Source organism: Symsagittifera roscoffensis, chromosome 5 (genome assembly GCF_963678635.1).
Source record: "Symsagittifera roscoffensis chromosome 5, txSymRosc1.1, whole genome shotgun sequence".
NCBI classification, from domain to species: Eukaryota; Metazoa; Xenacoelomorpha; order Acoela; family Convolutidae; genus Symsagittifera; species Symsagittifera roscoffensis.
In genome coordinates, this window is record NC_087066.1 from 59,968,286 (window position 1) to 60,040,374 (window position 72,089).

The window sequence follows — 72,089 nt, forward strand, 5'->3', positions numbered from 1 at the left end:
TTGCGCTATGGACGCAATGTTTGACTGAACGCAGTGTTTTAATGTTGTCGAGCGGATACCTTAAGGAAATTCAATGGGGCTCAGCGTTTAAGAGTATGCCAAGAATATTCCAGATTTTGAAGTGTCGTCGTTTAATAGCTCTATTGAACAACTCGAACTTTTTGCGAAGCAGTTCTAGCTTTAAAAAGAACTTGAAATATCTCAAAGTTTCATCACTTCAATGCCTTGCTTATGTAGTTTTATCATTTTTGCAAGGCAATCCAAGTTATCAGCGAAAATTCAAACTATTTTGAATTTTGATAGCTTCAATGAGCCGATTCAACAAACTACTTTCTTGCAAAGCAATCACCTTTAGGAAAAGAACTTGAGTAGTTTTATCATTTTTGCAAAGCAATCCATGTTTTCAGAGAAAATTCAAATTATTTTGAATTTTGATAGCTTCAATGAGCCGCTTCAGCAAACTACTTTCTTGCAAAGCAATCACCTTTAGGAAATAGTTTGAAGTGTCATCGCTTCACTTGATCGCTGGAAATTTTTTTTCATTTTTTGCGAAGAATTATAGCTATGAAAATCACTTTGAAATTTTTCGTTGCTTCAATAGCGTGCTTACAAAAGTTTAAAAAAGCCGTTTCGCTCTAAGAAGTCGCTCAATGATTCAAAACTTTATGGCTTCTGAGAAAAAGTTTTCGCGATCCAATTAAATTGGTTTCCGAATCGGTCTATAAAATAACTTGAGTTAATTCCAAAGTTTCACAGCTTAAAAAGCTGGCTGAGGAAAAGTTTTTAGAGAAACCGTGTTGGTCCAAGAATTAACTTGAAAAAGTGTACAGTTTCGACGCTTGAAAGGTTTCATTAGAAAAACTTAAGCTTTTCGCCATCCAATTTGCTTTGTTTGAAACTTGCATGGCTTGAATAGCTTGTATTTTGCGGACTGATTCGCTCTATAAAATAACTTGAAATGTTTCTAAGTTTTTTGCTCAGTTTTTTTCATAGAAAAACGATTCGCTCTTTGAAACAAACTTAAAACTTCCAAATTTTCCTTGCTCGATTAGCTTGGTCTAAAAATAACCTTGAAATGTTTCGTCGCTTGAATGGTTTCTATAAAAAAAAATTAATTTTTTTTGCCATCAAATTTGCTTCCTTTAATAATTTCTTGCATAGAAAATTTATTTTTTTTGTGGACTGATTCGCTCTCTGAAATAAGTCAAATGTTTCGAAGATTTTCCCTCAATAGCTTGCAAAGAAAAATTGAAACTTTTGTGAGCCAGTTCGCTCTATGAATAAAATTTATTTAATTCAGAATTTCTTCACATGAGTAGCTTACAAAAAGCGTTTCGTCAACTGATTGGCTCAATGAAACAAAGTTTTCTTGCTTGAGTAGCTTGCTCAAAAACACTTATACTTTTCTCAAAACTATTTGATCTAAAAAACTAACATAAAAAATTCAGCGTTTCATTGCTTAATTGTTTGAAAAAAAAATTTAAAATTTTCAAATCCGATTCGTTTTACGGAATAACTTGATTTTTATCAAGTAATGATATTTTGATTAGCTTGCTATTTTGAAATTTTGTGAGCCGATTTAATTAAAAATAACTTTAATTTTAAAAATTTCAGAGTCCCCGTAAGATCCATCGCAAACCAGAATGGTACCTTCATCGCCATAAACAATTTTTGCTAGCTTTGCTAAGTAAATCAATAACATCGTTTGAAAGTACTTTAATTTAAAAAATTTCATCTTTCAAATGACTTCATTATAGAAACTTAACTTTTTCACTGTACGAATCGCTTAATGAAATGATTTTGAATTAATCATTTCGAAGTTTCACTCTTTGGATAACTTGCTTAGAAGTATTTCAGATTGGTTGTATAAAAGTAAAAGTTTTAATTAATCATTTCGAAGTTTCACTCTTTGGATAACTTGCTTAGAAGTATTTCAGATTGGTTGTATAAAAGTAAAAGTTTTGCTTGAGTAGCTTGATCAGAAGAACAACTATTTTTTTACTATTGAATACTGGAGATAGGCTTGCTAGTAATCGCATTAAATCAAGTTTTGCGTCAAGGAGCTTTAAAATAATTTCTGAAGGTTGATTACGATTCAAAATATGATAATCATTGAGAAATTTTTGTACACACACAGCACGCCTCTTCGTGTTTTTTTTTTCGCTTTACTCAAAAAAATGACACAAGTTTCAGTGACATAAACAGTCTTCTATCTGTTAACTGACTATGTAAGGAAATTGGTTATTTTTCCTTTAGTTTGAAATGGAGGAACGTGCCAAATTGAAAAGAGAGTTTCACGAAGAGCTGGACACACTGAAAATTCGATGGCCAGGTGGCGATGAAATTTCTTTCGGAGACAACCAGAACCTGCGAGAAATGTTGAGGTGCCAATACCCTGATTGGAAAACGAAAGGCAAAATTACTTCAGTCCCAACAGCAAGGGTTCCTGCAATGTTTTTGAGCCCGGAAATGATGAGTGAAAAGCTGAAAAAACATTATAAGCGAATACAGAAAGGAGATGAAGGCGAGTTGAAAGTTTACAGGAAGTTTCTTGATGGGTTCGGATCAGGTCATGATGGCATATTAATTCTTCCAAATATAGACAATAACGGGTTCTTCAAATCGAAACTTGGTTGTGTAGAAATTGACATGATAGTTCTACACCCTACTAAAGGCGTTTTTGTTGTCAGTGTGAAAAACAAAGATTTGGGTGAGCAGGACGAAATAAAAGAAAAATTGAAACTGCAGGCAGATATGATCAAACACACTAATTTTGTTTTGCATCTTTCAAACTACAAGGAAATTGATCAGGCTTGGAGTTCAAGTAGTGCAGCGCCTTTAATCCCAATCCATGTTGTAATCTTCCATCTTCGCTCAGATTCCGTGATTATGCAGGACCTTGAAACAAACAAAGAATGGTACTCATCCAATAATTTTGAGTATGTTATCATTTTTCAGCAGCAACAGTTCGAAGCTTTTCGGGAAGAATGGTGTCAACAGTTGTCAAAAATTTCAGACTTTGAGCTAGGAGAAACCTTTGAAATTCTTGTTTCGCGGTTAGTGGCACTTAGTTCAATGGAAGGTGCCATTGCTCTGATACATAACAAAATAGTTTCCAGCGATTTACAGTCGATCCAAATCAAAAAGAAAGATGCGGATGAGTGGCATCAGAAGCAGCTGGATGACATCAGAAGTAACTTATCCGATACTACAAAGGATCATCTGAAAAAGTGTATGCAATCCAGCAACGTTCCCACGAAAAGAGGAAAAACAAAAGTTATTCTATGGACCAAAGAACAGTTGGAAGTTATATCAGTGGTTTTTGATGCTCTTACCAAAAACAAAACAAATAAGCCCTTGCGCTTGCTAGTACAAGGTCCTAAAGGTTCAGGAAAAACGATGTTATTGATTTACTTAGCAAAGCTAGCAAAAATTGTTTATGGCGATGAAGGTACCATTCTGGTTTGCGATGGATCTTACGGGGCCTCTGAAATATTGTTCTCGCAAATTAAACACAAGCTGGAACCTTTAAACATCGAAGTTGTTGTGGGAGAATATTATGAAAAAATCAGCGAAGTTAAAAAAGGGCTGGTTCTTCTCGACGAAGAGCTGATGAAAACCCACAGATTTTTTGAAGCTTGGATGAGAAATTTGAGAGATGACGTCTTCGTATGCAGCTTCACGTCCTTTGTGCCTTTACTTAACTCTAGTTATTTTTATAGCGACTACCGAAGCTTAACTCAAATTCTTCGATCGACAACAAAACTGTCTCAATTTAGCAAAAATTTTATCTCTGCTTTCGCGCAACTACAAGATGTGAAAGGCGATATTGGACACAATCTTGCAGGGGAAGGACCAGATATTGTGACAGTGCCTGCAGGTCAAATGCATGCTGTATGTGTAGAGACCGTTGCCAAGTATTTAGCTCTATCCAATAATTTGGATTCAATCCTTGTAGTGACATCTTTTCTGACTCTGACTTCTGAAATAGCCTTTGTCGAAGGGTTGGCAAAAAAAGGTATAAATTTTAACAAAGAGACTGAAACCAATCAACTAAATTCATCAGGCGAAGCAACTCAAGTTTGGCTTCTTGGAGATTCTTTCACTGGTTTGGAGTTTGGCACAGTGATTGTACCCTTTGAAGAAAACAGCCGATTTCCATTAACAAACCAATTCCTCATATCGGCCATCACTCGGGCTACAACAAGATTAGTTATAATTTTTGACACGCCGTCAGACTTTCGTTCACTGAAATTACCGACCGTAAAACAGATCAGCCATCATATAAGAAATAGGTGAGCTTACTTTTGAAAAAAATAATCACAAAATTTATAAGCAAAATCCTTTTTAGTTAGAATTTAGCCAATTGTGGCTATTGTTTTTTTTTTTGCAATCAATTATTTTTGTATCAAATTTTAGCTGTTACTGGCGTGACATGGCAATTGTTGCATTTGTCCAATGATTTATAAATTATTCTTATTATATAGCTATTGCAAATCAGTGGGAGCAAAGGGGGTTGAGCGCGCGAAGAGAGGGGAAAGGGCGCTGGGCGCTGGGTTCTGGGCGCTGGTCGGTATCAAATTTACGTCTTTTTCAGCCTTGTAGCATTTGATGATCAAACTTTTCCCCTACCAACCAGCGCCCAACTTAATTTCTGTTTCACATTTAACCCCGCCACTGCATCACCTTAAAGTTTGAACCACATTTAACATTAACCCCTAACCCTTGTCATACCGTTGTGTATGAGTAATTCTGGAGTCCGAACGGGTTGGTAAACTAACCTAATTTAATCTCGATGAGAATGAAAAGACAACTGAACTCCGTGAGGATTTTTTGTCAGTGCTTTTGAATTTCGGCGACGTCGGACGCGAGCCTAAATGGATTTTTGTTTGAATCAATTCGCATTACTCCTAGCCTTTGTTTTAATGCTTGCTTCATGCAGTCGACTACTCCTATGGCTCTGTGCTGAGTTTTTTTCGAAAAGTTTGAGCTTGATCGCATCCTAATTAAGGTACCCAATTGTTTGATATATATTTGCATAGTGCATTGGCTCGTCATTGTAGTTTGGGATCAACTCCTCTGAGTATTGTTGTGTAGGGTCAACTCTACTTACACATTCTTCGTACTGCTCGTTAACCGCATATGTAAGCTCAGTTTGTGACTGCCCATCGTGTTGGTTCTTCTTGTTTTCGATTGTTTGTGTTTGTGATTCTGCAAGCGAAGGACCAGATATTGTGTCAGTACCTGCAAGTCAAACGCATGATGTATGTGCAGAGACTGTTACCAAGTATTTAGCTCTATCCAATCATTTGGATTCAATCCTTGTAATGACATCTTTTTTTGACTCTGACTTCTGAAATAGCTTTTTTCGAAGGGTTGGCAAAAAAAGTATAAATTTTAACGGAGAGAATGAAACCTATGGCTCTGTAGTGTGTTTTTTTTCACAAAGTTTGATCTTAATCGCATCCTAATTTGTAAGTTACCCCATTGTTTGATATTTATTTGCTTAGTGCATCGGCTCGTCATTGTAGTTTGGGGTCAACTCCTCTGCGTATTGTTATGAAAAAACCAAAACAATAAACATTCAATTCTGAAACATATGTTTTGAGATGATTTTTACTGCTCAACCTTTTTATACTTCGGCTTTAACTTGTTTTGGCCTTCACCAATTTACCACTAATAAAACATTTTCAGTCAAAAAATCTAGTTGACGCAAACCAAGAGTTAGTTCAAACAAATGCGTGAAATCTTTTGGTTTAACTTTATTAACAAACTATTATTAGCAAGAAAAATTTTCGACGAAAAAAAGAAAGTCGGGAAACGATATCCACATGAAACTAGGACAAAAAAGAAAAGTTCTAGAATGAGGTCCATTAACTTCAATTAACGCGGGGAAAGGGATCGCTTTAAAAGGAGTTATTGTATCAGGTCCCGGTTGTTAAGCTCAGCTTAAGAACAACAAGATAATAAGAACAAGATCCTCAACAAGATCATCAACAAGATCCTAAGAAGGAGGTCTTCTACTTTAGGAGTGGGAACTTACGTTTGTTAACAAAATCCTATGGTAGGGATCCTCCAAAAATTTAAGTAAAGCTTTTCTTGAATTTTGCTTTATGTGAGGAAACACCCCCCCCCCCCCCCCTTACAAAGGACCCCCCTTAGGAACCGGGACACGTTACAATACTAGTTAGGTGGAAGGAAAAACACCATACTTTCTCAAGGAAAAAATGGAAAAATGGGATATGAGAAAAGGTCAGAAAATCAGAACTATAACATCAGAATCTCATAAGTATAACTTGAAACACACTTTGCAAAATTACCATCAGCAAAAGACTGCAGATCAAAAAAAATTTATACCAGATCGAGCTACGAAATTTATTATCAAATTTGGTTTGATTTGACGATAAGCTAAATTTCTTAGCCGCTGGGACCCTGTCGATTTTTTTTAGTGTTTTTTGTATAGTTTCAAAGATTTGTTTGTAGTTTTAGAGCGCAGAATACCTAGTGTACTTTACTTGATGTAGTCAAGTCTAATTCTATCCCATATCAGATGGGGTTGGAAGAATCGTACCAAAAAAGTGAAGAATATTGCCACACTTGGACATTTTTAAGGATAGCATTGAATTCCTATCAGCCCGTGAAACTTGGAACTTTAACAAAAGATCCATAAAATAAGGATACCTTTTCGGGGAAATGAAACAAAGATCAAACACTGCCTCTAAACAGGGAATAATTTAAAGTTTTTTTATCTTCTCACCTTTAGGGCTGTTGAACGTTTTGAAGGCCTGTTTTTGATAAATTGTCTCTTCAGTTTTGCTATTTTTGCGAATACGTTGCAAGTAGATTGAAATTGTTTTCCGTCTCATATATAGGTCAAGTTCTTCCAATCTTAAGAAAAGCTTTGGACTTTGAAATTTGCTTCATAATTGCTAAACGATTTGAAAAATTCTTAACCAGGATGCGTGTCCTTGCAATTTTATGTTCTTATAAATACAATGCTAATTTTGTATGTAGGTAGCAAGTTGATTGATTTTTTCCGTCTGAAAAATTTGTCGAATTCTTCAACCTCAGGAAAAATTTTTGGATTACTTTGAAACTTGCTTCTTAGTTGTTTAACGGCTTTAAAAAAGTTAACCAGGATGCGTGTCACTACAGTTCTACTTATTTTATGTTTCTCATTTCGAGAAAATTGCATTTTGTTAAGCCAAGAAATTTATTTTGAATTTTTAAAAAAGAACTATTTAAAAATTAATTTTAAAAAACTAGGTAGAAAAACAAGGCAAAATATTATCAAATTAATCACATCAGCCGCATGATAATTGTGAAAAGTCTCCTTTCTTGCCATGAACCTAATAAAACTTCCATAAATTACAGATTAATTCTCAACATATTTTTTAATTGTAGACGTATGATATTTGTTTTTCAAGAAACACTGTTCGGATGACTCTGAGAGACCTTCGTTGTTAAATTTGTAAAATGATCCAACATAAGGCGAACTGATTGTGAGAAATAGTGCACGGCTAGCATGTTCCATTATAATCCCTGAAGAAGAAACAATTTACCGCAACCTGTCAACTTTAACACGGGAGAGTTGCTCATAGATATATCTCTCTCTTTGCTCGAATTTAAATCAAAATCAGGACGGGCACTTGCAAATAAGTTACTAAATCAGTTCCATTAGGAATAACTCAAAACAATAAGCAGCATTCAAGCTACGGCGGCACCTTCGTCGAAAAATTTGTTACGCATCTAGCTGCCGCATTTTTTTTTGCTTGACGCCATCATAATTCCGATGAGTTTTTACTTGAAAAAATCAATTTTTTAAAAGTTCTAACAAATCAAATTTCCTAATGTTTTTATTTTTTGAGCAAAATCTTTGGTAATTTTTTTTTGATATAGTAAAACAACAAGCATAACAATTCGAGCAGCTCAGAGATCAAGCAGAATTTTGAATCAATTTGGTATCACGCAAGCAAGGCTGTTGCGGGTGAATCACAATTTTTAAAATGCAAAACACAAATGTCTGCTTTTTTTAATCCAAAAATAACCCATTTACGTGCTCAACCCCTCTAATAAACAACGCTTACCCATTTCTATTTTTTTATCCTGGAACTATACTGAAAAAAATTATCAGTAGTTTTACTCTGCAGCAATTTCAGTTAAAAAATCCAGCCGCCGAGAAATAACAGCAACAACGTTAAATGAACACTTAATCTTTTCAAAGCGGCCGCTATGCAAACAATTTGAGCGATTGATTTTAAAACTTCAAATATTTCAGCTGAAACCTATTTTAAGTTGCTAAGTTGTTAAGTTGTAAATTGTTAAGTTTCAATTTTTTTCTATTTTTTCCATTTCTGTTCAAACAACACAAAACAAGTTGATTAAGTCCATAAAACAAAATTTGAATTAGTTTCACCCACAAGTAAAGCTTAAGAGGAGGATAAATAAATCTCAAGAGAAACCAATAACAAGATACCATACATGAGGAGAGCAAACATTACGTTATGGCTGGTAACTTCATAAATCACAGAAATAAATCAAAACCGAATAGATATATTTGAGTTGTTTAGTTCCCGATACGAATGTACGTCAATTACAGATTGCCCAGTTATCATCAACTCTATGATCATAGAGAAATCGAGTCTATTCAGAGCAGTTGACGCAGTTTGCGGTTTGTTTTTCGTGGAGGGGAATGTCTACTGGATGTACTTGATGTTATTTCTCACAATTGATACAGCTGGAACCAGTTTAAAACTAGTTTTTATTCCCAATAATTTTATTGATAAAACCATCTCATGAAATTAGTTCTAACTAACCAATCAAGATCCATAACTAACATATACTATAAATTGTATAGCTGAAACTATTCAAAGTTCAAGCAACAGAACAGAATAAACATAAAGTAGCAAACAATCGCTCTTCTCCACAACAATTCCTGTTATCTTATCTCGCTAATAACAGTATAAACTAGATCTATTGAGACTAGGAGGGATATTAAGAGTGAGATTAAGATCGCTATTAGACTAAAAAATTGCACCAATCTACCCGGCCGAAAAGAAGATAACGTGACGAACAGGCGGTGTACCTTATCTGAAATCACTCTATGAAGGAGACACCCCGGACTGAAACTCATCTGGTGCGATCAAGAGTCTCGGACAAAGGCCTCAATCAGTTTAGAATTAGCAAATTCAATATAGACAAAATATCTAGAATCCAAAAACATAACAAAAAAATGATAAGTAGTTTTCAAAACTTACCTTCACGTCTCAATAAGTCTTATCAATACCAACGACTATTCAAGCTTACACCTAGTCAAAACCCAAATAACGGACCGAATCTCTACATTGTGAAACGAAAAAGCAGACTGCAATGACTACTTCTCTACATGGTTATCAATGCAGTACATTTTCATTCACCAACATGAAATAGTTTCCTAGGAGCAGTAAGATTCATTTTCAAGCCATATAACTCTCAATGATCTATAACCATATTATTTAGCATAATAACGACTGATAAAAAGATCTGCAGTAATTTTAAAACTTTTGTAAATTCAAAAATTAATTGAGTAAAAAATACAAAAATTAGTGAGTAAATCAATTTAAAGTTAGGTTTTTTTGATATTTATAAAAAGTTCTTTGCTTCCAAAGGACTCTTAACCTCATCCTTTCACTGATCAAACTTCCTTGTTTCTTCATCTAAAACATAGCCATAGTCACACTAAAGTTAGTATCATTTCAATTTATAACTTTAAAACCAATCCTTTTTTAAATTTATAACGTTTACCTAATCTTAAACTTTAACTTTAACCTTGAACCTTGTCAAGAAATATCCTTGTTTCGTACCAACCTAAATTTTCTGAAAAAAATTCCAGATCATCGAGGTTACTCTTGGATCTTTAAAATTTTAACCTAATTTTAATCTTAATTTGTTTCAAATTATTTGATCAACAAGGCTTTCCTTCGATCAATAAGAACAAGTTTCTTCTGCCCAGTTTTAAATAAAAACTGTCTAACGACCTCAATTGTCAATTTACTCTTGGACCCTTATCAACGACCTACGACCAATTAAGTAAGATAAGTAAGTTTTCTTATAATATAACTCAATCATCGAGAAAGTATAGTATCATTCTAGCAAATTGATATACTCGCTCTCCAACCCGTGTACACTTTACATCAGATCGAATAAACAAACAGAAAAAAGGCAATAATCACACAAGAAAAAAAAATAATTATTGATCAAAACTTTTCAGAACACAAAACGCAGTTTCGGAATCTGACTCGACTACAATACACAAACATCAAAATCTTCGAGATTTATTCGACAATAAAAAAAGCCAATTTACGACCAAAAACATTTTTCGGAATCAGAATCCACAACAGCATCATCTATAAAAGATGAACGCAGAAAAAAAATCATATCTTTGCAAACCAGTAAGTTTCAATAATTAGAATCAGCAAATAAAGCAATTTGAAAGTTAAACATGAACCGTAATTCCGCACAAAAAATGATTCAAAACAATGAAAGTTTTGACGATGATTCTTCTCTTTGTGATGCACCCACAAACCAATACCGCTAGAGGACAAGAACAACTTTGCCATAATCTAATTTCAATTTTGTCCGAAAAAGAAAATAGCCCATGTCAACAAAAATTTTCTGAAAAAAAATCAAAAAGCAAGTACTTGATTATTTTTTAACATGCATCAGTAATATCACTTCGAATTACAGTAACTATCGAAATTCTACCACCACAATCATAAAAATCAACCACCACACCGAATACAAACATATGATATGAAGTTAGACTTCTCATTGATTTTCACAGAATATATCAAAAACAGACATAATCAAATTTCACAAAGCAATTCAGTTTTCAGAAACGATGATTTTTCCATAATTTTAGCTATGTTTCTAAATACGAATAAAATCAATTTTTTTATGTATCTCTACCACAAAATTCTCTACACGCAATAGTGACACGAGAAATATATTTTTATTCACGATTTCTAGATTCAATTCGTTAAACACTCACTGAAAAATAAATTTCACAGTTAATAAAAATTGATCTAAAAAGAATGCGAGCATAGTTCAATATAGATTATTTTTAACTTAGTTTACACTTAATCTCACAAGCAAGCAAAATTTTCGGCCACATAATTCGGACGATGAAACAATATTAGCAGATGAAACATATTATGTATTGGACCCTGAATGGTGTCATATAATTTTTTTCAACATCCCAAACGATATTTCAAGCCCAGCAAATGCCACTCTTTCTGTATCTAGAGACTATTTAATAGTAACTTCACTCACAACTGACACCACACTTTTAAATTATGAAACACTTTTAATAATAAAACAAGCAACAATAGCTAAATTCAACATATACAGATACACAAGAAGCATTTTACGGATCTAAAAACTTAACGTGACAAGATATCCAATCTTGATCACACTTTGTAATTGAAAAATTAGTTGAAACAATACCTACAACAACGCAACAAATTATTTCCCCTATTCACCCTACACTTACAACACTACATAACAAAATGAATACTCTTTTCCCACAAAAACATTTGATTCATCTGTTATCCACAAATATTCGCATATGGATTACCAAACACATAGACCAATAGTTAAAAAACTACAATCAAATAAACAAAAACACGCAAATGCCAATAACTTTGCTAATCAGTTGTATAGTGTTTTCACAGATAACAATAATGAAAATCCTATAGCAAAACCATTTTCCCAATCACAAAATCAACCTCAGAAACGAATTTATAATCAACAAAAACCAAAACCAATATCTCAATCAATAAATCTTATTGATGAAAGAAAAACCCCGACTTACCGCACTGATAATTATCCAATTTTTCAACAAAATAAAAACCCAACTAACAGGCAGGTCACAAGAGATCAACCATGCTATTCTGAAGATGAAGATTAGTTCAATCAAAACCAACAACAAATCATAATAATCAACGAAACAACAACTGGAATAATAAAGATCAACCAGATGATGTATTCCAGCCAGTTATTTTGGAATCTTATATGGATCCTTAAAAACCACGCCAACCATATCAACAATTTTCCCAAAGACAAAATCCCAAGGCCTAGCCTTATTTATAATATACAAGCACAAAACCATACAAATACTCAAGGTTACCAGCCCGAATTAATCAGTAACGAACCATTACCTTACTTCTTACGACAACACGAAATGGAAACAAATCAACATACAAAAATTACACGCGGTGAAATCAATCGCGGTGAAAGTGGGTAAAAAAGTATTTCCTAGCAAAAGTTTTCAATATAAGTGGCAGCTGATTGGATATTTTTGTCAAGAACCAAAAATAACTAGGTAGAAATTGTTAGGATATCATCAAAGACATTTTCGAACCAGTATCGACACTCAGTAATTCCAGCAAAAACAATTTAGGCTGGACCAGTTAGCTAACACATGGTGAAGCGCAAAAAACCTTATGCTTCTTCCGAAACGACCCCCAATTAGGTCCCTAAGTGAATAAAATTTAAACCAAAATCATTTAATTCGAATAAAATTTTTTAGCAAAAAAACTGTAAACTGTAAGACAAGACATTAAAACTGCGTATTGAAAAATCACTCTTACGATGTGGGAATTATGCCGTAAAAGATAAGCGGACAAACAATTGGCCGATAGTTTTGGAAAGATATGTTTCCACTTTGAAAAAAAAGTTTTGATTTTTTAATCAGTTTCAAATCCACAAACTTTCCCGTCCCATGCGTATTTTTTACTTCCAGGCTTAGTGCTGGAGACGCCTGAAAAATTGATTTCCTTTTGAAGCAAGAAACAAGTGATTCAAATGATTCTGTTAAAAAAATAGTTACACCAAAAAAAATGTTCCGATTTGATAACCGCGCATGCTTAATGGAAGCGTAAAAGTGTGTTTGGTTGTTTGAGAAAAGGTTTCACCCTAAGAAACGATATTTCACCCTCATTTTCAGCCCTGCAGCAGAATATCACGTCTCAGAGCATGAACTAGCAGCTATATTTGATGCCGTGTTTGAATCTCTACTACAAACGAGCTCGTTTCTTTGTGTTGTCGGCGAAGCTCACAATGTACCCAATTCACGTTTGACTTCATTATTTCAAATCCAATCTCACGCCAATTACAAAACGTATAAACACAAAAGTAGTCAGATAGTGTTTGTGTTTCCAAATCTGATATGTTTTATGTATCAAGCGTTAATTGATCCCACATTTGAGCTGCAAGACGTTTTAATAGTTGATACAACAATGGCTGGGTGCGTTTTTAAAGAATTTTATGGCGGACTGAAGCGTGTTGGATTCCGTTTCCATTTAGTGTGCATTCCTCCTAATGACGAGAAACGACAACAACTTTTCGAGTTCTTTCGATATCAAAAAGCTACTAATTTTGAGCCATCAGAGGAAATTTTTTACTCAAAAAATGAAGGTATTGAAAAAAGATTGGCTCTCATGAAAGATGACAATATTTCAGGCAAAGTCTTAAAGGATTTAGCTTCTCTATATTTTAAGTATGAGAGAAATGTCTCCTTAGGCTGTTTAGTTTTTTACAAGATGAGCGAACAAAAATTCACCAAACAATACTACCAGTTTGATGAGTCCCTAGATCAATTAAAAACGTTTCGATTAGAACTGTCTAAACTGTGCACTAATCAATCACTGTGCCATGAAACGAGACAAAAAGATTTGAAAGAAGTAGGATTGGGATTACAACTATTGTATTTGCTTCAAAGTATTACTTATGCAGTAAAATCCTTCATTTGGAATCCGAAATGGGCGAAAAGCTATAAGTGGATAGAAAAAACTTGCAAGGCAGTTTGCAATATCATAGAACCATATTGTGTTGACGGATCAAATGCAGGTATGATATTGGCAGATTTAATTGAAATTGAGAGGAACAGTTTCGTCGCGTATCGCAATGATCAACTTCTCACGTTTTTCGACGATGTTTTTCTTCACGATCAGTCTGACCAAATGAAACAATTGTTAAAAAACAGCATTCAAAAATACAAGCAATTTGTAGTCAGCGGAGCTGTTGAACAGCGAAATGTTTTCAAGGAGGAGTTTTTCAGAAAAAGATTAGAAGCCGCGAAAAACAGCGACGCAATCAGCAGCTGTTTCCGTGAGGCTAGGTTGTCTCTTTACGTGATAATGAAACTTCCCATCACCAACAACGATTGCTATAAACATGTTATTGCGACGTTCAACGAAATCATCAAACAGGCGAATGAACGAAAGCAAGTTTTCAAGAGCTTCACCGAAGATAAAGTACTGTCTGATCTCGTTTTATATAACATCGGATTCCAATTATGGAGTTTCGTGTATGCAGTGCTCATTGATGAACACCGGAGAGCCCAGAGAGCAATTCAACCATAATACTCTGCACGTAAACGCTTCACCATGGTACACTGACAGAAATTTCAGTGCGAGCGCCATTCAAAATGAACGTTTTTCAAACTCATCGTTCCCTTCGATAAAATTATTGCATCTATCTCAATAGTGTCTTAACGTGCATCAGTTTCTCATTCTTTTGATGAAGTTTTTCTCAATGTACTGCTAAAAACATTTTAATTTGTTTCGCTCATGACGTAAATACATACAGTTTTATACACCCAACTATTTCAAGATTCTGTTTATCAAATTTATCAAGAATTCTGTTTTCAAGATTCTGTTTATCAAGAATTAATTGAGAATTACTCAACTTCACTAACTTATTGCTACAATCACTAAAACCTTATCCCAAAACCCTCTTTGCTTAAAATTAATTTGGCTTCGTTAAAATAAAATTTGAAAAGTATCAAGTTTTGTGCAGCCTGAAACATACAGAACAACAAAAAAAATTAGAAAAAACTGGATCGGGGTTGATAAGTTTTAGGACGGAGATTCATATAAATTTTTGATACAAAGGGTGGGTCACAGAATGTATATTCTCTCTAAAGGTGAATTCAAGTAACGAAACTTATCGAAAAAATTATTAGAAAAGGGAAATTTCATCCAGAACAAGTTTTTGATTGAAAATCACTGTTACGAACGTTAATTGACTAAAATGGTCTTGTTCCATCGTTACTTAAAGATACAAATACCAATCAATAATGATAATTGACAGGTTTTTCTTCCATAACTTGGTTTACAAATGGCTCTGATTGATATAAGATGAGAAAAAAGCCCAAAAAGCTGAGCCCTATTTTGAGTTTTTGAGAACTTTATCCAGAACTTTAAATGAGTAAGACTCATTCGAGGCAGACAAAAATTTTTTGAATTTGATTTATTTTAAATCATTCACAAAAATCATTTAAATTACTCAGAAAAATCTTCACTGTTTAACACTCATTTAAATTTGAAACAATTTTAAACTTTTTGATGTCGCTGGATGAGAAGAGTACATGACGATGAAAATCAAAGCCCAATTAGAACCCAAGAAAAAGTTTTAGAATGTGGAGCAGTTTCTCATTGAGTCAGCCTAAAGAGGCTTAACTGTATATTTTTCAAACTGTAAGCCGTGTCCGAAACAAAAGCTGGATAATTTTGACTCTGATCTCGCAACAAAAATTTTGATCTTTGAGCTTACTGCTCTTGTGGAGTCCAGGTACAAATGGCTAAAAAACAGTGCAGCTCAACTGATAAACACCTTCCTTTGACTTTTTTGCTCCTTTCTTTGTCTTTTTTGCTCAATCCGTATTCCGCGACAAAAAATAAGCCAAAAACTTTACGTCACATTTATTTAATTTGGTATTCAGAAAACATTTGGTAAGGGAATTCCGTTAAAATTATATTACATCATGTTTTAAGGCCAGTCTCAGGGTTCAATGTTTGTCGCCGGAGACAGGTAATTAAAATCGGTGTTCCTCTTGAGATTGCAGTTTGCATAGTTTTTTTTGTATTTGACAGAACTGTTTTGAATGACAGAATATAATTTCCATCATTGCCCTACGGCTATGAATTTTCAGGATGTGATCAATACTGCGACAAAAAAAACTTTACTTGGACATTCGTAATTTTTAAACTCAGTTTGCCACTACTACCTTTTAAAAACTTCCACACAGAAACAAAGTGCATCTAATAAAAATCTTTTAAAACAAAATCCATTAAATAAATGTTTGAAGGTTGCCGGATCAAAAAAATACGTGAAGATAACAGTGAGTCTCAAACAGAATCCGAGAAAAAGTGAAAATGTGGAGTAAATTCTCATTGAGTCCACCCCTGAGGCTAAACTGTTGTCTCCAAAATGGAAACCGTGTCGTAGACAAAAGCTGGATAATTTTGACTCAGAACTCGCAAAAAACAGTTGATCTTTGCTACTATTGTTTTTTTTGGAATCCAGGGACTAATAGCTAAAAAACAGTGCAGCTCAACTGATAAGCTCTTTTTTTGACATTTTTCCTCGTTTCTTTGTTCTTTTTAATCGTTGCGTATTTGCGACAAAAATGTGCCGAAAAGTTTATGTCACATTTAATTGATTTTGTATTCAGCGATTATTTGGTGACGGAATTCCACTTACAACAGTTTATATTATGTTTAAAAGCCCTCTCATGGTTCAATATTTGTCCCAGAGACAGGTATTTAACAATCGGTGTTCCTCTTGAGAACAAAGTTTTCACAGTTGTTTTTGTACTTGACAAAGCTGTTTTCATTGACAGAATATAAGCTCCATCCTGGCCCTAGGGCTATAATTTTCCAAGATGTACTCGATAATGCAAAAAAAAACATAAAATGAGCTTTCGTAATTTTTAAACTCAGTTTGCCTTTAGTTCTTTTTGAAAATTTCCACAAAGTTTCGCAGACACAAGAACGCCTGGTACATAGTAAACACAAGTAAAACTTGTTCATAGTAAACTTTGTACATGAGAAGTTCTGTCACAATTTTTTTTATTTCAGTTTTCTTTTCTGAGAAAAGCCGAGTAGTGCACAAAGCTGTTCCAATTACATCATTCAAATTAAAAACCAAAATTGCAAAATCTGCAATTTTTGTACTAAACGTGCATTTTTTGAAGAGCTTTTGATTGTTGTGATTTATTTACTGGTTTTTTAGATTTGATGAACGTTTTGAAAACTCTTATAAAGGTATTGATACTTCTCTTTTTTTCACTTTTTTTGGCGAACTCCACAATCAAACAGCAAAAGTGATAGGTTTCAAAAATAGTTTTCATTTGGAGATTTCCCAGCGGACCAAAAAATGTATCTATTAAGAATCTTTTAAATTAAAAGACATTAATTAAATGTTTCGAGGTCGCCGGATCAAAAGAGTACGTGACAATCAAAGTGAATCAAAATCAGAACCCGGGAAAAAATGAAAATGTGGAGTAATTTCTCATTGAGTCAACCCCTGAGGCTAAACTGTTGTCTCCAAAATGGAAACCGTGTCGTAAACAAAAGCTGGATAATTTTGACTCAGAACTCGCATAAAAACAGTTGATCTTTACTACTATTGTTTTTTTGGAATCCAGGGACTAATAGCTAAAAAACAGTGCAGCTCAACTGATAAGCTCTTTTTTTGACATTTTTCCTCGTTTCTTTGTTCTTTTCACTCGTTGCGTATTTGCGACAAAAATGTGCCAAAAAGTTTATGTCACATTTAATTGATTTTGTATTCAGCGATTATTTGGTGACGGAATTCCACTTACAACAGTTTATATTATGTTTAAAAGCTCTCATGGTTCAATATTTGTCCCGGAGACAGGTATTTAACAATCGGTGTTCCTCTTGAGAACAAAGTTTGCACAGTTGTTTTTGTACTTGACAAAGCTGTTTTCATTGACAGAATATAAGTTCCATCCTGACCCTAGGGCTATAATTTTCCAAGATGTAATCGATAATGCAAAAAAAACATAAATTGAGCTTTCGTAATTTTTAAACTCAGTTTGCCTTTAGTTCCTTTTGAAAATTTCCACAAAGTTTCGCAGACACAAGAACGCCTGGTACATAGTAAACACAAGTAAAACTTGTTCATAGTAAACTTTGTACATGAGAAGTTCTGTCACGATTTTTTTTATTTCAGTTTTCTTTTCTGAGAAAAGCCGAGTAGTGTACAAAGCTGTTTCAATTACATCATTCAAATTAAAAACCAAAATTGCAAAATCTGCAATTTTTGTAGTAATCGTGCATTTTTTGAAGAGCTTTTGATTGTTGTGATTTATTTACTGGTCTTTTAGATGTGATGAACGTTTTGAAAACTCATATAAAGGTCTTGATACTTCTCTTTTTTTTCACTTTTTTTGGCGAACTCCACAATCAAACAGCAAAAGTGATAGGTTTCGAAAATAAGTTTCATTTGGAGATTTCCCAGCGGACCAAAAAATGTATCTATTAAGAATCTTTTAAATTAAAAGACATTAATTAAATGTTTTGAGGTCGCCGGATCAAAAGAGTACAAGACAATCAAAGTGAATCAAAATCAGAACCCGGGAAAAATGAAAATGTGGAGTAATTTCTCATTGAGTCAACCCCGAAGGCTAAACTGATGTCTCCAAATTAGAAGCCGTGACGTTATAAAAAGCTGGATAATTTTGACTCGGAACTTGCAACAAAACTGTTGATCTTTGATCTTACTGCTCATGTGGAATCCAGAGACAAATGGCTAAATACAGTGCTGCTCAACTGATAAAGTCCTTCTTTTGACTTTTTTGCTCGTTTCTTTGTTCTTTTCGCTCGTTGGTTATTTGCGACAAAAATATGCCAAAAATTTACGTCACAATTAATTGATTTGGTTTTAGTGAACAATTGGTAAGGGAGTTCCACTTAAAAAAGTTTATCTCATGTTTTATCTCTGTCTCAGGGTTCAATCTTTGTCCCCGGAGACATGTATTTACCAATCGGTGTTCCTCTTGAGTACGAAGTTTGTACTGTTTTTTTGTACTTGACAGATCTGTTTTCATTGACAGAATGTACTTTCCATCCCTGACCCAGGGCTATAAGTTATCAAGATGCGATCGATGAAGCGACAAAAAAACATAGTTTGTGAATTTGTTTTATTAAAACTCAGTTTGCTTTTATTACCTTTCAAAGTCTTCCATTTAGAAACAAAGTTTTGCAAACACAAGTAAGCATGGAACATAGTAAACACAGGTATTTTCTTGTTCATAGTAAACCTTGTACATGAGAAGTTCCAACACGAAATCTTTTTCGGTTTCAGTTTTCTTTTCTGAGAAAAGTCGAGTAGTTTAAAAACCTGTTTCAATTACATCATTCAATTTAAAAACCAAAATTGCAAAATCTGCAAACTTTGTACTAATCATGCATTTTTGAAAAGCTTTTGAATTGATGAGATCAAATTACTAGATTTTTAGATTCGGTCAACATTTTGAAAATTCTTATGTAGGTTGTGATACTTCTCTCTTTTTTCGTTTTTTTGATAAACTCCACAATCAAACAGCAAAAGTGTTAGTTTCGAAAAAAGAGTTTTCAGTTACAGATTTCCCAGCGAACCAAAAATGCATCTAATAAAAATCTTTTAAATTAAAAGCCCTTAATAAACGTTTTGAGGTCACCGGATAAAAAAGTACGTGACGATAAAAAGCAAAGCACATATGGAACCCGAGAAAAATTAAAATTGTGGAGCAATTTATCATTGAGTCAACCCCTGAGGTTATAATGTGTGTGTCCAAAATGGAAGCCGAGTCGTAAAAACAAAAGCTGAAAATATTTGACTCGGAATTCGCAACAAAACTGTTGATGTTTGATCTAACTGCACTTGCGAAACCCAGGGACAAATGCCTAAAACACAGGGCAGCTCAACTGCTATGCTCCTTCTTTTGATTTTTTTGATCGTTACGTTTTTTTGCTCGTTGCGTATTCCGCGACAAAATATGCCAACAAATTCACGTCACATTTTTTTGATTTGTTATTAGCGAACATTTGGTAAGGGAGTTCCATTTACATTATTTTATATTATGTTTTAAGGCTGTCTCAGGGCTTAATCATTGTCGTCGGACACAGGTATTCATTAATCGGTGTTCCTCTTGAGAATGCAGTTTGCACAGTTTGTTTTTTTATTAGTAGACAGAAATGTTTTCATTGACAGAATATTATATCCATCCTTGCCAACGATTATAAATTTTCATTATGTGATCAATAATGCGATAAAAAAAAATACATAACTTGAGCATTCGTAATTTTTAAACTGAGTTTGTTTACTACCTTCAAAAATTTCCACACAGAAACAAAATTTTGCAAACACAAGTAAACCTGGTACATAGTAAACAAAAGAAAATTTTCTATCAAGAAAACAATTTTTTCCGTTTCAATTTGTTTCTGAGAAAAACCGAGTGGTGCACAAACTTGTTTCGATTACAGCAAATGCATCAGTTTGAAGAGCTTTTAAATTGATGACATTAAGTTCATAGCTATTCAGATTGGATGAACGGTTCGGAAACTCTTATGTAGTTCCGTTACTTCTATCTTTATTTTTTCGTTTTTTTAGGCAAAATCCACTACCGAACAGCAAAAAAATTTCAGTTTCATAAGTCGTTTTTCAATTACAGATTTCCCAGCGGACTATAAAATTCATCTTTTGGCCCAGTTTTTCAAGGTAGCAGTGTGTAAATTGGTTGAGAGAATGACCACTTTCAACCCCCCTGCTGTTCGGATGCCGTTGCAATGACCACTCTTTAATGTCTCAGTTTTTCGGGCACTCATACTTCATGAGGGGTTAAAATTGTTCATATTTCGTGCACTCTTCGAAAAAATTGTTGGAATTAAGTTTTGATTGCCTTATGTTTTCCCTTCTGAAGTTTGGGGGTTTTGGCGTTTTACATTAAATGAAGTTTAACAGATATTATATGCAAACAATTGAACCTAATGATGTTAAACAATTGTCAGGTGTTAATTAATTGTCTGGTGTTGTTATATTTAATGTCATGGGTATAATTGTGGTTGTATGTCAGTGGGAATTAATGTAATACAAAGTGTCCTATCAAAATTTCATGGTAGTTTTACGATCTACAACAGGATGACGCATACACTCAAAGATCCGCCGTTGTGGAATGAAGAGAAGACTTTTCAACAATGGAGCAACGAAATCAACGTCGAAAAAGAAAATGGGGCCGGCTCTTACTTTGACGATACAAGGTCCCAAGCGTAATGTTGCCATGGAGATTCCACTACATGAACTCAAGGCATCGGATGGTAAGGCGAAGCTCCCCTAAAAGCTGAAAAAAAGTTTGAAGTGAACTCCATTGTAAAAGTCTTTGGCGCCTATGTGTCGTTTGAAGCATTCAAACGCAATTTTTTGCAGCAAAGTGTGGAAAACTACATACTGAGCTATGAACGTCTGTTTTCAATAGTGAACCGCTATAAAATGGTGTTGCCCGATCCAGTTTTGGCATGTAATTTGTTACACTACGCCTCGTTGGACAAGAAATAACGGCAGAAGATTTTGTTGGCTACGCCAGATCTGAAGTGTGCTACTATGTGCAGCACTTTGAGACCTGTTTTTGGCAAAAGTCAGGTCAAGTTAGGCGATTCGGGATCTTCCCTTGTAAAAGAAGAGTCCACTTCTACGGTGTCCGAATAAATAGAAGAAGAAATTGCGATCTGCACAAAAAGAGGCAGAGGTTATACACGTGGTAATCGAGAGAGAAGGTCTGGATCACATTGGCCTTATTCCGTGTCACAAGGGAGAAAATCGCAACAAAGCTGAAACCCATTGGAATCGAATGGCAAAATTTCAACCTGTTCAATCTCTGATTCTCGCAACCACTCTGTCAGGAATTGTCCAGACAGACAAGATTTTGGAGATGCAAGAAAAGCTCTAATCTAAGTAACTTGACTGATGAAGAAGGCGTTATTCGCAACTATATTGGAAACGCTACTTTCTGACTGTTTTGGCAAAGTAAATCTTGATACAGCTTGTACCTCTTCAGTGGACAGACTCATTTGGTTAGAACAGTATGTTGCCAATCTGACAAGGTTTGATCAAGCACTTGTAGAATACCAAGTTTCCAACTGTCGATTAGTGTTTGGAAAAGTAACTGCAGTATCATTGCTAAAAACTGCCACAATTCCGCTAGAATTTGGTGATTACAAGTGTTTTTACCCGCTGAAGCGATCTCAGGATTTCTACCTTTATTGTTGAGTACCAAATATTTGAAAGCTGTAGATATTTCATTGCAATTAAAAGACGGATTTCTGAAACTTGGAGATGATCTCAGTGGTATCCGCTTTGAAACTGTTTCTTCAGGCCATTTTGTTATCGATGTTGTACCTAAAACATTTGGACGTCACACAGCAACCTGTGGAGGTGATTTTTTCAAATTAGCAGTGTCCTTCACTATACTGTCCCAAACGGCTATTCTTTAAAGTCTACCTATCAGAAAGAATGTTTTTATCAAATTGCCAAGAGAATACAAAGACACCCAGAATCTTTAGAAACTCGAAAAATGTGTGTACGGTCTCCGTGATGCTTCCAGGTTGTCGAGTTAATTGCGTGAGTCGGATGGCGTCCAATCAGCGTATGATTCCGGAACTTTTATCTTGTCAGACAAACAGGGCATGATCTGAATACACGTAGTTGATTTATGGGTACCTGGAAAAACGAAGTTCCAGAAACCTGTAGTAGTACAGTTGCAAAGCATTTTTATGGTTGTAACTGCTGCTAATCCCCCACATACTTATTCAGAAGTTTTCGTTGACAAGGATGAGAGAGGGTGCTTTATCGATCAAACCATCGAACCAAAAAATATTCTCAAAATAGTGTTGGAAAACTCCAAAAACGTCGATAAATTGTCAGAAACAAGCAAATCTGAGAAATCCGCACTTCATTCTATTACCGGGAAGCTGTTATGGCCCGCTGTCATCTAGACCGGTTCAATAAGCAACGCAATAAGCAATGCATTTAGCTCCATCAGGAGCAGCACAGTAGAAGACATCCTTCGCGTCAATAAAACTGTTAGACGTCTTAAATAGTCGGCTGCTCAAAAGTTATTTTATCCGTCAATTGGTAATGAGGGCGATTTGTTTTTGGCATGTTTCGCTGATGCTTCTCTATGTAACAACTCGTACGGGTCAACGCAGGGCGGATAATTAGTCTTTTTGACTAAAAAACGCAGGTAGGATTGCTCGCATAATGCTTGGAAATCGTGTAAGCTCAAGCGTTTGGCCAGAAGCACGATTTCCGCAGAAACACTGGCGTGTAAAGAGTCTTGAGGCTGATCATTGGTAAAAACAATTTGAAGCTGGATGCTGCGGTTCTAGCGTACTGCGATAATCTCTCTCTTGTAGATTCAGTGTACTCCACATCGGATATAGGTCTGAAAACTGATTTTGCCTCTATTAGAGAAATGATTACCAGCAGAATTTCTGGCCTAACAATTTGGATTCTAACGCAGAATCAACTTGCCAATTGCTTGAAAAGCCCCGTATTCTAGCGTCAGATCGGTTGGATCAGTTGCTCAGAACAAGCAATTTATCGCCACTTGGTTTTACGCGAGAAAACATCCCGCTGTAGCATTTCGCAAACTTATAATAGACTCATTTGGTAGTTGATTCTACAGAGTTAGCGATACTCAATTATGCGCGGACCAGCATAATGTTTCATTCTGTTGAATTCAATATAGCCGATTGCTACCGCAGTGAAGATTCGTGCGACTTCCTTGATCACACCTGCAACTGATCAAACTGCTGAACCAATCATTTTAGATCCTGCGAGGCTGTAGTCATATACATGTTTCCAACATTTTCTGGTTTAGTAGCAGTGTTAAACATTTTTCATGTGTTAATCAATTGTCTTGTGTTGTTCTATATATTATCATGTGTATATTCGTGGTTGTTTTAAGATACCAAGCTTCAGATGGTAAATTTTTTCGGCGCCGAATTTCCTATGTTTTAAGATAGTGTATAGATTCCCCTGTGTAATAGAATTAGTAATACAAATTAAATGAGTTAGAATGGGGAATAGTTTTTACAAGGAATGAAATTCATAGGTTCAGAGGTTTCAAATGGTAAGATGGTAATTTTTGAAAATAAAAATTGGCGCAAAATTTTACCAAAACAGTAATGTTGAAAAATCTAAAAGTTTTCCATATCAAAAACAATAAAGTTTGGTATCCAAACGCAGCGTTCAAAAACAATTTTTGAAAAAAAAACTTAATTACAGAGAAAAAGTAATTATTTTTTCAGCATCGTACAAAAAAATACTATTTAACCTAATACAAATTTTGTGGTTTTTTTATGTATTCCGTCACATTCATTTTCAACTTTAGGATAAAATAGCTCAGTTTTCTTATAAGTTTCTTCATAGGTTACAACTCCATGATTAACCGTTTAAAATCCTCTATCAGGTGAGACAAGTTCGCTGCTTAATCTAGTACTTGTCGATACTTTGCCATCGGTCCATCTCCTCTAACTCTCTTGCAATGACGTTTTATCAGTCCTTTACTGCAAAATTTATACTTTTTTTAAATTATCTTAACAGCAAAAAATTTTTCCACAAACGCACAACATTTCTGTGCATCTGAACTCCTTCCTGAATAATAATGGTTCTCTCTTTTCAAACTTTCGATGTTTACATCAGCAAGTACTGGGAGAAAAAATTGTTTTTCACGTCTGCTCTGAAGTTGTCCCGGCAGTTCTTGCTTCATTTTCAGTCCATTCTGCTGGCTTGCTGGGAAGAATACATACCTTTATAAACTTTTTCTGCTAAAACCAAATAGAGGAAACCGTTAATCGTTTCCGGAAAAATTAAAACACAGCTCCACTATTCTCAACTTGCCATTATTCTCAATCTTCTGCTACGATGTTGAGTCTCTTGAAGAACTGTTACTGATAGTTTAATGTGTCTTTTCATCCCGAACATAATTTGTCATTGCATGATTTGATCTGTCCATTTTTTGATAACCACAGGAACTGTTTCCTAACAATTTCCTTGTTTTGGTTACCACACCAGATGATGGATTTTCATCACCGGCTCCTAGAATCAAGAACAAACTGATGGAAAATGTTGAATAAATTACGCAGTGTGTTTTGTACAAATCGAAAAGTAGTCTACACAGTAGTACAAGATCCAGGTAAAAGTTGATAAGTGGTGTTATAAGTGTACCGCTGATTAGCTTGTTATCAACATTCGTTGTGAGTGTTTTAGCAAAGGTTTTCTTCCGCATATATCTTCATATACTCCCCATAATCGTTTCTGGTAACTTGGTGCTTTAACCAGAAGGTTACGACTAAATCTCAGGCGATGTTTGTGATGAACAAAAATATTCCTGTTCGAGAGTCTTTGTCGAGCGTTCTCTGAAAATGTGAAGAAAAGGCGTTAAATCAAAGTGAAAAAAAAACAAGTTTTAGTTGAACAAGTTTTTGGCTCCTTCACCCCCTACGTCGCGCCAGCAGCAACTTTACAAGGTTAAGCAATAAAAACTGATTATGATCCTTATTAGTTCGCATTTCAGCCAAAACATTCAGATAAGTTGAAAATAATTGAGTACTTAGAAAAGCACAGGTAGGGAGAAATAAAGAGAGTCTCTTTTCAAAATTCTCGTAAGACCTAGTAGCCATCTCAAAGAATAATGGCATAAGTTAGCCTCCCCATGTGGGGTTTAGTTTGTTTATGCTCCAGCTGGAAAGATCTAAAATATAAACTTCCGGTAAAGCATCGGAAAAAAAAAATATTTAAATTACACAACAAAACATATGTTTTATGTTTTTTTTGGAGAATATAAGCACTTATTTAATTGCAATGGATTTATGGACGTTTTCTGAACAGAATTTTATGGATTGCAAAAATTGTTTTTGACGATGTCAGTGGTGGCAGTTTTTGGATTAGTTCAGTGCTTCCCATGGCGATGTGGGGGAGGGCGTAAAACCAAAGTGAAAAAAATTTGACTTTTAACTGTTAACTATTGATTTTTCATATGATTAAAATGAACATTAAGATTGCTCAACATTCAAAATTTTATTCACAAATTTGCTTTTTGCATTTGTAAAATGACTCAAAAAATGACTCAGATGTCGTCATTTGCTATCTCATTGTTGCGACTTTTTATTTAGCTATTTTTGACAGAATTTTTTATATCTTTCAAAAAGTATTGTTGTCCTGAGCCTAATTTCGAACAGATATTCAACCTGTGATCAATTTTTGTGAAGATATGGAGGTTAAAAGATTGCCGTTTTGGCCAATTTTAGACAATTAACGCGCGAAATATTTCGCGCCATTATAGCGTAAGCGGAGATTTAATCCATCATAAAAGACGTTCCAAATTGGTCAAAGGAAGCTTGTTTATCAAATTGATTTGTTAATGGGAGCAAAATTGACCACTTTGTACTTAATTGATTCCTACAGATTCCAGAAAGTCAGAAAAAATTAACAATATATTGGTATCAGGGCGAGGCCCCGAATATTCCGACTGTCTTTTAAGTTGCAAAAATAGCATAAAAAATAACTTTCAGAATTTTGCAAAAATCATCCTCCACACGCCATATTAAGTACAAAGTGATAGATTTAACTCCTTCAAACAAATCAATTATAGCAAGTAAGCTCCCTCCAACCAATTTGGAAAAATTTCTGAGACTAATTAAATCTGCGCTTACGCGTTAATAGCGCAAATTATATCGCGCGTTCATAGCGCGAAATATATCGCGCGTTAATTGTCTCAATTGGGTGAAATGGCAACATTTAAACCCCCATAATTTTACAAAAAAAGATCACAGGTAAAAAACAAATTCTAATTCAAACTCAGGACAACAATACTTTTTGAATGGTGTAAAGAAAATCCCGCAAAAATGGCTAGTTAAAAGTCGAAATTTGTCTGAAGAAAAAAAAACCCACCCCGAGCACAATTATTTATTACTTTCATTAGGAAATTCGGATCAATAAGACTGCTCGTATCAGAGCGAAGCCTTTTAAGGAATGCTTTTTAAGGTCTATGGAGCAGTAATAACATAAATCAGGTAACTGTAATAAAATAAAATAACTTCTTTATATAAATTTGGTTTTTTTTCGTTAAAATCATCACCTCACCCGCCATATAAAGTACAAAGCGATAGATGTCGCACCTACTAACAAATAATCCAAATAATCCAAATAATCCAAATAATCCAATTGATCCAAATAAACAAATATTCTAAGCTTCTTGAAACCGATTTGGAACGATTTTTAAGACAGATTATATCTCCGCTTACGAGTTAATAGCGCGAAATATATCGTGCGCTAATTTCACAAATTAGCCAAGATGGCAATATTTAAACCCCCATTACTTCAATAATCACAGGCGAAATATGTTTTCAAATTTAAGCTCAAGACACAATACCTTTTGATTTATTAAAAAAAAGCGTAAAAAAGGCTATTGAAAAGGTCAAACAAACCCACCCCGAGCACAAATATTCCGTTACTTTCGTTGCAAAGTCGGAACAGAAAAGAAGTTGCACAGCGTTTTAATCTTTGAACCATGTGCAAACAAAAAAGCAATGATTTAAAATTTGAGGAGACAAGCTGTGCATACAGCATTAATATTCTGTCGAATCATGTAATGACATTTTGATCCTCGAAAGTCGGAATGAATACATGCTTTAAAAGTTAGAAATTTGTGTTTCTTTTAATTTCTCAATTATTTTCAAGTACTTAGATGCTCAAAGTGCCTTTTATTACTATTATAAGTTCAAACGCAATTACTAATCGCATGACACGATCTTTTTCTTGATTTTTATTGAAATATTATATTTGAATGGAGGCAAGTGAAGTTAGTTTAACTGATCTAACATAACCCGAGGATAAGAATTAAATCTTAATGATGAATTGTTTTGTTTGCCTTCGCCTTTGACCTATCAAAATAATTTCAAAACAAAAATATAGTAATCAACTACTGAAATAATCTTCCATCCAAGTATCACAGCGTTTGTCGTTGCAGAAATAGCAAGATAAAACATCTAGTTTTCAGAAAGAAATGTACATAAAACTTAACGAGGTGAGTGGAGAATTAGAAACAATATCCACGAAATCGTCCAAATTAAAGTATATGGCGTCCAATTTTGTTCTCGCATAAACTTGAATTGACTTTAGCTTTTAAAATTTGAACTGTAACTTAGATTTTTACGGTTTTCATTTGTTTAAATCTTTTATTTTCACGCGGAACTCACAACCTGTCATAATTGTTGCAAGGAGCTCAACGCAGACGAATGACTCCAAGTTTTTCATGAAAAACCTACTATCAAACTTTCAAAAAAAAAAACAGTTCCCAGTAATCAATTAGAATTTCAAGATATAAAAGAACGAGCGCTAACACTGTTAACTTGTTACGATTAGAAAAACAATATTTGACGATGAACGCTTTGAGCACGTATACTATTAAGTTTTAGTTTTCAAGCTATGTTGTCCTTATGCAAATTTATTAAACAGATGACTGCTTTTTTAAATCTTGTTTTTCAAAAAAAAAATCTAAATAAAGAAGCATTGTTGAAATCAAACTTAGAAATTTGACAATCCGAGTCGAAAAAGGAATCGATACGTTGATGATCCAGTGCTTAAAAACGTATTCTTGTTTTCAATTCAACCAAATTATTACTCCCAATGATACTACAGTTTTTAAAGAATCGTCAAAATTTTTTCTATTTATTGTAACATTCGCCCAGAAAATACAAAGGGATGGACGATAGTAAAAGTCCCTATTGGGGACTGTTGATGTCAGTTACCTTAATTTTATGCTGTTTTCTCCGTCTCGACCTAGCCAATTGATTTTTGGTCTATTTAAGGGCTACCCATCGTGTTACTGTTTGTGGGCAGTCATCCAAACGAATTTCATTGTGAAATGAACCAAATAGATGGGTCAAGAATCCCTGGACAACATGATTATACTAAAAACAGGGCTAAGAACAAAAACTATTAAATACTTTAGTGACCATTCTACATTGGTCCATTAGAAATGGATTTGCTCCTTCCTAGCCCTCAACTACGTATGCATTGAAATATTGTAACATAGATGAGTTATTTTAAATACATTCAGGGAAATACAGCAGCTAAAAAGTAGTAACTGTTGAAAATATAATCCTTTGGCGCCGCGCCTCCAATTCCGATCTCACTGAGAGATACTGGCGTTATCTCCTAATTCTCGATGTTCATGGGGGCTCGAATCTGTCCCCAATATTCCACCTAACCTTCCGGCTCCACCCCATCTTGCGATTAAACTGCTTATCGCGTCCACGTGTTGTGTCCAAAAACTTCATTGTATTTCTCGTTACAGATATATCAATGTCTTCTTTTTCTCGTCATTTGCCCCACGATCGTTTATTTGTTTGTTTTTCGGTTGTTGCGTGTATGACACGTTGTTGCAATCAAAATGATTGTTTTTCATATTTCTCACATATTTTACCTCCAATCCAAAATTTAAAAATTTAGCTCGCAGAAAAATCTGAGCCTCTTTTTCGCTTCGAGTTTGTAAATAAGGCGCAAAATGACAAATGTCATTACGATTAGAAACACAATCTTTGACGATGAACGCTTTGAGCGCGTATACTTTTAATTTTTAGTTTTCAACCTAAGTTCAACCTTATTGCTAATTTATTAAACACATGACTGTTTTTTTAAATCTTGTTTTTCAAATAAATTCTAAATAAAGAAGCATTGCTGAAATCAAACTTAAATATTTGACAATCCGAGTCAAAAAAGGAATCGAAATGTTGATGATCCAGTCCTTAAAAACATACTTTTGTTTTCAATTCAACCATATTATTACTCCCAATGATACTACAGTTTATAAATAATCGTCACATTTTTTTCTAATTTTTGTAACATTCGCCCAGAAATTACACAAGGATGGACAATAGTAAAAGTCCCTATTGGCGACTGATGATGTCAGTTACCTTAATTCTTTGCTGTTTTCACCGTCTCGACCTAGCCAATTCATTTTTGGTCTATTTAAGGGCTACCCATCGTGTTACTGTTTGTAGGCCATCAGCCAAACGATTTTCAATGTAAAATGAACCAAATAGATGGTTCAAGAAATCCCAGACAACATGATTACACTAAAAACAGGGCTAAGAACAAAATTTATTAAGTACTTTAGTGACCATTCTACATTGGTCCATTGGAATTGGATTGGCTCCTTTCTAGTCCTCAACTACGCGTGCACTGAAATATTATAACAAAGATGAGTTTTGTTAAATCCATTCAGGAAATTACAGCAGCTAAAAAGTAGTAGCTGTTTATAAAATAATCCTTTGGCGCCGCGCCTCCAATTCCGATCTCACTGAGAGATACTGGCGTTTTTTCCTAATTCTCGATGTTCATGGGGGCTCGAACCTGTCCCCAATATTCCACCTAACTTACCGGCTCCACCCCATCTTGCGATTAAACTGCTTATCGCGTCCGCGTGTTATGTCCGAAAAACTCATTTTATTTCTCGTTACAGATATATCAGTGTCTTCTTTTTCTCGTCATTTGCCCCACGACCGTTTATTTGTTTGTTTTTCGATTGTTGCGTGTATGACACGTTGTGCAATCAAAATGATTGTTTTTCATATTTCTCACATATATTTTACCTCCAATCCAAAAATAAAAAAGTTTAGCTCGCAGAAAAATCTGAGCCTCTTTTTCGTTTCGAGTTTGTAAAGAAGGCGCAAAATGACAAATGTCATTACGATTAGAAATACAATCTTTAACGATGAACGCTTTGAGCACGTATACTTTTAATTTTTAGTTTTGAACCTAAGTTCAACCTTATTGCTAATTTATTAAACACATGACTTTTTTTTAAATCTTGTTTTTCTAATAAATTCTAAATAAAGAAGCATTGCTGAAATCAAACTTAAATATTTATCAATCCGAGTCAAAAAAGGAATCGAAATGTTGATGATCCAGTCCTTAAAAACATACTTTTTTTTTCAATTCAACCATATTATTACTTCCAATGATATTACAGTTTCTAAATAATCGTCACATTTTTTTCTAACATTTGTAACATTCGCCCAGAAATTACACAAGGATGGACAATAGTAAAAGTCCCTATTGGCGACTGATGATGTCAGTTACCTTAATTCTTTGCTGTTTTCACCGTCTCGACCTAGCCAATTCATTTTTGGTCTATTTAAGGGCTACCCATCGTGTTACTGTTTGTAGGCCATCAGCCAAACGATTTTCAATGTAAAATGAACCAAATAGATGGGTCAAGAAATCCCAGAAAACATGATTACACTAAAAACAGGGCTAAGAACAAAAACTATTGAGTACTTTAATGACCATTCTACATTGGTCCATTGGAATTGGATTGGCTTCTTCCTAGTCCTCAACTACGCGTGCACTGAAATATTATAACAAAGATGAGTTTTGTTAAATCCATTCAGGAAATTACAGCAGCTAAAAAGTAGTAGCTGTTTATAAAATAATCCTTTGGCGCCGCGCCTCCAATTCCGATCTCACTGAGAGATTCTGGCGTTTTTTCCTAATTCTCGATGTTCATGGGGGCTCGAACGTGTCTCCAATGTTCCACCTAACCTACAGGCTCCAACCCATCTTGCGATTAAACTGCTTATCGCGTCCGCGTGTTATGTCCGAAAAATTCCTTTTATTTCTCGTTACAGATATATCAGTGTCTTCTTTTTCTCGTCATTTTCCCCACGACCCTTTATTTGTTTGTTTTTCGGTTGTTGTGTGTATGACACGTTGTTGCAATCAAAATTGTTGTTTTTCATATTTCTCACATATGGTTTTTAAAGAAATTAGCTCGCAGAAAAATCTAAACCTCTTTTTCGCGTCGAAATTGCAAAGAAGGCGCAAAATGACAAATTCTTGATGATTATTTCACTAACAGAAGGTTAGTGCAACGAACGGTCTAATCATTGTTCGAATTGAACGCATAACTCCAAAATATCAACAAGTGGTGATACAGCATTGTGTAAAAAACTTACTATTTTTATCAGAAACTAAAATTTATTCACGTCACCTCATTTCACTGCGTGTTATAAATGGTATCGTTTTTTCTTCAATGCTTTTCCAAATTTTTCAAAATATGCACAATGAGGAGTATCACAGAAAAAAAACTTCTGACTACTCACGACTTTTGAAATTTTTTTTTCGCTCTTGTTTTAAAAACATTTGGGACGTGGCTTGTTCAAGCATCAATTATGATTTACATAGGGTCACTGAACATGTAAAATTATTCAACGAAACAGTTGCCCTAAACATTAAAACTTGTGGCTAGAGATTTTGTGGCTGAAAAGTTATCGACCGTATCCAAACCCCACCAGATAGCCGCAAAGTTAAGAATTGTTTTAAAAAGACTAACAACTTTCAGACAGGTTTGAAGAATTTTATATTGTATAGAGTTTTTATTGTATAATTTAATAAGCTTTCATCTAAAATAAAAAACTAAAACAAACTGAAATTTTCATTGTAACTTCGACAGTATCGATAACAATAACAACAAAAACATCTGGCCTGACCAGATTTTAATAAAAACCAAATGTTAAAGTTCCATTGTCTAAGCTTAGTTAGCTCGGTTAACATTTAACGCACAAAGACAATTCATAATTTTCACTCTCCTTCTTAGTTTTATTCTTCATGCCATCTCTTCGCCAGTTTTCACTGTTGCTCCGAGGCTTCGTCTTCCTGCACATCGTCCTTTCTTAAACCTCGCTGTCTTCAAGCCCTTTTTCTATATCATGTCGACAGAGATGAGGACCATACCCCAATTTTTTTGTTCCGACAACCTCTGCTTGCAACATGGTAGGAGATATATGTTCCTTTTTGCTCCCGGTTCCGGCAGAAACTATAGCGTAAGCACAATCTTACGCTTTGCTCCAGGTCAGCTCTTAAGACCTCAATTTTCACGTTTTCTGTCGTACACAACATTTCAACTTTACGCTTTACAGCCGTGGTGGCAGCATTCGCGTGAGTTTAGTAGACTTCCCTATAGGCACACTTTCCTATATCTAGCTGGAAAGGTTGGTGGTATTCCGCATTTCTGGATGTGTGACGCTTCACGCGCTCATATATCCATGTCTTCATAACGGCACGGCACCACGGCTTCAATATATGAGAGGCCTTTACTCTCTCAACCGCCTTCGGTAGCTTTCTCGCAGGTGGTCCTGAAAGAAACCATGTTTTTGCTGCAATCAACTTTGCTCAACTGGTGTTCGATAGTCGGTATCGCCATCGCTTCTGTTCATTCGTTCTCGCATTGGCTTCCAGTCATCTCTCCGCTATCATAGCGCTGACTACCAGTAATGACACCGGCTGAGCTTGGTCGGTTAACCTCGCGGACAAAAATTCTTCCGAGTCCTTCATTTACATTAAATTCGTTCGCTTGGTGTACCAGAACGTCAGCACCAGTCAGTGACAAAATTTTCTCCATGTCCAGTATCCTGAGGTATCTAGCAACGGTTCAACTCCCGTCATCACTGGATGTGTCTCACCCTTTTCGTCTATTGTGACAAAGTCAATAGCCAGAACTCCACTAGCTTTCTTCTTCTGGAAGTCAATCACGCTTCCCTCATTCAGCTCATGATTTTTTTCTCCAATTATGTCTTGCAATCCACCTTTAAACTTCTCCGAGATCACCAAAGAATCTTCGTAAGCAACTCATGTGAGTTTTCGGACATGTTGGACACTTTCGGACAGTCGCACACTTTTATACACTGAGAAAACTTGATCGATCAACAAACTTTTGTTTCCAGTTCTCGCGTCCACTTGCTGTTACAGTATGGTTCAGAACTGGATCCCACCGTATCTTTTGAGCCAGTGAACTTATGATATTCTTCTTTATGTTTCGAGCTTATGCCGTTTTCGAGATTTTCCCGCCAACCTCGGATCTTCTATTCTGCTCCAGCGAAAACTTCCACGCTCAAGGATGTCACTAGCTCGTGCGCTCTAACCATTCAATCGAGCTAACCATGCTGTAAAATCCTAAAATAGCAATCAAATTCAATTCAATTGTTCTGTGGCAACCTGCAAGCAGTTTCATTTCGCTCTTCTCGGACATGCTCAATCTCGCATACAATTTCGCTAGTTGGCAAGGATGTCTACCTAAAGTTTTGAAACAAAGGTCCGTCACACACTCATGCCTTTCAAGTCCACAACTGGCAGTCAGACAAGTGCTTTCTTTCATCCAATCGCTCGGGGAACTGCCTTCAGACGTGTTCACTCTGTTTTGCTTTTTTTCAAGGCTAACATGTGATGAATCACGGCCAAACAGTGTAAATTTCATCATTATCGTGTTCCAGTTCGGTATTTTTATCCGAATTTGGGCAACCTTAAGTCTTCATGAGTTGCCAAATAGTTTTCAAGCTGGTTTTCAGCGGACCGTCCCACAAGCCACACTCGAAACTCACCTCTCCTTCAATTTTCGAACCGAGCGTTTGACCACTCGTTCCTCCAAGATCACACCTAATCGCAATTGTTCTGAGGTTATCAGTCCCATTTCTCGCACTCGATCAAACCGCAATTAAAATTTATCGCCTCTTTAAAGTCAAAGTATGCGACCCTATGATCGCTATGGTTGATCAATTGGTATGATTGACCAATGGGTTATAAGCTACTCCAGAGACGCCTGATACATACTGAAATTAATTCTTGTCACCAAAATAACTTATTCGTTCGGACTTCGGATCTACTGTAGAAGCTTTCGGTTCACTCTAAGCTCTTCGTTGGAGTTTCTTCTTTTATCCTCTTACTTCCGGTAACTGTCAAAATTGTTCAGTTTTTTAGTGAGCATTTTAAGCGGCAGAGTTCCAGTATGGCTCTCGACAAGATTTCCTTGCGTCTTTTCCTCCTTGCCTGATAGCCTTCACGCACTTTTCCTTTACGGGACTGGGGATACAAGCACCACAAATCTCAGGAAACAAGGAGCGTCCTTTTGCTTTTCCCAGGTTTTTGCAGAGTCGTTTCTGGCAACCAACATTTTAAGGGCTCCCTTTTGCTTCAGCTGCTTCTTTTGATTATCAGTGGCCTAGTATTCTGACTTATTTTTCCCACTAAGCACCACATCAACTTCACTTGCAAGTCCTTCCTCCTACGTGGATTAGCCTGATATGCCTTCAATGTCGATGGCGTGTTCAAGATTTCATCAAAGTAATTCTAGAGGGCGGTCCTCTAGGAAAAATTATGGATTGCTCTAAACCTTTTTTATTCGCTTCAGATGAAATCATGACTCCATTTTCTTTTCTGAACCCACCAATAACTCTTTTAGATGAACCCGCCATTAACTCTTTTAGTTTTCCCTGCACGACTGGCTTGTCGTGCCCTCTCGCTGAGTTCCTTGCTTTCAGCTTCTACAAATAGCCTCTCCAAATGTGGACCGAATTTTGCACTGTGATCCGACTATAGTCGACCGCTTCGAGTCAGCCCTCTAGTTCTAGTTAATTTCATGCTATAATGGTTCTTGATAGATTATAGTCATCCAACCCACCAGATCCGCTCTGAATGATTACTTCCAATTCGAATCTTATGCCGGGCAGGGATCTTTCATTTTTTCTTGAAATCAGAGATGTTGATTTTAGTGCCGCCAACCCCATCGGTGGTACCTGATTCATCTTTTCTCCTCAATTACGCACTGCAAAACCTCCTTGTCCGTTTTTGATAAAAGGGGCGTCTTTGTCAATGATGTTACCACGGCAGCCGCCCTTGACTGTATCACATTGGAATTCGTCCCCTTGTTGTTGACTTTGCTTTTAAGTTTTCGCAGCATCAATTTGTATTTCCACAGCCCTTTCTTAGCTATTTTCATGGGTTGGTTCTTCGTTATCGGACTATCTTCGGCGCTTTCTTCCGTGACTGACTCGGTCAGACCGTCAGACTCAATGAGTTCCATCATTTTCTCCGAAACTTCGAGGGTGATGGTTTGATTAGGCCCCATCTTCATCACGGACTGAGTGCCATACCTTAGAACTATGCCCATGTCTTTTTCATGCATGCCATTCAAGTACACATGGCTCCAGATTTCTCCCTGATATCGTTGACGTTCTTCTTCAGGCAACGTACTCAGGAATGAGGCTTTACTAGCTTCGTCGATTCTACTCTTTCGAGGTGACTCATAGAGCATCCTCTGTGCACTTCTCTTTTGGTCTTCTTGCACCAGGAAAACCAGTCTCACTGGAAACAAGCTAGCTGGGGTCTCCATAGCTGAGACATGGGTGATGATAGTGTCGTCAGCAATAGGGTTTCACGAAGTCTTGGTTGGTCTCGCTAGGGACATTTTCCAGGAGATTTTTTACTAGGGCTCTTAGATCAACCTCATTTACCCTCCAGTCCCCCTTACAACCCATGGGATAACCTTTTCCTTGAATTTCTTTATCTTTCTTGGTATCACCTGGCTTCTGTTCACAACCAGAGTGGACCTGGTGCATGTCAGAACCTGTGTCCGGCTGATTCGGTTCGGTCATGTCACACGAGTGGTAGAATACTTCATCATTCACGAAGAACTTTACTGAATCCTCGCCATGCAGTGCCACTTGCTCTATTGTCACATAGATGCCTCTTCCCAGCTCCTTACTCAGCTCTCACGTCAGCACCGTTTCGTGCCTTGGCCATTTTAGTCTCAAATGGTCAACGACTCGTGAGTATACATCATTCCAATGGCTTGCAGATACCTCGCATTTTTATGATGGTGTGGTCTTGATTTTTTTTCGACTACATACGTCAGGAAAACCACTCTCGAAAACTTGAAGGGCGGCTACATTCTATAGGATGAACCGTGATTCCATTTCCTAACATGATTTCTGAACTCTTTCCTCTACTTCATCGGCTGCTCCGATCCGAGGGGCGATGGCAGGGCAGGTTCTTCCCGGCGAAAAACTTCGAATCAATGAGTACTGCGGTTATCTCTCCGGTAATGTTCTTGAGCCAGCCAACCATGCTTCCTAATTTTCTTTCATGTGAATATATGTCTCAGTACAAGCCGAGATCTTTGTCTTGTCTTTCGGGCCTTTGATTACTGGGCGCAACTTCCAGAGCTTGGGGTTGAGTTAGACATTGGTCAACTCCTCTCCGCCCAATCGACAATTGAAATGGTTGTTGAAGTCGAATAGCATCCAACGAGGCTCAGTTATTCTCCCGAAATAATTCAATCACTGAGCACTCCAAAAAAGATACCAAACTCACATGCAGCACTTCGGTACCTTTCTGTACGTCTTCATTTGCCCATCTGAGCACGTGTGCCACTATCGGTCATTACACGACTGTTACAAACTCTCTTAAACTGAAAATTAGATCAAACGGATCGATCTGCATCATCAGGGCTAAGTCTGTTTTTAGAGGCATGCCTCCGCATATCGTTTGCTCTTTTCTATTGGAGACGGGATTCGATTCTGCTGCAGTATGTTTTGTATGAAGCGGTCTAGTGAAAGCTATCTGTTGAAAGCGGTCTCCAACTGCGCAGCGAGCTGCTTTTTTGATCCCTGCAATTTTTCTGGGTACCTTAGCAGCACAAAAAATTCACCCAGTTTCCCATATGTCATCGCAATCAGCGAGAGAAGAACGTCCGATCTCAGGTCAGTGAATTCCAGAGGCAAGGGGAACTTGGGTGTTTTCGCGAAGTTTTCGTGTCCGAGTGTCATTTTTTTGCGCCATCACTAGGCCGATTGACGAAATTAGTTATCTAGTGTATCGAGTCTTTATGGTAGCAGATGTTGAGATACGCGGTCGTCCATCCCACTCGCGTTGCGGCGAGTACTGCGTCAGATCTCTCGTATTCGTCCCTCTTCGCTAGCACGGCCGCTTGGAACTGATCTAAGGACATCGTGCTTTATCCTGCATCAACTACAGCATGGTACCTCCTGCTTCCTTTTTCATGTCCGAAGTTGTTCTCAAGTTATTTCCTCTAATACCGCTGGTGCATGCTAAAACGCCTCCTGTCCCAATGTGCATACTCTTGGCGACAGGTACATACTCAGTTTATTATGAGGCGATTTCTTCAAAACCGGAGCCCTGAATTCTTCCTCTTTCGAAGTCGCGTTCCCCCGAACCATATTTCTTTTTTTTTCATAATCCACCAGTCTGAACCACAATATTTTCGCCGCTTGTCGAACCAGCTCTTGATCTTTGCTCACTCCTGTTTTCAATAGCCTCCAACCCCAATACTTTGTTGATTACAATCTGTTTCGTGCTATAAGACTTAAATCCCTGGATCGCATTATATATGTCTGACCATATGGCAGTGAGTTCTGACAGGACATAATTTACAGGTTGTGGTCGATTTCTCAGTTCCGCTGGAATCACAACATAGAATTGTCCTTCTGAGTGCTGGGTCCTCAACGGCTCTGAGTTAAGGTCAAACGTATCATCCGATGTTCGCGACTCGCTATTTTAGTGAAGCTTAAATGAGTTAAAAATGTCCAACGTTAGAATTTCGGGTGTTTCTGTGTTTGAAACATAAATGCAAAAAACTTTGCCGATCCCTCGTCTTTTTGCTTCAGTTGTTCCTTTTATTCTTATTGCTGGTTGCTTAATTAACCGACTGATTTTCTATGGCAACCTAAGTTAAGGTATGAGAACAAAATAGCTATATTTTTTAAAAGCAGTTTCTCATTCCTGATAATGTTTTTGTTGCTTACAATTGAGGCTCTTATTTCCATAAAATTGGTTCAGAGTCAACACTGCCTTTTTGACAATAATGGATGAAACTACCTAAAAAAATCTAGCCAGATGAAAATTACAAAAAATGGTAATTTCAAGACTTTTTTGGAGCGTTTAAATAAAGCTAGACAAAAAGATCCTCGGTTCCAAATTCTCCTTGCATGCAGCAAGACTTCAAAAACTCTTTAAAAATTTTTGCTTGGCTCCTATATAATTTTGTTCTGGGTGTTTTTAGAAGAGTTTTGACAAAAGATGCGTTTTCTTGTGCGGCGAATTTCCTTCAAATTTTACTCCCAGCACGTTACTGGCTGAAATAATGTCGAATACTTCTAAGAAAAAGTTTTAGAAGACATCAAAATTAAGATAAAATTCTGTTCGACAAAAAAAAAGTTTTATATACTGGAATGCCCGCTCGAAAGTTGCAAACTTGAAAAACTTGTGCGATAAAAGGATCGGACTTAAAACTATATATTCGACAATCATAGTAAACTAGGCAAACAATACAAAAGTTTTTGAAGAAAAAAGATCAGAAAAACAAAAAAAAAACAGACTTTTTTTACAATTCATTTCTGATGAATTTTTTTGAATTTTCGATTTTTTGGTTCTGAAAATGGCCTTAAGAATCTCCAAAAACCAATTTTACTCGAGTTAAAGTAAAATCAAGCAGAATTAAGCTGTTCTTTTTGGCTCGAGCTAACACGAAAAATCAAAAATTTGAACCAGTTTTTCTTGACACTGGGAACACTTCTTTGAAAATTTTTAATGTCATCCGAATCACAACTAAAAGGGCTTTAATATGATATATCATTAAAATCTCATTAACAATTATTTTTGGTAGATGATTTTGTGTGAAATACACATAAACAGAACAAGGATAGCCCGGTTACTGAGCATGTATCACAGAATGTTCCGACCAAAGTCTAAGAAAAAAAACGAAAAACATTTTTTTTTTCAAATTAGTGTCGTTTTTTTCCGCTTGGTGTGATAAAAAGATCTGAACGGAAAAAAAGCATATTGGACAGTAATAGTTGAGAAGCCATTCGAAAACAGTTTGTTTGAGGAAAATTAACTAAAATGAACTAAAAAAAAGTTGTACAGAAAACTTTTATTAACTTTTAGTAAGAAAAGTAACTAGAAAAAAAAGATGTACTTTTTTTTAGTTTTTGGGTAAATTTTTGAAATATTTAACCTTTGTTTGGAAAATGACGCTAAAAAACTCCGAAAACTACTTTAGTTGAGTACATCTATTTTTTGCACGGCTTAAAGTAAGCTTAAATAAGATATTGTAAGCCTACACGCTCACCCCATAATAATTCGAAATTAGACCAAAATTAAAAATTTCAAATCGGTTTTTCTCGACACTGTGAAAAAATTTTAAATTTTTTAATGTCGTTCGAATCACAACTGAGAGGGCTTCAATATAATATATCACTCGACATAGTCCGATAATAGTTTGTGGTACTTGATTTTGCGTGGAAAACAAAAAGAAAAAAACTAAAACACCCGAACACAATCTTCCTCCCCATTTATCAAACGGTCGGAACAATAACAACTAAAACATACCCGATGATAAAACTCCTCTCCATTTTTCAATTTGTCAGAACAATAAGTAACAATAAAATTTTTAGAGTATAATACTTACGTTAGTGTATCTTTTTTTCTTTTTTCGCTCAGGCGAACAACAAAACACAAAACCGGATGCTTCTATTTCTTTAATTATTTTGAAAAAAAAACCATTTTCTAGCCTTCTTTGCGCACTTTAAAGTCTCAAGGATTGTATGCTTAAGTTCAGATTTTAATTTTGCAAAATTAAATTGATATCATTTCATGAATATAACTTTTTAGACTAAGTAGTCCATATAACTAAAAATTCCAGTTAGCAGAAAATGGAGGAGAGCAATCAAACAAAAAATATAAGAAAAAGCATGAAATTCTCAACCCCACAATTCTGGAATTCTGGTTGCCAAATCTTCTCCTCTTCCAAAGGGGCCCTGAAAGGCATTTCTATTTTAGCCGCCCAACAATAAAATGATCCTTCGGTGCCTAATATTTATTAATTTTTTCAGCTAAACTGTGTGTAGTGTGTGCGACAATAAAAAACTCAATTTATGGCCAATATTTTTCAATAACTGCGTGTTGCGTAGGAAGTTACAACAATCAATAACATTTTGGGTTTCGGCAGAAATGGCTGATGGCTGGCCTAGAAAGGATGGTGAAAGTTTTTCGAAAAGCACCTCGTCAAAAGTTTTCGTTCACGCCAATCCTGCCAGTAAACTTATTTCAACCTGCAAGCAACCTTTTGTGACTCAGTTATCATAGCAATTGGTCTGTTAGTTAGCTTTACGGGTGGTAGGTTAATAAATCGATGTATCAGTTAAACGAAAACGGTCGGATCAGATCAGTGCACAATCATCTCATCATTCTTATCATATTTATACAATAGAACTTCTATCGCAAAACAATTGAATAAAATTATGAAACAAGGTTGCTCGTACCCAGGGCGACGCCCTGAATATTCCGACTGCCTTTTAAGGTGTCAGTAATAAGATGAAAAAAAAAACAATGTAAAAGTTTTTTTTTTATAATTTGAGATTTTTTGTGAAAATCAACCCTCGCACACCGAATTAAGTACAAATCGCACCTTGTAACAAATCAAATATAGCAAACAAGTTTCCTTAGCCAATTTGGATTGATTTTTCAGACGGATTAAACCTACGCTTAGGCGTTAATAGCGCGATCGCGCGATAATTGTCCCAATTTGGCCAAATCACTAGTCTTCAAATCTCCACTATTTCAAATCCTCATAAATTTAAGCCCTCATTATTTCACATACTCATATGTGGAATATCTTTTTAAATTTAATTTAAACATAATATTTGTGCTCGGGTTAGTTTTTTTTTCGTCAGACAAAGTTCGACTTTTTATCAAGCCATTTTTGACAGAATTTTTTATATCACTCAGAAAGTATTGATGCCTTGAGCTTTACTTTGAATAGATATTTCACCTCTGATTATTTTCTGTAAATTTATAATCAGGACAATCTTTAATGTTTAAGGATTGCCGTTTTGGCCAATTTGGGACAATTAACGAGCGATATATTTTGCGCTATTATCGAGTGAGCGGAGATTTAATCGGTTTTAGAAATAGTTCAAAATTGGTTGAAGGAAGATTATTTGCCATAATTGATTTGTAAATAGGAGCAAATTTATCATTTTGTACTCTATATAGCGTGCGGGGGATGATTTTTACAAAAAAAATCATATATGAAAAAAAATGTTTTTTTTTTTTAAATTCAATTATTTTTTTTTATGTTATCACTGCTCCATACACCTTAAAAGGCAGTTGGAGTTTTAAGAGTTTTTCTCTGATACGAGCAGTTCTGTTATCCCTACAAACTCGTATGTTAAATAACTAACACTTCGGTTTGCTGGATGCATCTTACATTTATGATAATAATTTTGTAAATGTTTTTGATTTATTCATTGTGTAAATAGTAGGGCAAAAATTAGTTTGAGATATAAAAGCTATTTGCATTTTAGTTGGTTGAAAAATTTGATTACCATTCAATTAAGTTACCTTAATTAAGTTAATGGAAATTTTACAAAGCGATCATTGATAAAAATTAGCGATCTATATCAATCAATTGCATTCAAATAAACACGCAAAGCCGAGTTAGCAATCAATTAGCAACGAAAAAACAATTATTCAAAGAAAAATTCTATCCTTTAGTGCAAAAAAACTCTTTTTGATAAAATTCGCTACCAATAACCAAAAACAAACAAAACAGATATGCTGATTACGCTGCTTGTGAATAGCAAGCATTAAAAAAACAAAATTTATACTTGTTTTCGGGTTAACAACTAGCTTGTAGCTTTTATTAAATTTATCGGCCAATGACTTGAATTTCGGACATAATTTTGAGCTTGAGAGAGTGAAGAAGAATTGAAAATACAACTCACTTTTCAAAGCTGCAATTGAACTGTTAAAAAAGCACACAAAAAAGGTTTGGCTTTTTCAGCAGTCAGTTTTTTATTAGAACTTCCAGCCTTTCAGCAGTGATCTGACATGCCTTTTTTCTCAAGAGAAGAAACATATAAAACACTGACACTTATAATTTTTTCAGCCTGAAAGACAAAAATATAAGACGTTGCCCGATATTTTTGTTAAAAGCTATAACACATTAAATTGAATCGTTTTTTATTGTGGCTCATATGAAATCAAATCCAGCTGTTAAAGTGCGCATCTGGCAAAAAAATTAAGGCACCTGCTTACAAAAACAAACATCACTGGTGCGAATCTGGCCAGGACCTATATATATATATATATTTGTTTTTACTCATTGTCGTTCGTTTTATACGTTTTTTTTTCATCGGTTTGAGCTAGACCAAAAATAGAAGATCCAAAGTTGCTTAGATTTTTATTAGAATTATTATGTAGCAATTTATTTTGCGAAAGTCTGGACCAAAAACTTATTCCGAGCGAAAATAACGGCAAGTCTACTTATCAATTGATAAGCAAGCTATTTTAATTTGTAAATGTCAAACAGCCCAAAATTTTTTAGATGGTTATAATCTGCAGAAATTTGCGCGAAATGTTTCAAGTTTGTTTTGAAGCCAAAATTGGAAATTTATAGAGTAAACCCATATGAGGTTTTGATTCGACCCCAAAAATTTTTTTTAAATAATCATAATAGATCTTTTTTTTGTTTTTAAAAGTCAGTCTTTATTCTGGATTCTTCCAGAGACCTATCTGAGGTTCTATTGGGAGGGGGGACCCTGAAGACCCACATGTATTAAAATAGGGAATAGAGCATCCGGTCTTCAATCTATATATTAGATTTGGGTATAGAGTCTACAATGTATTAAGATAGAGAATACCGATGGTAAGGTTTTATGGTTTGTGTGATGGTAAGATAATGGTAAGAAAAACGTAGTTTTTTGGTTTTTGTTTATTTTTTTGCAAAATTTTTGGCGCGCGTTATCTAATTGGGAACAATTAATTGTTAATTACGTTAATTACGTGTAGATTGTAGAATTAAGGTTTTGTATTTAGTTTTTTGGTGCATGGTATGTCACTGGTAACAGTTTTTGTGCAAAAACTTGGAATTTTTATCAAAAAAATTTAAAATTTTTTCGAAAAAATTCAAAACACGATAAGATTTTGTATAATTTGATCTAATAAAAATTTTATCTATCTGAATCTATTCTGAACCTACAGAGACATCGAAAAAAATCGAATTTTTTAAAAGAAAAAAACTAAATTACAAAAAGTATATAAATCACTGCCTTGTATAACAAGTTTACCGCAACATTTTACATTTTAATATCATAAAGCAAATATAATACGACATCATGAATAAATTTACTAGACCAGATCAGTTTTTATAAGTTCAGTGGTTTTGTATGAATTCCATCATCTTGTACTTGTCTTTTTGGATAAAAATTGTCATAGCAGCAATATGTCTTGCTACACAAACATAGCATTTCTGTACAGCTAAATTCTTCTTAAAGTCCCGGCTCCCGCTTATCATACTTTTTATGCGTACTGCAACACGTTCGAGGGAAGAAATTTGATTTTGCATCCGCCTTGAAAGAGTCTCTGCAGTCACTTTCCCTCATTTTTTCCCAAGCAGCTCTCTTATCTGGTTCGATACAGTCGTATAAATTTTCTTCAGCAAGAGCTAAGTAAAGCGAGTCTGTGTCCATCTCTAACTCTTCAAATTTGTTTACATCACAGAATTTGTCAAAGACGTTATAGTAGAGTTCCAACATTCTCAGTTTCGCATACTGCAGTATGAAAAATCCAACGATGATGGGTTCTCTATGTTCAATGGTTGATTTCAACAACTCCGCCTCATACAAGTCTTTTTCAACTGTATTCAATCTTTTGAACAATGGTTCATTGATTGCCTTGTGAGTTTTTTCATCGTTCAGATATTTTGTGATTGTATGCCTGGATCTATCCATGATCTGATATCCATACGTAGAATTACCCAAAAGTTTCATAGTTTCTGCTACAACTCCTTACAAAGGGTTTTCATCTCCTTCTCTTCTAGAATCAACCACTGACTGAACGAAATTATTAAAGCATTTCCGAGGAGAATATTGAACAAAACAGTAAATTTTGGTGCACTGCAATCCAAGTTCCATATAAAAGTTGAACAGAGGAGTTATAACTGTTCCGTTTTCCTGCTTGAAACTAGATATCAGCATTCTCTGAGGATGTTTTAACATTTCGTTCTCGATCGCATAGTTTTTCATGTAGTCTCCATGAAGTCACCTCAGTGTTTTTGAATATTGGAGGAAAATTGGCAAATTTTGATTTTAGCTCAACTGGAACAACTAAGTCGCACTGAACGTAGCCAAAAAGAGATCCATCTTTTATTTTGCTAGAAGGGAGTCTGTAGAAAGAGATCTTTTATAGGGAAAGTGGGTTCTGACGTGATTTTTGATCTTGTCATTGGTTTTGAAACTTTCCCACCATTCACACTCCCACAATTCTTCATTTTTGTATCCTTTCTCTTTAATGTATTCTCGTCGCATATCATCCATCTCTCTTCTTGTTTCCTCGCTCAATATCCTGTTCTGTTAAGAAGGGACGAGCTTCTTGACAGAAGCAGAAGTGGTAGTAACATCCCATTGCTTCGAATACTGTTTTACAGTGATCGCAGTAACCATCAACATTGAAACAGTCGATTTTTTTCTGTTTTCCTGTTTTACATTCTGGTCTTGATTCTTGATAGAAATACATGACCAAATTCTCAAAATTGCGATTTCGATTATGTCTAGCCTTGAATTTCTGCATTTCAGTGTCAAACTCCCATCTCGTGTACAGTCCTGTTGGCATATCTTGACACATTGAGAAAGGGTAAAGCTGGCTTGCATCAATTCCAACGATTGATTTACAAATATTTGACGAATTTCTGATGTATCTTTCATCAACTACAGCTTTTTGAGTGAAAACAATGGAAGGTCCTCCATTCATCTCCTCTCTTATTTTTTCACATAAGTCTTTATCACTTTCGAAAAATGGATAAAACTTGTAATTTGTAGATTTGTGTAGACATATGTTTATTATATTTGGAAGTGTGCATCCAAGTTTCAACATATCTATCCCCTTTTTATGATAAAACTGAATCATTTTTTGCATTTCCTCAAGGGTTGGAACTACATCCTTGTTGTTGTACCACTTCAAAAAGTCTTTGAACACTGTCATTCCATTTTTCTTACAAGTCTCTTGTAAGTAATTGTAATTATCCAAACCAGATGGAGGAACATGCTTGATTTGAAGCTTTTTCAGGGCCTTTTGTTCATCAAACCCACTTGTTCTAAGCTTCTCATAATCAATGAAGTCTTTGTCTAGAGGATTGTTGTTTCTAAGTTTACTGAAAAAGGCTTCATACGGTGGCAATTCAGGAAAGTCAAGTTTGTCTGGGTTCAAACCACTCATAGGGAAAGATTCCTTTCGTTTCGCTAGCTTTATAGGCTTTGAGAAAGGAGTCCAGAGTAGTTTTCCTCCCAAAAACTTGATTATGTCGAGAAATTGTACATCTCCAAACTTGAAAGATATAAAGTCGCTTGCTTTTTTGATGACGGATGTTTCTTGTTCTTTATCACGAATCAAATAGGGGATTAGGTAGGACTTGATCAAAATTAAATCATATCTACCGCTGTTAAATCCAAAAACAAGTAAAGTATTTACATATCTCTCCAGATGTTGTTTCAAATCAATGAGTTGATTTTTCTGATTTCGCAAGAATTGTGTTGACATATCTGCTTCTTCCGAATCTTCAACGCATTCGTCTTCGTACTCAAATTTGTTACTTGAATAATTTTTACCACGTTCGTTTAGCTAATCAAAGATTTTTTTCATTCTTTCATTGACAGCTACTTCAATATCTTGAAATTTTTTTCTCATCTCCAGCTTACTTTTCTCAGCCAACAGCTCGAGTTTGCTAACAAAATCAATAATCAAGTTCTGTGAATCCTTGTTGTACAAAAAGATGGGTTCATCAATCAGATTTGATGATATAGAGACTGAAATGGGGTCCTGTTTTCCAATCCAGGTAGTAGTTTGCGTCTCTTTTAGTTCCTCTGTAGGAACACAAATCGACTCAAAGTCGAAAGTTGCTAGATTATTGAAAAGCTTGTTGTCTTCAGAAACTGGAAGATTGAATCCTTCTAGCTTTTCAAACAAGGTTTCGCGAAGCTCATAGACGTTCTTTGGGTAAATATGTTTCTAGCATATGTTATGCACTTTACTACAAATTTATCACAACAAAGTCTCCGCAAGCTTGCAACCAAGGGAGTTTTCACTGTTGATTAAAAGTTTTCGGATCGAGTTCCATGGAAAGTTTCACGGCAATTTGAACTCGATTTTTGCTGTCTTTAACATCAATCAAAACCTTTGAATAAAAAAATAAATGACAGTTTAGGTAATGTAAGGAAAACACTGTATAATTTCTGACTAGATTTGTTAAAATTGCTGAGACTTTTCAGATTGAGTAAAAACTAATAATCATAGTATTTTCTATGTTTTTTTAAAAAAAAATTAAAAAGTTTACCTTCTCCTGAACTGTTTGTGGAGACTGCTGAGCACATAATTTAACATTATGCTGAAAATGCTTCTTCTTGAATTGATTAGCGAGTTCCTCGCTGCTATAAGTTTAAAAATTATAGTTAGAACACTTCAAAACACCACATGTTCTACGATGTCTTGATGCATCTTTGTGAGTGTATTCCCTGCCACAATCAAGACATGCAACTTTTTCGTTTCTAGTGAGTGACGGCATCTCAATAGTAAAGAAAAATTAAATGGGAGGTTTAAAATGTACCAATTTTTTAGATAAGGTGAGTTGAATAGCCTCAAAAAATGAATAAAAGTAAACAAAAACAGCAAACTTATTAACCAATTATTTTCAACGTGAAAGAAAATTAGAATGGATATGCTATTTAGCCTAGCTGAAATAAAAATCATCCAATCTAACCATGGAGTTTTTAAAAGTATCAACCTATCAGAATCGAGCATTAATTACAAGGAAACTTTTATCTTTTCTGATATTAAACAACCAGAAATGAGCTTCAATAGTCATGTAATTTTCAACAAATTCAATGTCCACCAATCAGAATTGAGCTTCAAAAAACATGTAATTATCAACAAATTCAATGTCAACCTATCAGAATTGAGCTTCAAAAGTCATGAAATTTTCAAGAAATTTAAAGTCAACCAATCAGAGTTGAGCTCTTCTTCTCATGAATTTTTCAACAATTTCTTTAACTTTTGTAGATTTTGAGGATTCTTTCACAGACATTATTTGTGTTAATAACCAATCAGAATGAAGTATTCACAGATTTTAAAAACTTTGTAGATCAGAACCAGACAATGTTTATGAAACTTCTTAATCAATAAAATTTATTGAATTTTTCCAACATAACTAAGATTTGAAGTTTGATACCCTAGTGGGATAAATGAGATTTCTTGTCTAGTTTATATTGTTTTTTCGATATTCAATTCAAATTTTGAAATTTCGATCAAATTTTTTTCGATTTGTTCTATTTCTAACCAGTGAAAAAAGAAATTACCAAAGTACACATTTTTATCGTTTTCTTTTTGGTAGATTGTAGTATAAACAGCCGGAAGTCTATTATATTCTGATAAACGATCAAAAGATATTCTGACAAATCTGGATTTTGTTTTTGTATCAAATTTAAAACAGTGATCGAATTGATGTTCCTTATCTCCAATTTTCGTTTCATAGGCTCTTCCATTGATTTGTTTTTTACTGATCGACCACTCAATCTGATTTAACTCTTCTGATTAAAAACATTGTTGAAAAATCTGACAGTACTCTCCTTTTTGGTAATCTCCTCTCCATCTTTTTAACAAAACTATTGAACTTAGCCTTAACCAAATTCTTCAGAGATTAGACAAATATCAATACATTTATCAAGAAATTGATTGTCTTTACGATTTGTACGAGCACAGCTTCTTTTCGAGTATTGTCACATCAAGTGGGGAAGTCTTCAATCAGCTTAGTTGTGGAGTTCAGCATAATTTACGATGGAAAGGAGCAGAAAAAACACCAAGCGTATCAAGGAAATGACTTGTTCGCAAAAAGTTCAAACAACAATATCTAAGTTCTAATAAAAAACTTGCTTCTATGCAAACTCTTGGCTCAGCATTTTTAGACAAAATTCGAAAAGTACGAAACTCAAAATATGAATCTGATTTGTTCAAAATAATAGATTGTTTTATTGATGGTTATGGTTCTGTAAAGAGTGAGCGTGTCAATTTTTCTATTAGTTTTTGATTATTCCTTCATAAAAATCTAGTCAAGGTTAATTAAATTTCAATTCAACTGCTTTTCAAGGAATAAATGTATGTTACTTTTTTTAAGATGCAAAAAAATCAATCATTTTATATCAAATATGCCTATTTTATAGAAAGTTCGTTGCAGAACGCAACTTTTTCTTATTTTAAAAAATATGTACATTTTTTTTTTAAAACATGTACAAAACCTAAATTCTTTTTTCTTATTGTTTAGAAATTATCAGTTTTGATGACTTTGAATGCTTTTCCTTCTCTTAATTAACTGTTTCTTTGATGTTTTTGATTTAGATACGTGCAAAGTAGATTTTTCACTGATTAAACTTAAAACAAAGAAATTCTTAAACATTAATTTTTAGCATTGCAAGAAAATCTTTTTTCAGTTTCTTTAAAATGCGAAAATATTTATTGAAATTTTTCTTAACTTGCAAGGTTTTCTTTGATTTTTTAAACAAGTATGCAAAAAATATTATGAAAATTAACATGTGTGCAAAAATTGTAGTGATTTCTTATCTTGTGTGTGAAAATGTTGTGAAGTTTTTCACAAATATCGAAATTGATTCAACTTTTTTATCACCTTACGATAAAATTTTTAAAAAAATATTTACTAATTATAAAATTGGTTTGATTTTCAAAAAAGAATTGCTTTTTTAACAAGTTTTTCAATGATCTTATTTCTTTGTTCCTATCTCTTTAAAAAAAAATAATTGGTGCAAAGATATTAAATTACAAAACACAAGACAATAACCAATTTATTTACAAATCAAAGAGCTGTCGAGCAGCTGAAGAATTTTGCAAGTTCTCAAAGGAGCGCAAAGTTGGTCTTGCATCCATCACTGGTGGTTCGCTGACTGGAGTTCTTGGCTCAGAGAACCCCTCATTCTCTTCGATGATAATTGGGTTGTCCACAGATCCCTCTTCCCAAGGAAAGAGGAAGTCGTCGAATGGTTGAGCCACATATCTAGAGTCAGGAATCTCGGGGTAGTTCATTCCCACATGCTCAGACACTTCCTCCATCATTTGCATGGTTCCAAGTTGGTTTTCTGTGATGGGAACTTGCATCATATGATGCTCGCTGAAATCCCTTCGCATCACTTCCACCATGTGCCAGACTTGGATTGGGATGTCCATTCGAGCCAGAAAATATCCAGAGACTGTTTCTCGCACTTGGATTTGTACTAGATCAGGTGAAAATTCTACAGAGTACATAAGGTTGCTGTTTTGCACTGAGAAGATCATTTTGAGCAATAAGATGACTAAAAGAGCAAAAACAAGAAAGAACTGAACTGAGAGGAGGGGGAACCTTACAAAAAATGTGTTGAAATTAGGATGTTTAGAGCTGAGAGAGGAGGTAGTGGACGGTGGTTTAGTTGAAAATAAAATGATTTTTAGTTAGGATTGAGGGGGGTACCTTCAACTGGAATGTGTGGGTTTAACCAATCAGAATGGATTTTCCTTATTTGGATTGTAGCTGTGTCCAATCACATTTCAGTTTCCTTTTATGGATTTGTTATAGAAAAATCGGGTCCAATCGGAAACAAAGCTCCATTTTGCTTATTGTCATTTTCAATCACAAAAATGATTTTTTTCGTTCAAGTTGTCGTATCCAATCAGACAAAAGTTTACCTTTTAAGGACTTAAATCTTTCAAATAAGTAACAATATACACAAAAGCAATCGCAAAATAAAGGACCAAAAGTTGTTTGCTATAAAAATAGGAAATATTGCCGATATAAATAACAAAAAAAGGAAAATTAATAAAAGTAGCATCTCTGCAATTTTTCATTTCTGATCAGGAACTTGCGTCCACTCAGACTCTTGGATCAGTTTGTTTGGAAAGCATTCGAAAAGTTCAAAACTCAAAGTATGAGACTGATTTGTTGAAAATTGTTGATTGTTTCATTGATGGTTATGGTACTGTAAATAGTAGCGTATCATTTTTTCTATTAATACATGAATATTTGTTTATAAAAATCTTGTCAAAATTGTTTTAATTTAAAATCAAAAGTTTTTTCAACAAAAAAATTTGTAATTTTCAACACGTGTGCAAAAAGTAACTCAGAGTTTTTTCGCAAGATGCTAATTTTGATTTGATTTTTTCAACACGTTTGCAAAAAATTTAATTAAATTTTTTTACAAGATGCAAAAACAATTTTGGTTTTTTCAACAAGTGTGCAAAAATTTTCAACAAATTTTTGTGTTTGATGCAAGTTTTTCCGTTGTTTTTTTTGAAAACAAATGCAAAAATCTAACTTAATTTTTCTTATGCATATGCAAAAATTGCAAAATTTTATTGTAAAAAACTTGGTAAATTAATGCTAAAAATTGCTGACTTTAATTATTAAAGGTGCAAGAAAATCCTCTTTCACTTTTCTTTAAAATGCGCAAATTTTTTTATTGAAAGTTTTCTTAATTTGCGAGATTTTCTTTGGTTTTTTTAACAAGTGTGCAAAAGAAAATTATGAAAAGTTTTGCATGGTGCAAAATTAATGTAGAGCTTTTAACATGCTTGCAAAAATTGGCTTAAATTTTTTGCCATCTTTCTTACAAAATTCTTTAAAATAATTACCAGATGCATAATTAGTTTCTTTTTTAACAAAGCTTTACCATTGAAATTTCATAATAAACTTTTCTATGATCTCTTTGTTCCTATCTCAGTAGTAGATGTTGGAGTTGAAGTGGGGGGGGGTGTGCATGGAAGACCCCATGTATTAAGATACGTTATAGATTTCCGGTCTTCCATGCTATGTATTAAGATTGGGTATAGAGTCTACAATGTATAAAGATAAGGAATACCGATGGTAAGGTTTTATGGTTTGTGTGATGGTAAGATAATGGTAAGAAAAACTTCTGTGCAAATTTTTCGGTAAATTTTTTGGTTTTTGTGCAAAAATGTTTCATTTTTTCACAAAAATCTGGGCGCGCGTTACCTAATTGGGAGCAATTAATTGTTAATTACGTGTAGAATTAAGATTATGTATTTAGTTTTTTGGTGCCTGGTGAGTCAATGATAAGAGTTTTCAAGCAATAACTTGGATTTTTTGTCAAAAAAATTTAAAATTTTTTCGAAAAAATTCAAAAAACGATAAGATTTTGTATAATTTGATCTAATAAAAATTTATTAGATTTTTTACTTTCTGTCTAACTGAATCTATTCTGAACATACAGAGACATCGAAAAAATTGAATTTTTTGAGAAAAAAAGTTTAAATTACAAAGAAAGTATATAAATCACTGCATCGTATAGTAAACTTACTGCCATAATTTATATTTTATTATCATGAAACCATAATAAGATGACATTTTATATCATTTAATACATCAGAAGAGTTCTTATAAGTCCAATGGTTTTGTATGAATTCCATCATCTTGCACTTGTCTTTTAGGATAAAAATAACTTAGTCCTTTCTTTGTCTGTTCAAATGTAGCAACCATATGATTTATGTAGCAACCATATGGTTTATGATTCTGAATCCTCTATTAGTAGAACCCGCTTTTTCAATCCTTTGCTGCTAAATTTGAATTTGTCTGACTTGTTGTCATAGCAGCAATATGTCTTACTACATAAACAGAGCATTTCTGCGCACCTAAATTCTTCTTTGAAAAGTCCCGGCTCCCGCTTAACATGTTTTTATGGATACTACAACACGTTCGAGGAAAGAAATTAGATTTTGCAACCGCCTTGAAGGAATCTCTGCAATCACTCTTCCTCATTTTTTCCCAAGCAGCTCTCTTATCTGGTTGGATGCAATCGTACAAATTTCCTTCTGCAAGTGCCAAGTAAAGTGAGTCAGTGTCCATCTCCAACTCTTCAAATTTATTCACATCACAGAACTTGTCAAAGAAGTTATAGAAGAGTTCCAACATTCTCAGTTTTGCATACTGAAGGATGAAAAAACCAACAATGATGGGTTCTCTATGTTCAATGGTCGATTTCAAAAACTCCACCTCATACAAGTTTTTTTCAATTGTATTCAATCTTTTGAACAATGGTTCATTGATTGCCTCGTGAGTTTTTTCATCGTTGAGATCTTTTGTGATTGTATGTCTCGATCTATCCATGATCTGATATCCATAGGAGGAATTGCCCAAGAGCTTCATTGTTTCTGCTACAACTCCTGACAAAGGGTTTTCATCTCCTTCTCTTCTTGCATCAACCACCGATTGAACGAAATTATTGAAACACTTCCGAGGAGAATATTGAACAAATCGGTAAATTTTGGTGCACCGTAATCCAAGTTCCACATAAAAGTTGAAGAGAGGAGTTATAACTGTTCCATTTTCCAGCTTGAAACTAGATATCAGCATTCTCTGGGGTTTCTTTAACAATTCGTTCTCGATCGCATAGTTTTTCTTGTAATCTCCAATATCATCTCTTCCGACCTCAGTATTTTTGAAAATTGGAGGAAAATTCGCAAATTTCGATTTCAGTTCATCTGGAACAACTAAGTCACACTGAACGTAACCAAAAAGAGATCCATCTTTTATCTTTGCTAGAAGAGAGTCTGTAGAAGGGGGTCTTTTGTAGGGAAAGTGGGTTCGAACATGATTTTTGATCTTGTCATTGGTTTTGAAATTTTGCCACCACTCTCACTCCCACATTTCTTCAACTTTGTATCCTTTCTCTTGAATGTATTCTCGTCTCATCTCATCCACCTCTCTCTTCTTTTTTTCTCGCTCGATATCCTGTTCTGTTAAGGAGGGACGAGTTTCTTGACGATAACAAAAGTGATAGTAGTATCCCATTGCCTCGAATACTGTTTTACAGTGATCGCAATAACCGTCCACATTAAAACAGTCAATTTTCTTCTGTTTTGCAGATGTAAAAAAGCTCTCAATTTTTTATTCTGGTCTTGATTCTTGATAGTAATACATGACCATATTCTCAAAGTTGCGAGTTCGATTATGTCTAGCCTTGAAATTCTGCATATCAGTGTCAAACTCCCATCTCGTATACAGTCCTGTTGGCATATCTTGACACATTGAGAAAGGGTAAAGCTGGCTTGCATCAATTCCAACGATTGATTTACAAACATTTGATGAATTTCTGATGTATGTTTCATCAACTACAGCTTTTTGAGTGAAGACAATCGAAGGCCCACCGGTCATGTCTTCTCGTATTTTTTCACACAAATCTTTATCACTTTCGCAAAATGGATAAAACTTGTAATTTGTAGATTTGTGTAGACATATGTTGGCTAGATTTGGAAGTGTACATCCAAGTTTCATTATATCTATCCCTTTGTTATGATAAAATTGAATCATTTTTTGCATTGCTTCCAGGGTTGGAACTACATCTTTGTTGTAGTACCACTGCAAAAAGTCTTTGAACATGTGATTCCGTTTTTCTGCCAAGTTTGTTGTAAGTAACTGTAATTATCTAGACCAGATGGGGGTACAGTCTTGATTTGAAGCTTTTTCAGCGCTTGCTGTTCATCAAGTCCACTCTTCCTCAGTTTTTCATAATCAGTAAAGTCTTTGTCTAGAGGATTGTTGGTTCTAAGTTTACTGAAAAATGCTTCATATGGGGGCAGTCCTGGAAAATCAAGTTTTTCAGGGTTGCCAAACCACTCATAAGGAAAGAATCATTTTGTTTCACTAGCTTTATAAGCTTTGAGAAATGAGTCCAGAGTTGTTGCTCCACCCAGAAATTTCATAATGTCAAGAAATTGTATGTCTCCAAACATGAAAGATATAAAATCATTTGCTGTTTTGATAACGGATATTTCTTGCTCTTTATCGCGAATTAAAAAAGGAAATAAGTATGATTTGATCAAATTCAAATCATATCTACCGCTGTTAAATCCAAAAACAGGTAAAGTGTTTACATATCTCTACAGATGTTGTATCAAATCAATGAGTTGATTTTTCTGAATTCGCAAGAATTGTGTTGACATATCTGCTTCTTCCGAATCTTCAATGCTTTCGTCTTCATACTCAAATTTGTTACTTGAATAATTTTTACCACGTTGGTTCAGCTGATCAAAGATCTTTCTCATTCTTTCATTCACGGCTACTTCAATATCTTGAAATTTTTTCTCATTTCTAGCTTACTTTGTTCAGCCAACAGCTCGAGGTTGGATACAAAATCAATTATCAAGTTCTGTGGATCCTTGTTGTACAAAAGATGGGTTCATCAATCAGATTCGATGATATAGAGACTGAAATTGGAACGTGTTTTCCAATCCAGGTAGTAGTTTGCGTCTCTTTTAGTTCCTCTGTAGGAACACAAATTGACTCAAAGTCGAAAATTGCTAGATTATTGAAAAGCTTGTTGTCTTCAGAAATTGGAAACTGAATCCTTCTAGCTTTTCAAACAAGGTTTCGCGAAGCTCATAGACGTTCTTTGGGTAAATTGTTTCACTCGGTCCTTGCATCTCAGAAGATGTTTGTTAAAATTGTCGGATTTATTAAAAAACGTGTCACAACTAGGACACCGGAAACACTTGAAGAAAGAATCAATATCGTTTGTATGAATGATATGATTGCTAAACCTCAGTATTTGACTGTTTTGTCAAATCTTCCAATACTTCGTCGAGCTAGTTCTCCTACATATTCTCCTTCTTGGATATCGAAATCGTATATAAAGATGTTCTTTTGAGCAATTTCCTCGACAACAGATAAGTCTTCTACAGAAACTCCACGAAAACTTTTAGGATCATAACCAGATTTTGATATAAAATCTGTAAAGTATCTAGAAGTGTGACAGTCGAGATCATTATGTCCGTTCATGTACATGGCCAATGCGCGGAAAAGACACAAATGGTCTTTGTAAGGTTCCTTGTCTTTGTTAGATAAAAGACAATTCACTTGCGTATGTCGTAATAAAGGTTCGGGTAAGACTGAGTCCGGAAATCCCATGGGGATGTTTTTCAGCAAAGCAGCAAAAATTGTGACGTTAGTAATTAACTTGAATCTCCATTTTGTGTTTTGGTGTTCTTGGGTACATTGCTCCACAATATCAAAATTTTCTACTTTTCCTTGGATTGTTATCAAATCCGCTTTCGTACAAAGTAAGTGGGATTTTTCAAACAGAGTATCGTTTTCATGAGCGTAGAAAAATCGATATTCACCAGTCTCAATATTTCGAAGAACAAAACCCAGAGCTTTATTGATTTTTGCGGCAGAATCGAGCTTGTTGAAGACTTCTTCTCTCTAATTATTTTAGTATCTAACTGGGACATTTGGAAGTTAAATACCTTATTTCTCCCATTTTCCATTTTCCGTTGTTTCGCTCCATGTTCCTTTCTCCGATGTTGCTGGAGAGAGTAGTAACTCGGGAACTCTTGCTCACTAGAAGAACACACCGTTGATTGCTTGGAACTTGCTGGAGCATGTTTTTTAGCAAGATGATAGTTCATCTCGTCCTTGTTCTTTGTATAAAAATGACATTTGGAACACTTATGTTCCTCCTGCCTTTCACATCTTTATTGATGTCTGGCAGCGTTTATTCGAGTAAACATGTTTCCGCAGTCCTCACATTTGACTTTCTCATTTCGATTAAGTGCAGGCAAAATCTAAAAATAATTGGGACTTTTGAAATATTCTAAATTTAAAGACTTAAAGTACCAATTGAATGAAAATACTTACTTTTCGTGAACTAAGAAATTTGAAGTAAAATTCAATTGACTGCTTCTGATTGGCAAACAAAATGAATGATTTAACCCAATAAACTAAGTGTATTTATACTATCAATGACGCCTACGCAATTATCTTTTTACGGTAATGACGTCATTCTTTGAATAGAAGTGACGTCACCGCCTACGCAATTTTCCTTTTATGGTAATGACGTCATTCTATAATTAGAAGTGACGTATCACCAATGTAATTTTCTTTTTATGGTAATGACGACATTCTATGAATAGAAGTGACGTCAACACCCACGCAATTTTCCTTTTATGGTAATGACGTCATTCCTTTGAAAGTTCTAAAATTTTCCAGAAAAATTTTCAACCAATCAGAACTAAGCAGTTCCTAGACATAACTTTGGATCCAAAATATTCATTTTTGAAGAATGTCAATCAAAAAGCATTTGAACTTCCTCGAATTACTCTACAAGAAAAAAGAAAATATTCCGTGTGATTTCCTCATTGATGAAATAGATGTAGATTCTTACTTTTTTCACAATTTTTTGGACGTTTATGTTGTCCAAAATAGAGTTCTCCGACTAAGTAAAGGTCTCTTTAGAGAAACTTACTCAATGAAAGAGTTTATTTTTGATCCACGTATTGCGTATCAAAGCTATAAACTTACAGCTGAGTTACACTTCTCTAGAAAAGAAATTTTATTTATTTTAGAAAATTTGAAGTTATCAATAAAATCGTACGATAATATTTCAAAGACTCTTTTATTCCATATCCAACTCCCAAATTTGTTAAAACTCCCCAGCAAAGTTCTTTATTCCTCCATTTTTTAAGGACTTTAAAAGTTCAAAATCTTGCATGATCAGATTTGGTATCAGATTTCCAGAGATTTGCTTGGAAAAATTCATCAACTTTGAGTTATCATCTCAAATCTACATCAAAATTAAAGAACTTGAATATCTGCTGAAAATCAGCAATTTCTCATCGATTATATACAAAAAATTCAGTTAATTTGATGAGAAGACTTGCAGAGATGCTACTTTTATTAATTTTTCTTCTTTGTTACTTATATCGGCAATATTTCTTATTCTTACAGCAAACAACTTTTGCTCATTTATTTTTGTGATTGCTTTTGTGTACATTTTTACTTATTTGGAAGACTTAAGTCCTTAAAAGGGTCTTCTGATTGGATACAACAACTTGAACAAAAATGAACATTTTTGTGATTGGAAACGACAATGTGTAAAATGGAGCTTTGTTTCCAATTGGACACGAGTTTTCTATAAGAATTCCATAAAAGGAAACTAAAATCTGATTGGAAACGACTACAATCCAAATAAGGAAAATTCATTCTGACTGGTTAAAACCACACATTCCAGTTGAAGGTACCCCTTTCTTTTAACTAAAAATCATTTCATTTTCAACTAAACCACCGTTCACTACCTCCTCTCTCAGCTCTAAACATCCTAATTTCAACTTAACCACAGTCAACTTTCACCCTTTCAACTGTAAATCTTGTTTTTACTCATTAACTCAACTTATTGCACAAAATGATCTTCTCAGTACAAAGCAACAACTTTATGTTCTCGGTGGAAATTTCGGTTGATTTAGTACAAATCCAAGTGCGAGAAACAGTTTGTGGAGTTTTTCTGGCACGAATGGACATCCCATTCCAAGTCTGGCATATGGTGGAAAAGATGCGAAGGGACTTCAACGAACATCATATAACGCAAGTACCCCCCTACAGAGAATCAACTTGGAGAAATGCAAATGATGGAGGAAGTCGCCGAGCATGTGGGAATGAACTACCCCGAAATTCCTGACTCTAGATATGTGGCCCAACCATTCGACGATTTCCTCTTTTCTTGGGAAGAAGGATCTGTGGACAACCCAATTACCATCGAAGAGGATGAGGGGTTCTCTGAGCCAAGAACTCCAGTCAGCGAACCACCAGTGATGGAAGCAAGACCAGCTTTGCGCTCCATTGAGAACTTGCAAAATTCTTCAGCTGCTCGACAGCTCTTTGATTTGTAAAAAAAATGGCTACTGTCTTGTGCTTTGTAGTTTAATTGTTTTACATCTAGTAAATTTATTTTCAAGAGATAGGAACAAAGAGATCATAGAAAAGTTTATTAAGAAATTTCAAAGGTAAAACTTTGTTAAAAATGAAACTAATTGAGCATCTGGTAAACTGTTTTATAAAATTTTGTTAGAAAGATGGCAAAAAAATTAAACCAATTTTTGCAAGCATGTTAAAAACTTTACATTAATTTTGCACCATGCAAAACTTTTCATAATTTTTTTTGCACACTTGTTAAATAAATCAAAGAAAATCTCGCAAATTAAGAAAAATTTCATTAAAAATTTTCGCATTTTAAAGAAAACTGAAAGAGGATTTTCTTGCACTGTTAATAATTAAATAAAATGAAAATCTTTGTTTTAATTTTGATCAATAAAAAAATCTCTTTTTAGCATGTATATTGATCAAAAATAATGGAAAAACATTGTATTAAGATAGGGAATAGTACTCAAAGTCAGCAATTATGAAAAATTTTTAGCATTAATTTAACAAGTTCTTTACAATAAAATTTTGCAGTTTTTGCATATGAATAAGAAAAAATAAGCTAGATTTTTGCATTTGTTTTCAAAAAAACCACAAAAAACTTGCATCTAACAAAAAATTTTGTTTAAAATTTTTGCACACTTGTTGAAAAAACCAAAACAGTTTTTGCATCTTGTAAAAAATGTTAATTAAATTTTTACAAACGTGTTGAAAAAATCAAACCAAAATTTGCATCTTGCGAAAAACTGTAAAACGGTAATTTTTGCACACGTGTTGAAAATTGCAAATTTGTTCGTTGAAAAAATTTTTGATTTAAATAAAAACAATTTTGACAAGATTTTTATAAACAAATATTCAACTATTAATAGAAAAATTGATACGCTACTATTTGCAGTACCATAACCATCAATGAAACAATCAACAATTTTCAACAAATCAGTCTCATACTTTGAGTTTTGAACCTTTCGAATCCTTTCCAAAAAAACTGATTCAAGAGTCTGAGTGGACGCAAGTTCCTGATCAGAAATGAAAAAATTGCAGAGATGCTACTTTTATTAATTTTCCTTCTTTTGTTACTTATATCGGCAATATTTCTTATTTTTACAGCAAACTACTTTTGATCATTTTTTTTTGCGATTTCTTTTGTGTATATTTTTACTTATTTGGAAGACTCAAAACATATGAGAGAAAATAGATGAATATCAGAAGTTTTTTATTGAAAAATTGACATGATCACTATTTACAAATCCATAACCATCAATAAAACAGACAATTATTTTTAACAAATCATGTTCATATTTTGAGTTTTGTACTTTACGAATTCTGTCTAAAAATGCTGAGCCAAGAGTTTGCGTAGATACAAGTTTTTGATTAGAACTTAGATAATGTTTTTTGAACTTTTTGCGAACAAGTCGTTTCCTTGATACGCTTGGTGTTTTTTCTGCCCCTTTCCATCGTAAATTATGCTGCACTCCACAACTAAGCTGATTGAAGACTTCCCCACTTGATGTGACAATACTCGAAAAGAATCTGTGCTTGTACAAAGTGTAAAGACAATCAATTTCTTGATATATGTATTGATATTTGTCTAATCTCTGAAGAATTTGGCTAAGGGAAGTTCCAATTAAAATTATGTATAATTTGCAATTTCCCAAGGAACAGAAAGAATTGTGAGTAGAGACGCAATAATCTTGGGTTACTAATATTTTTCGTAAAAATCGTTGGAAACAGAAATAAACAATGATTTACTATTATAATCTGAATAAAAGCTGGGAAGAGCTTGACACATAGCAGCTGCCATTGGGAAAAATGATTTTGGCAGAAAATGGTGGAGTTATATAGTAGTAGGAGAAATCCTTCCATATTTGGTACTACTTTCATATATGGAAATGGCGATGACTCATACTGCTTACTTCCATTTTCATTTAATCTCAAAGTCATTTCTCTCATTTCTCCTCATCTGATCAGTTGTTCTTCAAAATGTACTCGAGAAAAGTTGATAGTTCCAACTATATTGAATTTTCAAAAAATCAAAAAAGAATTGGGAGATTTGTTTGGTTCCAAAAATCCAAAAGGGAGAAAATATGCTTGGAACCGTGCTTTCAACTATTAAAAATAAATGATTTGGGACAATTTGAAAAGTCTCAACAAGTCTATCTTAGTGAAAAAGAAGGCAAAGCAATATCCGCAATACGGAATACTGTTATTCACGATGCTGAAAATCTTGGACTCGTATCTATATATAAAGCCAAATCTGGTAGAGAATCAACTATGGATCAGGAGCTCGACATCAGTAATAGAGTATTTGAAATAGCAACGTACAACATGAGGAGGGTGTGTGTCACAATCAAGAAGTACAACGTGAGCAAGCCACCCTATATTCAGACTCGACTCTTCACAGCAAAGGAAAATGAAGACTTGAAGCAAGTTGCATATGTCAACTATACTTTGAATGAATTCAAAGAACTGTCCCAAATATTGGGAGACTTTATGTTTGTTGATAATTGTAAACCTCAGTAATGCTTTGTGACGTTTTACATGTTTGGTAATTGAGATATTATTGGTTCAACACTATTTTTTCTCACTAAAGTGTATAATTAGAGCTATAATATCTGCGGAAACGTAAGACAAAACATACAATTTAATCGAAATTGACATAAAACACTAACCAATTATGAAATGATTTTCCAGTATTTGTTTATGAAATTACAAATATATTTATTTAATATTTGTTTGCATCAAAATTTAGCTAAATTTTACCTCAATTTAAGAAAATTACAAACAAGAATGTATATTTAATTGAAAAAATTATCATTATTTTTTTAGATTTTTTGATTTTCATTGGTTGTTTTCAATTTTTTCTGCCTTAATTTGAGGTTTTTATTGGCTACATGAATTTCTTTGAAACTAATTAGACTCTAAAAATTTAACGGTGACTGTTACTACAAAATACTTTAAAAATGATAAAACAATTCGAGTTTTTTAAGTTTCTTCATATATTTCAGTAAGAAAAATGTTTCCATCAAAAGCGTTTTCAATGTGTGAATTGAACATTTATCAGATTTTAAAATTAAACTACTACAAAAAACTACAAGAGTGGTGAACAGATGAAGTTGATGGAGATTGTATTAGTTTTAATTTGTATAGAAACACAGAAAGTTCAATAGTTTTGTTAAAAAGATGGAGAGGAGATTACAAAAAAGAAGAGTACTGTCAGATTTATCAACAATGCTTTTATTTAGAAGAGTTAACTCAGATTGGGTGGTCGATCAGTGAAAACAAAACAATGGAAGAGCATATGAAAAAGAAATTGGAGATAAGGAAAATCAATTCGATTACTGTTTTGAATTTGATACAAATACAAAATCCAGATTTGTCAGAATATCTTTCGATAGTTTATCCAAATCTAATAGACTTCCGGCTGTTTATACTACAATATACCAAAAAGAAAACGATAAAAACGTGTATTTTGGTAATTTCTTTTTTCACTGGTTAGAAATAGAACAAATCGAAAAAATTTTGATCGAAATTTCAAAATTTGAATTGAATATCGAAAAAACAATATAAACTAGACAAAAAATCTCATTTATCCCACTAGGGTATCAAACTTCAAATCTTATTTATGTTGGAAAAATTCAATAAATTTTATTGATTAAGAAGTTTCATATACATAGTCTGGTTCTGATCTACAAAGTTTTTAAAATCTGTGATTACTTCATTCTGATTGGTTATTAACACAAATAATGTCTGTGAAAGTATCCTCAAAATCTACAAAAGTTAAAGAAATTGTTGAAAAATTCATGAGAAGAAGAGCTCAACACTGATTGGTTGACTTTAAATTTCTTGAAAATTTCATGACTTTTGAAGCTCAATTCTGATAGGTTGACATTGAATTTGTTGATAATTACATGTTTTTTGAAGCTCAATTCTGATTGGTGGACATTGAATTTGTTGAAAATTACATGACTATTGAAGCTCAATTCTGGTTGTTTAATATCAGAAAAGAGAAAAGTTTCCTTGTAGTTAATGCTCGATTCTGATAAGCATTCTCAGTATAATATTAAATTATGTGTTCAGCAGACTCCAAACACACTTCAGGAGAATGTAAAATTCTTAAGTTTTTTTTGAAAAACTTAGAAATTACTATGATTATTAGTTTTTACTGAATCTGAAAAGTCTTAGCAATTGTAACAAATCTAGTCAGTAATTATACAGTGTTTTCATTACATTACCTGAACTGTCATTTATTTTTTTATTCAAAGGTTATGATTGATGTTAAAGACAGCAAAAGTCGAGTTCAAATCGTCGTGAAGCTTTCCATGAAACTGGATCCGAAAACTTTTAATCAACAGTAAAAACTCCCTTGGTTGCAAGCTTGCGGAGATTTGTTGTGATAAATTTGTAGTAAAGTGCATAACATATGCTAATGAGTATTTAAGTATTCGCCTAAAAATTGTAAAACTTGGATATTTGGAAAACATCAACTAATTGAAAGGTTTTTTTGTAGTGGCTGTTTTAAAGTTTTCCTTGTTTAGTGCTTGTAAAAATGTTCATAGAGCAGAGCTTTTTAAGCAGATAATGTGGTTTGACTTAACAGGAATTATGTTTTTCTATTGATTTTTTGATGATTTCAGAAAAGAAATTGATAAATGACCTGGAAAAAATAGGTATTTTGCTAAACTTTGAAAGTTTCAAGATAATGATATACATCATTCAAACTAAAAGCTTAGTCTAAATTAGAAATTCAGATTTAAAACAGCATTATACACTTATGAGGTTGAGAAAATTCTTTAAAGCTTTTTAGTAAAGGATTTATGGTATTAATTCAGCTTCGGATTATTGATCGTTCGTTGAAACGATACATTTTTCCATCTGAAATTCAATTTTCAAGTAAAAAAATTTGCCCAAATTGGATTCATTTGGTAGATAGTAGATGAAGCAGAAACTGAGAAAATGTTAAAATGAGATAGAAAATCAAATTTATCCTTAGGAGATTTGAGATACTTTTACTAAAATTTAGCTTATAAAGTATATCTTGAGAAAAAATCCGACATAAAAGTTCTTAAAGTCTTATATTTATCCGTAATTCATTAGAAAAAATGTTATCATTTGATATGTTAGGTACTTTATATAAAAGATCAAATGTTTCGAGGATAATTTTTGAAAAGCAAACCCAATTCGACATCTTTTGGAAGAAGATACATAAAGCATAAATTGAAAACTTGCTTTCAAGATCTACTTTTCCTTGCTACATACATACACAATACTACATTTTTACTTCATAGAGTTTTTTTCTTTATAAAAATCGGAAAATTACACAATTGTTCCAGTTTGCACCTTGATTTGCTTTGCTAAATCAATTTTTCGAGACTCGCTCTTTCAGAAGTTTTTATATTGTAGATGTTAGGAACTAGGTTCTCTTGCGTATTTCCGGAGATTTTCAGATTATAACTAATAGAGCTGCTCCTAATTTGATCTTAGATCGTAAAAATACACCTTTATATTCTCATTGTGTACATATATTTTTGACTGCTTTAACTAGCACCAATTCTTTCTCACTTGGATATTTTTGAGAAAATTTCCGTCATAAATTAAGAAAAAAGCGAGTTAATAACTAAATTGCAAGAAAAGTGATAGTTAATGATCCCAAAATGTGTATTTTTGCTTAAATAGTTATAATAGCAACTGAACAGGGGAACTTTGAGGAAGGTATTAACTTTTTTTATTATAATAATCATACGGTATCAGTTCTAATTTCATCTCTGCCAGCAAATTGTTCGTTCAATTGATACTATTTTCCTCCTAAATTCTCCAGTTTTGACTAAATTTTCTAGTTAAGTGTGTTCAATAGCGAAAACATGTTTTAAACAGAAAGCAAGAATAACTTTAAAACATGGAAAAACTCTACGGAAAATCTTGAAAGTTATGTTGCAGAAGCAACAGAGAGATAATCATCAGTAATGAAGAAATTTTTGTTGAATTTGAGCCAATATCGAATAAATTTTTAAGAAAAATTTATCCCATTTTTAACAATTTTTGCAATAAACTGTTCATTTTTCATCAATAATCAGAAATTTGTAATTTTTAACATGAAAATTTTCTCACAAGTTGTAATTTTTGTACAAATTTGGGTAATTCAATGAGAAAAAAATGGGGAGGAGTTGAATCATGGAAATTGATTTAGAAATTTCATAGGATATTACCCCTAATGTTCATTTGAATTGAGATTCCTAAAAATAATCCCTGAAGTGGACAAAAAAAAACAGTTAAAAATCAAAAAAAAAATGATTCGAAATGGAAAATTTCATGTAAATTTGGTTAATTTTCATTTTACCTTCTCGAAAATTACGACCACCTTCACTGTTTTCCGGAAGTTTCAATATTGATTCTGCTACTATGAACCTTTTTTTCAGTGTTTAGAGCATTGTATAACCAAATATTTAGCTCAAATTAAGGTAAACTTCATCGTATTTCAATATTTTGAGAAAAAATTGTTGAAAAAGTCATTTTTTTTATTCAAAATTTTGTATCATTGTCTCAACATAATGCCAATTAACATACAGTCTTAGCTTATTTTTAAAATCTATACGTAAAAGTATGTTTAAAATTAGATCAAAAGCAACAATAAATTAACCAAAATTATGAGATTTCTGCAATTTTTTCCGAAAATTTGCAATTTTTTCCAAATACTTGAAATTTTTGCAATTTTTTCCAAATACTTGAAATTTTTGCAATTTTCTCTCAAAAAACTTGAATTTTTTTGAAGTTGCAGTAGGTTTCAGCATTGTTTCAATTAGATAGAAAGTAAGATTATTCAATAAATTAGGTCAAATAATAGCTAACCTTATCGTGTTTTGAATTTTTTTTGAAAATTTTTTCATAAAAATTCCAAATTTTTTAGTTCCAAGAAAGAGGAAATAGTCGAATGGTTGAGCCACATATCTAGAGTCAGGTGTTTCGATGTAGTTCATTCCCACATGCTCGGCCACTTCCTCATCATTTGCATTTCTCCAAGTTGGTTATCTGTAGGGGGTACTTGCGTTAAATGATGTTCGTTGAAATCCCTGCGCATCACCTCCACCATGTGCCAGACTTAGATTGGGATGTCCATTTGTGCCAGAAAACTCCACAAACTGTTTCTCGCACTTGGATTTGTACTAGATCAGGTGAAAATTCTACAGAGTATATAAGGTTGCTATTTTGCACTGAGAAGATCATTTTGAGCAATAAGATGACTAAAAGAGCAAAAACAAGAAAGAACTGAGAGGAGGGGGAACCTTACAAAAAATAATTTGAAATTAGAATGTTTAGAGCTGAGAGAGGAGGTAGTGGACGGTTTGTTTAGTTGAAAAAAAATCATTTTTAGTTACGAGTGAGGGGTACCTTCAACTGGAATGTGTGGGTTTAACCAATCAGAATGGGTTTTCCTTATTTGGATTGTAGCTGTGTCCAATCACATTTCAGTTTCCTTTTATGGATTTCTTATAGAAAACTCGGCTCCAATCGGAAACAAAGCTCCATTTTGATTATTGTCGTTTCCAATCACAAAAAGAATTATTTTTGTTCAAGTTGTCGTATCCAATCAGACAAAATTTACCTTTTAAGGACTTAAGTAAAAATATACACAAAAGCAATTGCAAAAATAAATGACCAAAAAGTGTTTGAAGTAAAAATAAGAAATATTGCCGATATAAGTAACAAAAGAAGAAAAATAAATAAAAGTAGCATCTCTGCAAGTCTTCTCATCAAGTTAATTGAATTTTTTGTATATAACCAATGAGAAATTGCTGATTTTTGAGTAGATAGTCAAGTTTTTTGATTTTGATGTAGATTTGAGATGATAATTCAAAGTTGATGAATTTTTCAAAGCAAATCTCTGGAAATCTAATTCCAAACCTGATCATGCAAGATTTTGAACTTTGAAAATCTTTAAAAAATGGAAAAATAAAGAAATTTGCTGGGGAGTTTTGACAAATTTGGGAGCTGGGTAGGGAATAAAAAGAGTCTTCGAAATATTATCGTACGACTTTTTTATTAAATTCAAGTTTTCTAAAACAAATAAAATTTCTTTTCTTGTCAGGTGTAACTCAGCAGTAAGTTTATAACTTTGATACGCAATATGTGGATCAAAAATAAACTCTTTGATTGAGTAAGTTTCCCTAAAGAGACCTTTACTTTGTGGAAGAACTCTATTTTGGACAACATAAACGTCCAAAAAATTGTGAAGAAAGTAAGAATCTACATCTATTTCATCAATAAGGAAATCACACGGAATATTTTCTTTTTTCTTCTAGAGTAATTCGAGGAAGTTCAAATGCTTTTTGATTGACATTCTTCAAAAATGAATATTTTGGATCCAAAGTTATGTCTAGGAACTGCTTAGTTCTGATTGGTTTAAAATTTTTCTGGAAAATTTTAGAACTTTCAAAGGAATGACGTCATTACCATAAAAGGAAAATTGCGTGGGTGTTGACGTCACTTCTATTCATAGAATGTCGTCATTACCATAAAAAGAAAATTACATTGGTGATACGTCACTTCTATTTAGAGAATGGCTTCATTACCATAAAAGGATAATTGCGTAGGCGTCATTGATAGTATAAATACACTTATTTTATTGGGTTAAATCATTCATTTTGTTTGCCAATCAGAAACAGTCAATTGAATTTTACTTCAATTTTTACATTTCGTTACTTCACGAAAAGTAAGTTTTTTCATTCAATTGGTACTTTAAGTTTTTAAATTTGGAACATTTCAATTTTTTAGGTAATGCCTGCCCTTGACCGAAACGAGCAAGTAAAGTTTGGAGACTGTGGAAATATGTATACTCGTCAAAACACAGCTCGACACCGGAAAAATTGTTCTAAAGGAGTTATTTCTTGCCCTGATTGTAAGTATTTTACTTATAATCAACAAGAAATGAGCTATCATATGGCTAAGAAGCATGCTCAACCAAATTCGAAGCAGTCGACGGTTTTTCCTTCTTGTGAACAAGAGTTGTCAAGTTACTACTCTCTCCAACAACATCGGAGAAAGGAACATGGAGCGAAACAACGGAAGCCAAGTGATACGGTAGCCGACTTGAACAAAATTGTGGAGGATGAGGGGGAAGATGGTGAAAAATTGAAGGAGGAACTTGGTGCATGTCAACATTTTCTAGTGGATACGAAATGGAGGAACAAAGAACTTTGCTGGGGAGTTTTAACAAATTTGGGAGTTGGATATGGAATAAAAAGAGTCTTTGAAATATTATCGTACGATTTTATTAATAACTTCAAATTTTCTAAAACAAATAAAATTTCTTTTATAGTCAAGTGTAACTCAGCTGTAAGTTTATAGCTCTGATACGCAACATGTGGATCAAAAATAAACTCTTTGATTGATAAAGTTTTTCTAAAGAGAAGTTCACTTAGTCGGAGGACTCTATTTTGGACAACATAAACGTCCAAAAAATTGTGAAAAAAGTAAGAATCTACATCTAATTCATCAATAAGGAAATCACACGGAATATTTTCTTTTTTCTTGTAGAGTAATTCGAGGAAATTCAAATGATTTTTGATTGACATTCTTCAAAAATGAATATTTTGGATCCAAAGTTATGTCTAGGAACTGCTTAGTTCTGATTGGTTGAAAATTTTTCTGGAAAATTTTAGAACTTTCAAAGGAATGACGTCATTACCATAAAAGGAAAATTGCGTGGGTGTTGACGTCACTTCTATTCATAGAATGTCGTCATTACCATAAAAAGAAAATTGCATTGGTGATACGTTACTTCTAAATATAGAATGACGTCATTACCATAAAAGGAAAATTGCGTAGGCGGTGACGTCACTTCTATTCAAAGAATGACGTCGTTACCGTAAAAAAAATAATTGCCTAGGCGTCATTGATAGTGTAAATACACTTAGTTTATTGGGTTAAATCATTCATTTTGTTTGCCAATCAGAAACAGTCAATTGAATCTTACTTCAAATTTCACAGTTCGTTACTTCACGAAAAGTAAGTACTTTCATTCAATTGGTACTTTAAGTTTTTAAATTTGGAACATTTCAATTTTTTTAGATAATGCCTGCCCTTGACCGAAACGAGCAAGTAAAGTTTGGAGACTGTGGAAATATGTATACTCGTCAAAACACAGCTCGACACCGGAAAAATTGTTCTAAAGGAGTTATTTCTTGCCCTGATTGTAAGTATTTTACTTATAATCAACAAGAAATGAGCTATCATATGGCTAAGAAGCATGCTCAACCAAATTCGAAGCAGTCGACGGTTTTTCCTTCTTGTGAACAAGAGTTGTCAAGTTACTACTCTCTCCAACAACATCGGAGAAAGGAACATGGAGCGAAACAACGGAAGCCAAGTGATACGGTAGCCGACTTGAACAAAATTGTGGAGGATGAGGGGGAAGATGGTGAAAAATTGAAGGAGGAACTTGGTGCATGTCAACATTTTCTAGTGGATACGAAATGGAGGAACAAAGAACTTTGCTGGGGAGTTTTAACAAATTTGGGAGTTGGATATGGAATAAAAAGAGTCTTTGAAATATTATCGTACGATTTTATTAATAACTTCAAATTTTCTAAAACAAATAAAATTTCTTTTCTAGTCAAGTGTAACTCAGCTGTAAGTTTATAGCTCTGATACGCAACATGTGGATCAAAAATAAACTCTTTGATTGATAAAGTTTTTCTAAAGAGACCTTCACTTAGTCGGAGGACTCTATTTTGGACAACATAAACGTCCAAAAAATTGTGAAAAAAGTAAGAATCTACATCTAATTCATCAATAAGGAAATCACACGGAATATTTTCTTTTTTCTTGTAGAGTAATTCGAGGAAATTCAAATGCTTTTTGATTGACATTCTTCAAAAATGAAAATTTTGGATCCAAAGTTATGTCTAGGAACTGCTTAGTTCTGATTGGTTGAAAATTTTTCTGGAAAATTTTAGAACTTTCAAAGGAATGACGTCATTACCATAAAAGGAAAATTGCGTGGGTGTTGACGTCACTTCTATTCATAGAATGTCGTCATTACCATAAAAAGAAAATTGCATTGGTGATACGTTACTTCTAAATATAGAATGACGTCATTACCATAAAAGGAAAATTGCGTAGGCGGTGACGTCACTTCTATTCAAAGAATGACGTCGTTACCGTAAAAAAATAATTGCCTAGGCGTCATTGATAGTGTAAATACACTTAGTTTATTGGGTTAAATCATTCATTTTGTTTGCCAATCAGAAACAGTCAATTGAATCTTACTTCAAATTTCACAGTTCGTTACTTCACGAAAAGTAAGTACTTTCATTCAATTGGTACTTTAAGTTTTTAAATTTGGAACATTTCAATTTTTTTAGATAATGCCTGCCCTTGACCGAAACGAGCAAGTAAAGTTTGGAGACTGTGGAAATATGTATACTCGTCAAAACACAGCTCGACACCGGAAAAATTGTTCTAAAGGAGTTATTTCTTGCCCTGATTGTAAGTATTTTACTTATAATCAACAAGAAATGAGCTATCATATGGCTAAGAAGCATGCTCAACCAAATTCGAAGCAGTCGACGGTTTTTCCTTCTTGTGAACAAGAGTTGTCAAGTTACTACTCTCTCCAACAACATCGGAGAAAGGAACATGGAGCGAAACAACGGAAGCCAAGTGATACGGTAGCCGACTTGAACAAAATTGTGGAGGATGAGGGGGAAGATGGTGAAAAATTGAAGGAGGAACTTGGTGCATGTCAACATTTTCTAGTGGATACGAAATGGAGGAACAAAGAACTTTGCTGGGGAGTTTTAACAAATTTGGGAGTTGGATATGGAATAAAAAGAGTCTTTGAAATATTATCGTACGATTTTATTAATAACTTCAAATTTTCTAAAACAAATAAAATTTCTTTTCTAGTCAAGTGTAACTCAGCTGTAAGTTTATAGCTCTGATACGCAACATGTGGATCAAAAATAAACTCTTTGATTGATAAAGTTTTTCTAAAGAGACCTTCACTTAGTCGGAGGACTCTATTTTGGACAACATAAACGTCCGAAAAATTGTGAAAAAAGTAAGAATCTACATCTAATTCATCAATAAGGAAATCACACGGAATATTTTCTTTTTTCTTGTAGAGTAATTCGAGGAAATTCAAATGCTTTTTGATTGACATTCTTCAAAAATGAATATTTTGGATCCAAAGTTATGTCTAGGAACTGCTTAGTTCTGATTGGTTGAAAATTTTTCTGGAAAATTTTAGAACTTTCAAAGGAATGACGTCATTACCATAAAAGGAAAATTGCGTGGGTGTTGACGTCACTTCTATTCATAGAATGTCGTCATTACCATAAAAAGAAAATTGCATTGGTGATACGTTACTTCTAAATATAGAATGACGTCATTACCATAAAAGGAAAATTGCGTAGGCGGTGACGTCACTTCTATTCAAAGAATGACGTCGTTACCGTAAAAAAAATAATTGCCTAGGCGTCATTGATAGTGTAAATACACTTAGTTTATTGGGTTAAATCATTCATTTTGTTTGCCAATCAGAAACAGTCAATTGAATCTTACTTCAAATTTCACAGTTCGTTACTTCACGAAAAGTAAGTACTTTCATTCAATTGGTACTTTAAGTTTTTAAATTTGGAACATTTCAAAAGTCCCAATTATTTTTAGATAATACCTGCACTTAACCGAAATGAGAAAGTCAAATGTGAGGACTGCGGAAACATGTTTACTCGAATAAACGCTGCCAGACATCAAAAAAAGATTTGAAAAGCAGGAGGAACATAAGTGTTCCAAATGCCATTTTTATACAAAGAACAAGGACGAGATGAACTATCATGTTGCTAAGAAACATGCTCCAGCAAGTTCCAATCAATCAACGGTGTGTTCTTCTTGTGAGCAAGAGTTCCCGAGTTACTACTCGCTCCAGCAACATCGGAGAAAGGAACATGGAGCGAAACAACGGAAGCCAAGTGATACGGTAGCCGACTTGAACAAAATTGTGGAGGATGAGGGGGAAGATGGTGAAAAATTGAAGGAGGAACTTGGTGCATGTCAACATTTTCTAGTGGATACGGAGATGGAAAATGGGAGAAATAAGGTATTTAACTTTCAAATGTCCAAGTTAGATACTAAAACAAATAACGAGAAACTTGAAGAAGTCTTCAACAAGCTCGATTCTGCCGCAAAAATCAATATTGCTCTGGGTTTTGTTCTTCAAAATATTGAGACCGGTGAATATCGATATTTCTACGCTCATGAAAACAATACTCTGTTTGAAAAATCCCACTTACTTTGTACGAAAGCGGATTTGATAATAATCCAAGGAAAAGTAGAAAAATTTGATATTGTGGAGCAATGTACCCAAGAACGCCAAAACAAAAAATGGAGATTCAAGTTAATTACTAACGTCACAATTTTTGCTGCTTTGCTGAAAAACATCCCCATGGAATGTCCGGACTCAGTCTTACCCGAACCTTTATTACGACATACGCAAGTGAATTGTCTTTTATCTAACAAAGACAAGGAACCTTACAAAGATCATTGTGTCTTTTCCGCGCATTGGCCATGTACATGAACGGACATAACGATCTCGACTCTCACACTTCTAGATACT